Source organism: Odontesthes bonariensis, chromosome 13, assembly GCF_027942865.1.
Source record: "Odontesthes bonariensis isolate fOdoBon6 chromosome 13, fOdoBon6.hap1, whole genome shotgun sequence".
Lineage (NCBI taxonomy): Eukaryota > Metazoa > Chordata > Actinopteri > Atheriniformes > Atherinopsidae > Odontesthes > Odontesthes bonariensis.
This window is the reverse complement of record NC_134518.1, coordinates 28,690,012-28,761,624: the sequence shown is the minus strand read 5'-3', so window position 1 is coordinate 28,761,624 and position 71,613 is coordinate 28,690,012. Positions and strand designations below refer to the sequence as shown.

Here is a 71,613-nt window from a genome sequence, read left to right as displayed (position 1 = left end):
CTGGAATTCGCCCACATGAGAGGTGACGTGAGGTGATTCGCTATCACATTGGTATTAGTTCTTAAATGCAAGCTGACGGTGGGGATTTCAGAAGCAGGGGAGGGGAAGCGAGGGGGATCCTGAGGGTTCGTGTTCAGGCCTCTTCTGTGAATCATGCTGCCTAGCGTGCGATCGACACACTGCCCTCCTCTTGACTCCCTCGTAAGCTCTGTTACAATAACACACTTGCCTTTCACTCTGGTCCTAACCCTGAACCTCCCTGTCCTAAACTCCCCCACCCACCACCATCACTAATGCTGCAGATCTCTGAAAAACACAAGAGGAGAAAAAAAAGAAATGGCCCTGTACCTACAGTTTAAAGATAAAAGCTGGAGGGTATTTATTTCGGCCCCTGGTTGCCCTCAAAACTCCACTGTTGTTGTTAGCATAACTGTGATGACAAAGATAATCTTTGTTATCATCATTATTATTATCAGTCCCCACTTTAATTAATTCCTCCCCAGGGCTCAGAACGGTAATGAGGAGCAGACACAGACTGCTTATCCTCTCGAAATTCTCAGCACTCAGGTCCCAACCAAGTGCAAGTCAAGGTTAACAGTGCCATCTACAGTAGAGAGAAAACTAGTCCATCATCTTTGTGATGATATGAGAGGTGCAGACATGGACAGATTGGAATCATACACAGGCTTGTAAAGATGGGATTTTACGAGGTATTCAAGACGGTTTCAGAGAAAGTGAGTCTCTTTTTGAACCAATTCACCTCAGAGTGAGAAAGAATAACATTCGAATGTAGAATCTTAGAAGAATTTAGCGCTGTATTAGTGGTGAAACATTGTTATAAAACAGTGTTATAAAAGTTTTAAAAGTTACAGACTCTCAAAACTGAAAGAGGGCCCTTTATTCTGTTCACCGTGTTTTGAAGGTTTACATATCTCTATATATATCTATATATATATATATAGATATCTATATATATCTATATATATATATAGATATATATAGTAAGAACTGACTTTAATAATGTGCCAAATCAAATGGTCATCAATAAACACTTTAATATATCTGATGAATTTCAGAATGTGGTGAAAGAGGCACATGGTTGATTTCTTGAGGTCACTGTTTTTAATTGTTCTTTATTTTTCTGTTTCTGTACATTGTTGTGTTTATATTGGCAGTTTTGTGTATCTCTTATTGTTAGGTTGCAGCTTTTCTCTAATTTTACAAAAAAATATATATTTTTATGTTGATGGTAACTCATTCTAACAGCCTAACAGTAACAGTAACAGCCTAACAGCTTTAACAACACAAGCTCTTTTTTTTCTAATATTTAATAAGGAATGCAGGAATGTTACACAAGACATGCTAATGAAGCAGGTACAACAAAAACATATTCTTCATTTTTATTTTGACTATACTTCCTGATCACATTGCTTTAATGTCTGTTTATATATTGTCAGTTTTCATGTAGAAGCATTAAAAATGTAAGTCTTTTTTTTTTTATTTACCCTACACCCATTATAATGTTACAAAAAAAGAGTGATCTCTCTCCAAGAACAAATTGTGGATGAGCACAAAAAGCCATTGTCAGCTTGTTCTATCATTACTGCCTTTGTTAGAATATTCCTGGAAAATGTTTACCATTGTAATCATTTAAGCAGGAATAAGGCTTGTTGAGTGACGTGACTAATTCAAGGCTGACTAATTTAACACATTGGTGTCAGGGACTATACACAGGGATTGTGAGATTTAACCGTTTGCGCTGACAAGAAAGATAGACAAAAGAGGTTGAAGACGAACCTTTTACTGTTTATCCTTTGCCTTATCACAACTGGCAATGGGCTTGTAAATATTATCTTATTCTTCTTAATCCACTGCACAACGCCATGCTCACCCACTTACCGGAAGCTCCGACATTTACCTCGGGATTTGCCAGGGCTTGGGCTAGAGTGGCTGTGAGAGGGAAAGTGCTAATCTACACGGCAGAATCAGGATTAGTCTGGTGAGCCAGGTGACCTGAGGGCCCTAGATCTTATTGGCCACAGGAGATGCAGGCCTGTGGTCCTTGGCGGCGGGGGTGACTGACAAAAAGGAAACTAGGAAGGCGAGTGGCGGGGGTGGAGGTTCTCCCAAACTCTATAGTCTCCTTTTTTTTTCCCACTCTTTCTACTTCTGCCTCCCTTCCACACACTTTCTCTCACTCACTCTCTGTCTCAAGGAGCCTTGATGAGAATTCCACTAATCAGCTGAGGATTAACAGCGACTCAGACAACACTACATCTAATTCCCCTTTCACCGCCACTGGGGTAACAAGAGGCCTCACACAGCAGCACAGCAGCATCGAATGCACCACTGCATGTTTGTGCAACTATTTCTATCAGACTCCTATATGACAAATACTGACTTGTTCATTTAGCAGCTAATCAGATTTCGGCAACCTGACTTTTAAAAAAATGTACCTCCACTGCTACCAATTGCATCCTGTGCAATTATGTCTCAGTTATGTCTCGAGCTGTTTCCTCTACAGCTGTAGTGTCTTTGTAATTTTTGGGCTTAATGTTGCTTTCAGTCATAGTTTACTTTGAAACTTAATTTAATGGAAAGATCCTGGGCTACAGTTGGGTGTCTGTTTTGCTTGGAGAGGTTCCTGAATTTAATTACCAAACAGTATATATGCATCAGCCATGACAAGAGATCAATTCTGCATGCATGAGTACTTGGTCCGTAATTCCATGAGATATAGACTATGCCCCCTAGTTTTAACTTAATCTATTTCTTCTCAGATGGACAAAAACTAGCACCGTCGCCTCACAGCAGGAAGGTTCCTGGTTCAAATCTTGGCTGGCTTCCCCGTAACGCTTCATCCCATCGTCTAGGGGCAATGTATGATGTGGCTGATTTGTGATTTTAAACTGACGGTCGGGATAAGTCTGAGCGTTTGTGGTTGTTTGGTCTGTGTTGGCCCTGTGATGGACTGGCAACCAGTGTTGTTGGAGTACGTTTTAAAATCGGAATAGTTTTGGTATGAAGATTAAATATTAACAATGAGGGATAAACCATTATAAGCTCTTAATAGTTCTTCTTGAATACTTTACTCTTATAATTTCCCATCTTTAACTAAGTCCTGTGTGCTCAGAGAGGATTTTACTATATCTTCACTGCAATGTGCAGATATAGCAAAAATGGTAGCCTTAAGTGTTATCAGTTAAATACTGTGAACAATCTGTAGATCTTGTCAATATTCATGGGTCTTGATGTGTTTCTTAAATAATTTTTCAGAATTTGTTGATTAAAATACACGGTTCAGGGCAGCAAAAATATCTTCTCCAGGATTTATTTTCATTCCAAATTTGAATTTGAAATGGGATTTCCAGCAGAGATGCTAACAAGTTGCGAACAAGTAAACTAATAAATAACTGTAACCTTTTCAAGGCAACTTGTTATTGTGGGAATGTTTTAATTCCAAAACTAACTGGGAGAGTTAATTTATGAAGAAAGCTCCCCAAATGCAACTTTATGCTTAAGTGTTAAGGGTTGCCTACAAGCAAAGGAAAATTTTAAATATTACTCAGTTCATACAGCGACATAATTTTTTTTAAAAGCACTGTAAAACTCATAAACAGCTTCAGATATCAAACCAAACTGACATCCTGTATCTCCATGTTTATCTAGTATTCCTGTCTTTTAAAATATAAATATAATGTTATCATGAAAATTCAAAACAGGTAATTAAAAAAACAAAAATTTAAACTACAGAAATATTTGCAGCTCTCAAAGAGACTGATGAGTAGGTCCTCCTGTGAGCATGTGCAGCTCGTATTATTGATCTACAGTGATGCTGAAATATGTATTGAAAACATCATCATCAATGAACAAAAATAAAAAGATAACAATATGTGCCTGAATATACATATGTGTATATATATTATAAAACCACATTTATATATTTATATGTATATACATTTATAAGCCAACATGAATACACTGAGTGTAATTCTGCAGGCTTGGATAAGAACACGCTGGTCAGCTTGTCTTTTTCAAAGTGACACTAACATCAAGGACTCATTCGTTTTAATGCAGACACTCCTTCACTTGTCTGGACTTGCTGGGCCACCCACAAAGCAAAAATTCTTTGAAAAATCTATACATCAAGAGTGTGGAGTTTCACGCCTAATGAGTGGCCTAATGTGATATATTCTACAGTCGGTATTTATGACTCTATTTTACAGTAATGCCTCAAATTGTCCGAAGAACAATTCATGATAATATATTAGTGGCATCAGTGTTAAGTGGGTTGCATTTTCAGTATTGTTAGGTACATTTTGGCAGCACTACCGCGCTATCTCGCAATCATGTTGTCTTCTCAGCCTCCCACAGTTTTGCAGTAATGAAGGAGCTGTCTTACCCAAACAAACAGGCTCTCTGGAGATGTACCTCAACTACCTCCTTAATCCAGGAAGTCTCTCTTATCTCCCCACAAACGACCCTGTTGTGAGGTGCAGCACACTACAGTGTCATATAACAGTTAAACCGCAGCGTGATGAGCAGGTACGACTGCTTCGTGTTGGAAAAGTGAAAACACACAACATACATATTGACAGTTTTGCCAACATGACTTCCGTTGTAATGTTTATTTGTCTTTATTTTTACTGTCAGGGAGAAATAAGTCTTACTTAAATAAAACTATTGTTGTTGAGGGGATGTTTTTATGTTGGTCAATGAGGATTTTGAGCTTTTTTTGACAAAGACATTTGCCATAGATTTCCAAGGAAAGACTATTTGTTCATTTCATTTAAAATATTTTCCAGAATTCCATTAACATAATGGTTCATATTATAATTTCTAAGAAAAAACATCATGTTTTTTAATACTAGAATAAAGTTTTTAAAACGTTTTTTTTCTTTAGGTTTTGAATTCAGCTTCTTTGGGAATTTTAAAAAACTATTTTAAAGAAAAACAGTTAACCTGACAAGTAAGCATTTTTGCTGTTTACCGTTGTTTTTAATCAATTTTGCTTTTAATGATATTTTGACAGCAATGCTGAAAATCTTTTTTAAACACGTGATGAGCAGCAGTACTTTTAAAAGACCTAGCTAAAAATTTTACTTTTTTACTATTATACTTAAAATTTTAAGTATATATACCCTATACCCCAAAGATAAACATCAAGTAAACAGGTAAATTGGTCCCACTATCCTATGTCCATCATGTCGTTATTTCCAGAGCATGAAATGTGCAATGGCTGGTGAAAATGATCTGAATTATTCAGTAATTTGTCTCGTGTCCGCAATGCTTGAAGGTGTTGATAAGGAGAAAATCAGGGGACAATTTGGGGGGAGTGAGGACTGCAGCAGAGAAGAGTTATTTGCGGAGGAGTTGTGACACTCGGCGCCACTCATTAAACAACTTCATAAAGAGCTAAAAGCTTTGCTTCTCCCACTGAATACACTCCCACGTGAAGCTGACTGGACCATGTCAGACACGCTGCTGTCAGCTCAGAAATAATCTACAAAGTATCAGACATTTTAAAGAATATTTTTTTTTGTATTTTTATTGTCAATCAGTAAAATTAGATTTCTGTCGGGTTTTACTGGAATTTTAAGTAGACGGGAACAAAGTTAAGAAACACACACACACAGGTCAACCTACCACTTTTCGACTTATTTCACTTCACAAGTAAATGTGATGGTGTAACACATTTTGGTTTACACTGTGCAAAATGTGGAGAAATTGTGGTTAGCTGTGATGTGGGTAGAAAAAGTTACTCGCTTACTACAAAATAGAACATTAGACTTAGGATATTACAATTGTTGAAAAAGATAAAGAAAATAAGTTATAATTACTCTTTTCTCAAAGTTGAACATTATAATTACATTTGCCTATATTACAAATTTTTTGTTTCCAAAATTTTCTCTTAATTCTACAATTGTGAATATTCAAAATTTAGATATCCTTTTTTCTACATCTACATACTTGCTTAAAATGTTTAAGGTTTTTACCTTTACTTTTCTATAATAAGAGCAAGCATGATGTTCAGTGTCATATCTTCTCTATTCAATAGAATAGCTGTTCTGTTTTACCTCTGTTGGGACTGGGCTGTTTTCCACATCCTTAGTTAATATGTATTTGTGTTAAATAGCCAAGCAGTTTCCCATTACTATCAGTTACCCTGAGGCAGCTTTTTGAGCCAGTTGCTAAGAGCTTTCATCCAACAGTGTTGATCGTTAATACTGATCTGTACATTTTCCCAACTAAAGCTCTTATAAAGAGCTAAGACCATAAGACTGTGTTTGCGAGTTTAGAGAGCACGCCAACAAGGCAACAAGGAGCTGGAGAGAATTGGAGACTGAGCACGCAGCCGCTTCAGAAAGCCGAAAACAGCTGTGTTTTTACAACCACTGAAACACAACGCTGGAAAGGTTTGTTTTTTGTTTTTTTCCATTGGCTACCCATACTGCACCTGCCATTCCATCATAGCCATGTGGTCACAAAGGGAGCAGTATATCTGTCAACAGGATCAAGTCCTCAATAGACCCCGCAAGCCACTCAATCCTTCAAGACACCCCCTCCACTGGCCCCAACAAAGCCTCAAAACCCCTTCAACCTGGCCATCGCAGCCCAATTCATCCATGATATCCTTCTATTTTCTATAAGGCAGACACTTCCTTCAACTGCTATTCTTGGAAACACGTTAATCTGTGTGTCTGAACATAACATTGCATTTTTATTTTGGAAAATTACTCAATAAGCTTCCTGACTAGCTGAACAAGAAATGCAGAGTTTGATGCATACTTGTCATAGTCGGGTTTATTTGCAATAAATCCAGAACTCAGACTCAATGTCACCTGCCTTGACAACAATATTTACAAGTGTCAAAAGAACAAGGTGAAAGCAACTAAAATCTCATAGCTTGTCGTAGAAGTTCTCTCCGTGTCTAAGCTCTGAACTCACAGGCGTTAAATGGTGTAAGTCTTGAGTGATTCCCCTTCATCCAATTCGAGTGCCAGTATGGGGTAGGCGCCCTCCAAGGTAGAAACCAAAAAGAAGACGAAAGAAAGAGAGACCGGGTCGACCTGTGGGGGATTAAGGAGGGGTCACAGTGGATCAGCTAGGTCTTCCTCTCCCACAGAGGAGGAAAAACAAATATTAATCACCTCTAACACTTCACACACAAAGGACCCCAAGACACAAGAGCAGGAAGGCTAGTCGGGAAGAAGACACAGACCTCACCAACTAATGAAAAGCCTCCTTAGGGGCCTTGCCACGAAGGAGCTGCTGATCTCAAGACACCTCACTGTGTGGATGTGTGTTTTGAGTTTTTGATGGCAAGTTCAGTTGCACTTGATGATTAATATTTTGTTGAGAATTCTGCTTTATGTGCATGTTTACACCAATGAAGCGTATATGTTTTAAGTTCTAAGTGTTTGCAGAAAAGAAAAATGATGGAGTCAAAAGAAATTGAGTGTGTGTAACATCGAAGGTAACTGGGTCGAGTCTTTGTTTACCCTGTTCCTGCTGGGCAACTCTCTCCTCTTTTTCCCAGACCTCCCAAAACTTCCCCCATCCTTCGTCCATGAGGCAATTCACGAGTGGCAGCAACGAACCCCACCTGGCATGCTGGTGACAGTGCCATCTGGTTGCGGCCATGGCTCGCCATCGGGCCCGCAGTCAGTGCCCACAGTGCCAGTGTGGCGTTGTTTATTGAGCGCATATGAGCAAACATTTGACTGCCAGGTGGCGTTACAGCCATGCCATGCAGACCAGGCGAGGTTCTGCCATTGCCGTTCAAACCCGGGGGCATCAAAGGGGGGCCTTGGATTTCTAAAGTAACTAAGCCATAATCCACCCCCTTATTGGTCCCATTCATATTGAAATACATGATCAGAGGAACTGCAGAGGCCCTAATCTTGCCAATGAGCGGTCCGGCACAGCTGCAGGGATAAAGTCAGAGTATGAGACTGCCAGTATATTAGAAAAACTCAGGCCTTACTGATTGGATTAGGGGAGAAGAGGGAGGGGAAGACGGGGAATGGGGTGGAGGGGGGTTGTAGGGGGTGAAGAAATGTCATCTTCCAGCATTATGTGTGGCGTGGTGGTCTCAGTGTTGGCGGCCAAGGATCAGAAAGTGGGACAAGAACAGTTTTGAGGTTTCTGTGGCCCACAAAAGGGGAACCGAAGGGGGAGAGGGGAATAATTGTGACAACAAAGTGGACAGCAAAGACAAAGGCTGAGTGTGTAGAGACAGGCCTTGATAGCACCTCCCAGCCACCCAGCATGAGCTCGTCTGGTATTGGGATGGCAGTGTTGAGGAGGAAAAGAAGGAAAGAGAAGACTAAACCGGGCATTAGCTGTCGACTTAAAGGTTTGTTCTAGTTCCTCTGGTAGGAAGAGCCTCCTCGTTTAAGTGTGATTGAGCGTGGCTTAGATAGGGATCAATGGTTATCCTCTCGACTGTTTTGTTTTGAGGTTTCTATTTTGTATTTACTGTGAAGAATAGAAGAAGCCATTTTGTCTCACAAAGCAGGAGCCAAATATTTCCATAGTTGTACAGCTGGCTCTGGAAGTGTGATTTATTTATTTAAACTGCCAAACACAAACTTCACTATATATCCCAGTTGCCCACTTGACACCTCTTAGAGATTCATCTTGCAGATAAAAGCAGACAAACTGGAATCTTTCTCACCAAAGTTTTTTTGCTGTGGCTGAAGTGGGCATTTGAAAAACAACATTAGCCACAAAAAGTGTTTAGAGAGCTTGTGTAAACTCATTGATCAATAAAATTACGTTTCCTTTTTCTTTTCTTTTTTTACAATAAAGCATGAATAAACGATGAATTGTTCCCTTTTATGCATCTAATTTTATCTACTTTTTTTTTTATGTCCACATTCCATAATTTACAATGCACAGTAAATGTACAGTAATTATTTACATAGTGATGTTAAAAAGGTTTAGTTTAAACAGATTTTATATTGACTTCCATACAGTGTTTACACTTTAGGAAATAGCACATTATGTGAAAAATTGAAGCTATAAAACATATGTAATTTAATATCTAAACTAAAAATTGTGCAAACTAAAAATTGTGTCACAATGTGCCTAAAGCTTATTATTTTTCTTTCTTTTTTTTGTATTTATTGCACTGGATAAGTAGACTTATTTAGCTGGACACTCTTCCAGACTACAATTAGGAACAGAATGGAATCACCCAGCCTAAATATGCTTTACTCATAAAGGATCGCTTTCTTGGCACTTCATACATCACAAAATTATCCTGACATTTAGTGAGGTGTTAGACTAAGATTGCAAAAAAAAGACTTGAATCTATATCACCTCTCTTCAATATTTTAAGATCTATTAGATTTTCAAGATATTAAATATTCAAGATTTGAATTATCATTTAACCTGACGCATCCCATCCAATCTGATAAACTCAAGAGGATCTTTTTTCCCAAAAATCCAAAGGTGTCACAGTCAAAAAAATACTTGAAACTCCATCAAAGTTGATGAAAGTGCCTTAATGTTCCTGTAGATGAGAGATTTCATTATTTTAATTTTTCCTGCATTTGCCAAAGAGTTTTGTCCTTGTCATTTGTAGTTTAATGTATTCTGATCAACTGTAAATAAAATGCAGTTGTCTAGATGCTTTCTGAATTCATTGTGTATCACAATAACACAATGAATAGAAGCATTCTTGGACGAAAAAAGTACAGCAAATTCATATATATGTATTTTTTTTTTTTGCATAATTGTGTATTAAATAAATTTTGATAATAATCTGCAGTACATTTAGTATTTAATTGAGTATTGAATTGAGATGAAGATGGTTTTCTAACACTGCAAAATATTTTATTATCATTACACTCATAAATGTACTACTTGACCAATAGTGCAATTACATTTATCTTTGAACACACTAGCACACTAACACACTTAAATGGACAAAACTTAAATGTCTCGGAATTCAAGTTTTGAAAGACGATATGTATGAGTGACCATTTCTGGGAAGACTTTTAACAGTTCGTGTTTCCACAAATAGAAAAATACACTTCTGTATGATAAACTTTTCTTCTTCACCAAAAGGGTAAAAGAAAAGAAAAAAACAGGCTTTAAAAGAATTCAGGTCACTTGAAAATTACATACCTGCACTATCCATCATATTTTGTCATACAATCTCTGTTTGAGGGCTGCCAGGGTCACTCCGGTCTAAAACAAATGTCAGCTTTGGCCCCTGTGGGCTAAGCGCGTTAGCTCATCAATGCTCCATTCCACTGTGGGATCTACAGTTGATTAATCATGCTGTTGAGAGAGTGGAGCTGTTGCCAAACAAATACTAAAATGTCCAGAGCAACAATGGTTGGTCCAGTGCCAGAGCTCATTACCCACTGTGCGAGTACATTAGCTATTTATAAAATCAACATTCACAAGTGTTATTTTGTATGTGTACCAGCTGCAGAAACAACTACACCACCTGCAATTGCCTGTGATGCAAGGTACAGGTAAGAGATGCAAGTTCTGAGGTCAACAGGGAAATTAGATTCCTGCAAGTTCCTGCAAATTACAGTACGGTGTCTTCTTTTGCTAATTTAGATTTAAGTCTTTGTTTAAGTTTATTACAATGAATAATATAAAAATGTTTTTGTTATATGAATGCGGCTGAGAAACATGAACCAACTTTGAGTTTGTAAGCAGTTAGGCCTCTGTTAGCAAGGCTTTGACTGATGAGAGATCACTGCTGAAGTGTCCTAATTTGAATTGCTAGGGTGTAACCAACATTTGTATTGTATTTGATATTTTCCGGAGGTGACTGAATTAGCACCATATTCGTTTCCCTTCTTAGTATTACAGGGATTTTAGCAGGTGTGCCCTCGTTCTGCTATCCAGGCTAATAGACTATAGCACCAGCAACTCCTTGGAGTTGGCTGACAGTTTGTGTCAGCCGCGTCTTTACCTGTCATCAAGGATCGCCTGCCATGCCTCCACCTGACTCCGTGAGCTGGTTTCTCTTTTGCCCGCTTTTATCTGAAGGCTCCTCGTCAGATGGCATGTCTCTGTTACGCTGTAGAGCCACGAAGCTATTCATCTCCATCTCTGCACCTCTTGAAATTGGCAACTTCACATTTCACCAGTGATTCTTCAATCAACAGCTGAGTGTCTGGCTATCTGGCTTGAGCTGTCACAGTTGTATTTTCTGACATGCCGAAATGGCGGCAAATGCATTAGTGAGTGGGCGAAAGAGTGAGTGTTGAATTTGTCTACCATGTTAAGTCAGCAGTAAGACCTTCAGGATATAAATTGCAAACAGAGATGTAATGCCACAAAAGTATCAAATCTCCAAACAGACATGACTGATATCATAATGGACTTGTAAAGGATGTGCATCTAGTGATGTTAAACATGAGTAACATTAGTTGTCTAAATAAACTAAAGAACCAGCTTCCTGCTGAAGGACAGACTGAAAGTTTTCAGACCTTTCAGGTTTTCCACATTTTGTTATGGTTCAGACTCATCTTACAGTCGCTTCAATGCACTTTTTTTTTCTTAAAGTTATTAAAATGAAAAGAAAAAAGACAAACTTCTTTGTGTGTTATGTGCAATCAAAGATTGAAAAATCGGTAATGCATTTGGACCCTACAGTCTGTTTGGATATGATCCCACACCTTTCCATTCCATGTTTCTCTTTTGGCATATTTTTGGCAGAATTCTTTGACCTAAATCAGATTAGATGGTGATCTAGTCTGTGATAAGTTTACTTCAAGCCCCTTGTTTATGTTCTTGGTGACATGCTTTTGGGTTTTGACTAGTTGAAATTTAAGCTTTCAGCTTGGTCTGAGCACTCTGGAAAAAGTTAAACTCAGGTTTTCTCTATATTTTCTTCTGCACTCATCTACCCCTCCACCCTACAGAGTCTTCCCCGTAAACAACTTGATCCCACAACAGAACATATTGAGTTGGTCCAAAGGGCAAAATGTTATCATAAAAGCACAAAGTTGTACAGACTTATTTTGCTATATAGATGCAGAGACAGACCTTACTTGTCACTCAATCACCATTACAAGTTATTATGTAATTACATAAACTTCTCAGGACAATCTCTCTTCGTGATGACATACACATGCAACATCTTGCTATGTATCACCACATGTCCCAGACTGTAGAAGGATAGCGGTGGTCTGCTGAATGCCATGACAGAGATCACAAGGACAACATCTAAGTTCTCACTCATGATTCCTCACTTTTCTTCTTTGTTCTAATTTAAGAACAATGAGGATTAGCAGATAAGAATACATACTTAGAGTAAGAAAATGTACATGGTCAAGGCTTAAAGGCGGGGTAGGGGATCTTTTTCTGGAACATTTTTTTACATATTGCTTGAAATACTCTTCACACCCTCATTGCAACCAATTAATTAAAAGTTTTGACACAAATATGAAAAGTTTTAGTGGCCTCTAGAACGTACAATCTAGGAAAAACAGTATCCAATCATTGTGAACGGACCGTTCACAATGATTGGATACTGATGCCGTCTATCAAACTGCAATCTGCTCCTCTCCCCCCTCCCCCCGTGCGCGTACCCTGCTCCGTGAACGAATTACACGTCCAGAAGCTTGGCAGGAAGCTAAACTAGAGCCAGCTTGGCTAGCACCTAGCATTATTAAACGTATAGTTAGCATAAACTAAATACTAAATACTAAATACGGCAACGATCGATGCTTGCTGTCAGAACAGCGCTCGTGCACCTTAGTGCTCGTGCGCGTTCATGTACTCTAGAGGCGTGCCTTCGGGAAGAAAGTGAAGAAAAGGGTTGGGACTTTTTACCTGTGTATTTTCAAAATGCAGCTTGGCTGGACTAAAAATCCAGGATCTCCTACCCTACCTTTAATAAATTTGTGAATCATGGAATCGTGGCTCACAGTCACCATGATTCCATGTGTATGCTATCCTTCACAAAACAGTTTCAATCTGTCAATTTCTAACCATAGATTGTGACACTGCTTCATTCTGGAAATGACTCGGGCTGCTGTAAAAATCCCCACATCATGATACAGCCATCACCGTGTTTAAAAGTAGGGATTGTTTAAACGAGGTGATGCTCACTGTTTTTTTTTTTTTGTTTTTTTTTAAATTATTTTTGGAAACATTTTGGCGACTTTGTGCTTGGGTGTTTTGAATATTGAAGAAAAGTTCTTGTGTCCTTCCCCAGATCTGTGCCCTGATATAGTCATGCAGATCTACAGACATTTCATTTGATTTGATTTCAGTCTGACACACACCATCAACTATAAGACATGAAATAAAAAAGTGTATGTCCTTTCAAGTCTAGTGAATTAAGTCATTCACAGGCGGACTCCAATCAAGTTGTGGACTTATTGTAAAGGCTATTGATAGAATTACGAAACATAATCAAATGATAACTATGGAGTTTAAAAACTTTCAGCACTGGTTATATTTTATCTAAAATGAAATTAACTTGTGAAATGTTTGACAATCAGGGAAAACTAGCCCACAAATTGAAATCAAATCAATTATGTTAGCCAACTTGTACAGTATGTGTGGCAATAATTCAGCTACCTCACACTATCATGATTTATGAGATGATCTGTTCAAAATGTTGAGACATCAGTCAGCTTTGAAGTCCTTATGGTCAATGAATTATCTGAAAAACACAGACTGCTGGGTAAACATTTAAAGACTTTCTTGGGAAAATTTAATTGTTTGGTTTTATTGCAGCAGCCTAAGCTTGATGAGAAACTCCATCGTCTGTATTCATTGTTGTCTGTTCACTCAAAAATCAACTCAACGTGACAAGAACTTTGAAGAGTCTCATTTTTAACTTTAACCTCGTGGATTATCCTAATTATACACAACAGCAGACTCAGTTCTTTTAAAGTTAAGCCTCATTTAGTTCTCCATGTAACCACATGTGCAGCTGAAAGATCATAGGAAACCCCCTTTGAGTAGTGCGAACACCTACCAAAATCTGTTGTAGTTACACCGTGCAGACGTATACAGGAACACTGAGCGAAAATGCACAAAAAAACATGGGAGTTTCTTACTTTAATAACCATGTACATTTTTGTTGAAACTTAAATAATGGCCTGCATAACAATTTTTGCTCAGCACTTATGTGACAATAAACTTCTTTTAGAACTTCCTGGGTAAAATGAAAAAGGTATCAACTGATCTCTTCGGGTTGACCTGAAATAACACAATCTGCTGCCTCACTGCTGGTATGAAATCCATCTCAAAAACAGACCTCTTTTTCCGAAATACTGCACAACTCTCAAGTTTCCTTAATGACATTCTTGACATTTATAGCACTGCTTGAAGCACTGCCACATCAGTTGAGGAAAATTCATTTTTGAGTGTATCAACACACCTGCTGTGAAGTCACACGGCTATACAGAGACCTTCTCCACCTGACAGACGACTCATATGGTGAAAGAATGGATCCTGTAAAGGAGATCAAAGATTTATTGTGCTTTCCTTGCACTCATGCCTTTGTGTCATAAAATTTTATGACATATTTTCCACAGTTCTTTCTAAGCACATCTTTAGCAGACAGCAGAGACATAATTCACCGGCGGTGATCACAACATAGACATAACTTTTCTCGGCCTGATAAAAACCTGCTTTGAGCTACTGAATCACGTGTAAAGAAGAGGATTTTCAGCAGTGTGTCTTTGAGTCAAATGTTTCTGTAGGTCAGTTGGGGAGCAACAGTGAAAATGTAATATGTGAATATTTAAGTGAGCATGGGAGGAAATGTTTGGGCACCCCAAAAGATTTGAGCTCTCTCATATTAGCTGCAACCCTGCTTTGGGCTATAGGGTTTCAGCTATTGGCGTGCGGAACACTTCACAGGTGGAGGGAATAATGGAAGCAAACATCACATCATTTTGTACTTCAATGATTGAGCATCATAAACGTAGGTAATAGGTTGTGACTCAATTGAACTCAAGTTCAATGAATTTAATTTTCTTTAAAAGAAAAGCAAACTGTCTGACTTTTACATTTTCCAGGCTAAATTTGTGTTTCTGTTTAGCAGTTTTTTTTGCTGCAGAAGTGTAACATTCGTGACTCTTAAACTATGAAAATTGTTATTATTTAAAAACATTGTAATCTGGCTTCTTAAAGAGGGTTTCCTCAGACTTTCCCCTTAACATTCAACAGCTTGGGTCATGACCCCATTTTAAAGACAGGAGAATCTTAAAGGAATTTATGTGGCTTACGTTGAGTTTTATGGCTTTTCATTAAGGTTTAACTGCCATTTCAGAGGTGCTTTACTCAGGGAAAAAAAAGAAGAAAAATGTAGGGAACTGTGCGTTTTCGACCGAAGAATACTGGCATAATATTCTTGTAGCCAGAATTAATACTGAATATGTTCTATTGATCTTTTGATCATAGCAGATTATATAAACAGAATACAGCAAACTGCAATTAGAATAGGTCGCCAAAACAACATTTAATTCCATCTTGAGTGTCATTCATTTTTCACTAAGGGCATGCATTGATGATTACAGAGTCAGATGTGCAAAAATTCTTCTCCAGTACTTCCAAGAGAATATCAATAAGGATTAGGCTTGAACTCTTTGGTACCAATTCACATTTCAAAATTATGTCTCGTGCATCCTGAACCACTCTCTCACAGTTAGAGCATGATAAATCCTGGGATCATCCTGGAATACACCTGCGTCATCAGGAAAGAAATAAAAAATCTATTGATGGAAAAAACATTCAATACATTCAAGTTATCAGCTGACTCACTTTTTGGGTACATTGTTGAACCTAGACCTGACCAGATGAAACAACCCAAGAAACTTTACGAAAAACACTCAAACTTTGGTAGGCAGCAGATGGCACGAGGCATGATGGGTGCAGCACTTCATTCACGGCTCTTCTTACCCTGATGTGCCCATCACTTTCGAACCGGACCAGTTCGGACTGATTGGACCACGTGGCTTTTGTCCATTCCTCAAGAGTGCAATCTTTGTGTTTCCTGGCAAACTTATACATTGCTTAAGGCTACACAGTCCTCTAGTTCCATTCTTTTTAGTTCTACTATTAAACGTTGCCATTCAAATTCAATTCAATTCAAAAATACTTTATTTATCCCAGAGGGAAATTAAATGTTGATGTAGCTCAATTAAATCAAGGAGTTATTATAGATGCTGATGGCTGTGGGCAGGAAAGATTTCCTGTGGCGGTCCGTTTTGCATCCAAACTGAAGAAGCCTTTGACTGAAGAGACTCTGTTTTCCGATAACAGTCTCATGGAGAGGATGTTCAGGGTTGTCCATAATTCTCTTGATTTTATGCAAAATCCTTCTTTGCATTATTGTCCCCAGAGGTTCCACAGTCGTCCCCAGAACAGAACCAGCCTTCTTTATCAGGTTGTTGAGTCTTTTTAGGTCCCTGGTTCTGATGCTGCTGCCCCAACAGATGACGCAAGAGGAAATGACACTCTCAACAACAGACTTGTAGAATATCTGCAACATCTTGTTGCAAACCTTGAAGGACCTTAGCTTCCTCAAGAAGTACAGTCTGCTCTGTCCTTTCTTGTAGATGGCTTCACTGTTGTGTCTCCAGTCCAGTCTGTTGTCCACATGAACACCCAGGTATTTATATTCCTCAACCAACTCCACTTCTTCTCCCATGATGGAAACGGGGTTCGATCTGACCCTGTTTCTCCTGAAATCTACAATCATCTCCTTTGTTTTGTTAACATTCAAGATGAGATGATTGTTCCCACACCATGCCACAAAGCGGTCCACCAGCTCTCTGTACTCAGCTTCTTGTCCATCTCTGATACACCCGACAACTGCAGAGTCATCTGAATATTTCTGTAGATGACAGGAGTCTGACTTGTACTGGAAGTCTGAAGTGTACAGAGTGAAAAGGAATGGTGAGAGTACAGTCCCCTGTGGTGCTCCTGTGCTGCTGATCACCTGGTTAGACACACAATTCTTCAGTCATGAGTTCTGCCATTGATTTTCTTCAATTTGTTTTCACCAAACATGTAAGTGACCTCCAGTCATAGTCATTCAGGATTTTCCTCTTACGACATTTTTTCATAGAAGATTGCAGTTCATTCCAATTCTTCCAGGTTTTAATGATGCTTTGGACAATTCTTAACCCAGTTTTCCAAACCCGGGGCTTGTACATTAGCATCATAATATTAGAGCAACATCATATATACTGCTGATGCAGTCATACAAAAATGAAAGCAATATTTTGATTAGAAAATGTTACACCATGGAGGGCTTTGGCAGTGAGGGTGCTTTGATGAAGCTCAGATTTTGGTTCCCAGTAAAAACAAATTCATTTTCATTTGAGAGCCACAAAGGTTCAAACGTGTCCTCTGAGCGATATGACTGGAGGACACTAAATCCTCATTCTGTTCATTAAGACTCAAAGAAATTTTCTGGATGAGAGAAGATGTCTTGGCAAAAAGCAGTACTGAGGGATCCTCAAGGGAAATTATTGTTTTTAAGTTAATAAGTTCTTTTACTCTTAGAGGAGTGAAGAGGGATTTTAGGGATTCAAATCAAAACGAACAAAATGTCAAAAAGAACTTTAAAAAAAGGGGAAAAATCTTTGAAAGGAAATCAATTTTACACAGAACAAAATGAAGTCCAGATGTAGACGGCTCCAATTTTGCCTCAGCTGTGTTTATGCACACGCGTTAACCGACACAAACTCACACACACAGGCAATCTCAAAATGGCTTGTCAAAGATAGCGAATTATGAGGGAGCCTACATTATCTTCATACTAATCAAGATAAATAGCTTCAACTGTAGCAAACTGAAAAGGCTCCATTTAATGCTCCTCTAATTTCTTATCTCAGCGGAGGCCAGCCATTAAAACAGTTTGTGAACATGAAGGTTTGGATAATATGTAAAAGCGTTACTGCAGTCCCATGATTAATGTGGTACAGTTGGCAAATAAGAGAAAGACTAATGACTCTGAGCTGAGATGCTGCCAGGTTCACACCACCTTGACAGCTGATGTTCACTGATGTTCACTTTCTAACCTGCAATCTGCACAATATTTTATTTCTATGACAAGATAATGCATCAAATGATGATACAATAATACAAGTCTAACGCAAAATACATGAAAAATGTACCAGAAATGACTCACTTATTTGAAAAATCATCAAACACTTTCATTGCCTACAACAATTCAGAAGTTTAACATAGTTAACAGAAATGTTAAGAAATGCTAAAAATATCAATAAAACTACAAAAACAACCAAAACCATATTTGATGAATATAGAAAACAATAAAAAATTGTCTCAAAGCAGCAACTTTTACTTTCGCATCATTATTACTGATACCGTCACTGATCATTGATATCATATTAAAAGGATTTTTTATTGTAACACTGCATATTTATACTTTTTGAGTCCAGTTGTTGATAATCAAAATTTGAATATGTCAGATGAAACATAGGAGATTCACCACTGCATATATTATAGTTTCAATATAATGTAAATCAATCTATAGTTACAATTTCTCTACAGTAACAGCAGATGATATCTGCCATGCATACCACAATTGTGTGTGTGTGTGTGGGGGGGGGGGGGTTATGCTGTATGTACACCAGTCCCGTATATTGGCTTGAAATGAAAATGCTTCTTTGCATGATTTATCTCAGTCAGAATATATACTTCATGAGTTTTGTCAGTGAGACTATTTCCTTTCAGTACAAAGAAGATTTTCTGCAACGTTGCACCCCCTTGTGGAAGTACATCTCAACTGCATTTACAGGGGAACAGGTTGGAAACTTTGGCTTTCCAAATGCAATTATCTCTGCAAAGGAGCAAATTTAAACTCCTGCAGAAAAAGTCAATCACATCTGGTAAATCTCTACTTTTATGTCCTTGAATCACAAGAGCGATTCTGCAACTGATCATGAAACATCATTTTCCAGTTCAGTCTTTTCTGGAAACAGTCTAAGAAGTGGTTATGGTGCTGATCCCTCTGCCACTGGGCTCTGCAACTTTTAAACCTTCGTTATTAATGATACGAAAGGCGAGGCCCTCTCTGTGTGCTAACTGGGTGGGACACAGTCCATTAAAATGAATCATTTGTGTGTATTGCTCCTAATATTCTGAAATATCAAACAATTGCCTTTTGAGAACTTTCAAAATCATTTTGGTCTCACTAAATTCTCTGAAATGAATGTGGTGGCTGTGGGTGTTCCAATGGCCTTTGGAGTGCACCAACTTGTCAGGGCAGGACTGAACTCTGGGGTGGGTAAATCTGCCTCCAGTACCCTGGGGATGAAGGATTACCCTGGGCAATTTGGCTGTTTCCAAACAGGTGAGAAGCCAGGTTAGACAAGACAGACCTTGTTGGGGTGTCCACGGCTTAGGGGATATACTTTAAAAGCAACTTGGTGGGTGTTCCCGGTGCTCCTTCCTTGTCTTCTCTTGGTTGTTTGTTTGTCATTCATTTGAGATGGAGCATTTTTTTGAGGGTAGTCACTCCTAATCCAAGAGGCAGTGATTATAGGGGTGGTCAGTAGGAGCTAATTGTACGCATTGCTGACTTAATACCACAAATATAATCAGACAAGTTTCAGTTATGAAACAATCTTGTATCCCTCAGCTGGGCTTTTGTTGGTATCTAACAAATTAACACAAGAAACTATCTTCTGATTAAATGTGAGGATATTTTAGAACTGGTGGAATTACTTTTGAGCATTTTGAGTAATCAGAACCCTTAAAATGAATTGTTACTGGACCCACTTGTCAAGCATAAATTCTCTCAAGGCTGGGGACTTTGAAGCCTTGATAAAGTCCTAATAACTGGGAAGCATTGTTTATTTTCTGTTACATTGGCCCTGGGGCCACACAAATATAAACCCTCTGGCACTGTGGCTTTGACTCAAAGCCTCGCATATCTGCTAAATACCATCAGAGATCTGAGACTCTTCCTCAACCGTCCTCTTCATTAATGTAAGTGGTGATCAAACTCAGTGTCTCTGTAACCAATTTCATTCACTACAGTGCATTCATTTCTTTCCTAAACATAATGGAGTTTATTCCACAAGGATGAGAATTACTTGCCATCACTGAGATGATATGCATTTAATGCTTCCTTGCCATAGTATTTGTTGATTCATGCAATGTTTACACTTTAGGATTTGTAGCTTGTTATCCTGGTTAAGAGCAGCAATTTCAACCTGCAAAAATATATCAAGAACATCCATGTGAAGCCTGAGTTCTGTAGAAATAGAGAATACATACGGACTTGAATAATACAGTAGACCAAAATAATTTTTCATTAACAAGCGTAAACTCAAGTAAACATGGCAATCTGGTCTCTTGTTGTGCTAACTGTTCAAAAAGTTCTGCTTATTTATTGTGGCGAACAAATATTTTTAAAAGATTTGATAGTATTAGCTTAGAGTATTTATAATGTTTGTGTGGCTCTGAATTCTGGAGGAACATTACACCACCACCTAGTGGAGGTTGTTGCTTCAGGAGCTAAAACATGTAGATATCTGCTCTAAATAAATTATTATGAAACAGCAGGCACAAACTCGTTTTAAGAACATAAAATCAGGCCTCTTACAGCACTTTAAGCGAGATCTGTGAGAGCTGGGCATCTCAATAAGGATCAAAACATCCCATCCCAATTACACCTGACAGTCAGTGATATTCAAATCATGGCCAGATTTCCCCCATTTGCTCAGGGAACATCCCCTTCAAGCAAATGTGTTTGCTCATACTCTCAAAACATGTGGGCTGAGGAATGAAATATCAAACAGGACAACTGTTTAATGGGATGCACATGCTCGCACAGCCACATGTGAACACAATTATGCATGCATTCAAATGTGCTGTATTTCTCAAACACGAGCAAGTAAATCTGTGAGGATACACTCACTAAGACTCCACACCACAGTCCCCTAAAAGATAATTACTCCTCTCTCATACACGCTGAATGATCAATGACTATACTGTGGGTTTTGCATTAATAATTAGTAAAGGGGAGAATGTGACAAAGAGTGTGAGAGAAGTAGGAGATGTGTCCTGTTGTGTTCTGGGACGAGGGAAGGCAAGATTACCCATGTGCCAGGGGAATCTAATGCAATTACGAGTGTTTGCTTACACCATGTGTCCTCTTCCGTCTGCGCAGCGGCATCGAGACTGCACCCCCCGCCATCCTCCCATTCAGCTCTCTTGTTTGTTTTCAGTATTTACGCCACCACCAGCAACCCCTTTCATTTGCCCCCGCTTTCAATATTGCTAATTAAAGTAAACCAATAAGGCTGGGGGAGGGCAGAAAATAAGATGTGTTGGAAGACCAGATTGAACTCTACCGGCAACTCAGAAGTCAAAAGAGACATTGTGAGGGCTGTTTGTGAGTGTGTGGGGGTGTGCATGTGTTGCTGGCAAAATATACATTATTTATAATGCAAGAAAGGAGACCATGAAGGGAGAAACGAGGTTTGTTTAAAGGATTAGTGATGGCCTTATTAGCTTTAGCTCTCATTCCCAATCATTTGCCTACTCTCACATGCCATAGATAGATAGATAGATAGATAGATCGATAGATAGATAGATAGATAGATAGATAGATAGATAGATAATCAATATGTAATTATTTTTGGATTGAAATGTTGCCCTTTGACGGCCCCGGTTTACCATCCTTATTTTGACGACACCCTGGGACACGGATGACATTTAGTCTTTGTGTATTTAGTGCCAGGGATGATATTAAGATAATCTGCCCATGCTCATGTTTGCTCTTTAGGATTTGGGAATCATAGGCAAACATGAAGCACAAAGAGACTTCAGCTAAGATAAGGAGAGGCAGAGAGACTTCTAAGAGAGAGCGAGGGGACTTGGGTGGTGGCAGCAGACTGTTGGCTCTCTCAGTGTGAGGCTGTGAGAATAAAGTCCATGTTCAAACCTCCCCAGTTAGGATTACATATTTGATGCTTAATCTGTAACTAAAGTTTAAATATGTGTGTTTCTCTGGCAGCGAAGTTGACCTTACAATGTGAACCTTTCTAAAAAACTTACTGTCCAAAGGCATTCATGATGACTGTGATCCACAGGATATGTTCCCATTAATAAACAGTAATTCTTTGGAGCACATCTGCAGATATTACAGAATATCTGCAGGTCACTATGATGCATCATTCTAAACATCCAATCTCCACTTTAATTCAGTCATTGAGTTAATATGTATAAATATGAACCGCTTTAAGACCTTTCTGGGTTGCTTCATACTCATTGATTTTCCCATACCTGCTTTATCCAATCCAGGGTGGAGGTGGGGGGCTGAGGCCTATTCCAGCTGCCACTGGCGAGAGGCAGTGTATACTGCCAGTCTATTGCAGAGCCAACACAGGGACAGACAGGACAAACAACCATGCATGTGGTCAATTTAGAATCACCGATAAACCAAACAGACATGTTTTTGGACTGTGGGAGGAAGCCGGAGTACACAGAGCACCCACACATGCATGGGGAGAACATACAAACTTCACACAGAAAGGCCCCAGCTGAGTTTTGAACCTCTTGCTGTGAGGTGACATCGCTACCCAACACACCAGTGCACAGCCTTTTATTGAGAAGGAAAAACCAACTGTGCAGCAGCTTTACCGGGTCCCAAATCCCCATATTCAAACTGCAAACCGCTTTATTACCAAGTTACCACAAACTCTATGCTCTGCATATGGTTTGCGGCACCCTTCACACTGACCAGTTTTTGGCCTGACCTATACATTAAAACAGGCTTTAACAGGATTCAACTTAAATAAACAAAAAGATAGCAGTCCATACTGGATTGCACAATATTGTATTTAAAATATATTACCCTTATTTGTGTATTGTATGTGGACTGTTATACTTTATATGCAGAATACAGTGGTTGTAACCATAGAAACAAACAACAGCTGAAACACATGATGCACATGAGCATGTATTTACATCATAAGTCCTGTCAGGTATAAATATCACAACACCACCAGTGGTTTTACAGTATAATAGATATCCCTACTGCTTGTGTAATATATTACATAACAAAGCTATGTTTACCTCATATATACTTATACATGCTTATATCCTGTAATATATTTTCATATAACTAATCGTATTATATATATCCATGAGTTTATTCTGTAACATTTTTTATACTCTGGACAGTAATAGAAGCATTATAACACACTCTAACTTCTGTTATATTGTGTATTGGACATTCCTGTGTGAAATTATGAGGAGTCTAACCTATAAGAATGGAGCCAAAGATGAGTAGGTCTTTGCCTTATGCTTTCTAAAACATCTAAAACCTCAATAGTTTCATGGCCTTTTGAACGAATGCTGCACATAGTGATTTTTACACCTGATCATTCTGGCATCAGTCATTTACTTTGTCACTATTTTCTCAACCAAAGAACGTCCGAGTTGCTCCACATCATTGCACGCTCGGTGGCGGCCAAATGTATCCTGGCACTGATTCAGTAGCTCACTGCTGGCCATTACTTTAACAAAGAGTTAAAAAATGGTTAACTTTTTTGCTTTTTCAACCTTTCTTCATTTTTACTGTGTAGGAGTTGTTATTTTGGTATTAAAGTGTAAGAATTGAGTCACAGTTGATCAGAACAAAAAACCAGCAATGCCAGGATCAGTGTCTACCGTTCTTAGGTTGAGAGAAGTGTGACAAATTTAAAAAAAAACTGTCTGAAGTCAAAGTGACGTGTCATGAAATAAGATATCTACAGAGTCCGCTCCAAACCACTATGAAATTTTGGAGGGTTGAGTTTTTTTAGATGGCAAAAAATTTGCTCTTCTGTGGCTGCATTCTTAGCTTGGCTTTCCAGTGAGATTTCCACCCTGATTTTCCAAACTGAGAGTATGCTAACCGCTGTCTACTACAGGTACAATACTGACTGCTTATAAGTACCTCGCACTCGCAGTTCCTTACTATTGTGAACAGGATAAAGATGGTATCGAAACGAGTTGCAAGAAGGAAGAATAGGCAGTCTTCTTGAGGCTAAACCAAAGTGGAAAAGATTTACTGAATCACTTTTTATCGTTCGGTACTCCGGAAACTACAGCCTATATATTTGAAATAGACTTAAGTATAAATTTAGCATTACAAACTCCAGTCCCTCCTGCCCATGTATTATTGAAACTGCTTGTGAATGAGTAATGGGCTCAGGCCCATATAATGGATCATTTCAGGTCTCTCTTCTGTTCACCACAATTACTAGCCAAAGAAAAGTGTTCAGTCAACTGTGTTCAGTGTTGGAGTGTATTTTTTGGGATTGGCCCAGTCTTTTTGCGGCTGGGCAGTGAGCCAAGGAACATTGATTTGGGAGCCTCATCTTTGGAAAACAGTGAGTTATTGTGAGCAGACGGAGAAAAACAGAATGATGTACTTTACTGTGGCTGCCTAACAAGGTAACTATGACTCACCACACACTCATTTTGATGTTTCTCGTCTTACCACAACCTTGAAACTCATTTGAAGCAACACTTAAAATGATGCAAGATGCATCAATCAAGACAAATATGTAAAAAGAAAAGATGTATCGAAGAACTAAAGATCAATCAAATAATCTTTTGCAGGACCAAAAAACAACTAGTGCCTGTTTGCTTCCATCGTATTGAATTTGATAAGAAATTCTGCTTGAAAACATTTAATTACAGTTGATTTCAACATATGTAATATAGTAATTGTGTTATTGTGGAAAAGTTCCAATCTAACTGATTGTAGCTCAGAGCTTTATAGTGATTAATGACACTCAGTCTTCATGAATAGTTCCACTAGAGTACACAGGCCATTATAGAATTTTCTATTCAGTTACACAAACACCTATTTTGTACCGTTCCTACAATCACAAATATAAAACTACCATTAATGTTCACAGGAATTAGCCTTACCTAGTCAGGTAAACTGGGCAGATGTGGAGGGAAACTAAAGCTCCCAGTGCTTTTCTGATACTAGTGAAGTTCTCATGAAGTTAAAGGTAACAACACAGGGTCTGAGAGACATCTCTCTCCCTACCTCCATCCCATAATCAAACAAAGATGCTTTGTTAACTTCACGTAGGCTCACTGAAAAAAAAGCAATGTAAAAGTGGCAAAGAATGTATGGATATGTCCAGTTCTGTCACCAAAAAGCTCTGTCAAAGCCCATGGGGTCAAATAATTTCATATGAAGCTACTTTACTTTTTCAGGTTACCACATCGTACATTTAATGTCTTTAATGAGTAAAACCAGGGTTAGGAGACATTTATGGATACACACAATCTAACTCTGCATCCCTGTTATTTCAGAACTAATTCATGGTATTTATCTCTCATGAGAAATATCATATTTGTCATGTATTTTGTATGGAATTCTTTCTTGGACCAATTTATTTATGAGAAATACAAAAGAACTAAATTAAGACAATCTGTCTCACCGCATGACTCCTTCCCATGCCTACTGGTGATGTGCTGTGTGACCACTATGGGAGAGACCAAACAAGGGAGTGCCATGATAGCACCTTCAAGCTAATCTCTCAATTACTACTTTACTGCTACTGTCAGACAAAAGACAACAAAAGCTTAGACCTGTCATGCATAGATCTCTTTATGCGAATGTGTGTTTGCGAGTCTCTTTGGTAATAGCTATGTGTGGTCTGCATAATCCTGCTTTGTTGTCTATTTCTGTTGTAACTCAACTATAAAACACTGTCAGATTGACATGCAACAGAATAGAAAACACGTGATCTTGCATGGCTCAATGAAACGAGCATGATACAGTTATTATTTGGGTCAGAGGATTTGTCTCACAAAAAAATCCTCTAAATAGTCTGAGCAAAGAATTTTATACTCTTTTATACCCTATACTATGAATGAGGAATACCAAAAAATATGTTTTCACTTTTAAAATCTTTAGTTTTACAGTTTACTTTACCTTCTTTTTTTTTAAATTCAGGTATACAGCATGTAAACTGTAAAATGCCAGTAAACTGGCACTTAAAAGGTTAACTTCTGAATTTGAAAGTCCTTTCCAATCTTAAAAGGACTTTTATTGAGCCTGAAGCATGACAATTATTTTATACTTTCTAGAAATACTAACATTTTGGGGGCCAAATAGGCTTCCACTTGAAAACAACACACCCTGCTGTTTGACATTGGTCACTGCACAGTGTGTTAATGCTGGAGAAAAACAGTTGTCCTTCCAAGACGTTAAGTGCCGGGTTGTGATGTCCTTAAGCGAAGCCGAGTACTTTCCACTGACACAGAAGCTAAAGCTAAGTGTGTCAGGCAAAGACCAGGGATGTCACAGGCAACGCCTGGCATTAGGCGTATAATGGGCAGGATTTACTGATAAAACGGGGGTCTGCCTTTGACAGTCTTTTGTGACTTAAGTGGGCCGTCTTCTTTAGCTGTGGGGCTATAATGTATATCTGCACCTCTGTCTAGGTCTCTCTCAAATGTGGCTTCTTTAAACTTATTTCTTACAGATATGGATATAGTAATGTTTTGGCCAAATGAATTTGATTTAATATTTTGTGTTTGTGATGTTCACCAACACACATGTAGACAGGTGTGTGAAATGTTTGTGTGACCACAGTAATATGAGCTCAGTGCGGAGCAAAAGGTCTTGCACAAGTAAGAAAAATAAGAATAATGTCCAATGAAAATAGCCAGGCTCCCTACATCAACTACTGTATTAAGACTCTTTTGACTTGACAGTTTTACTGTAAGCCATGAGAAACAGCGGAAGGTTGAAACAGACACAGATAAGTGGAATTTGTTCATTTTACCAGAGCACTGTCTATTTCACAGAAGGGTGTGACCTGAAGTATGAGCTCATAAATTACTGTTAAATCATACCTGAGGTCACAGAACAGTAAAAGACATTAAAACTAAAACCACTTCTCAACATTACATCTTCTGAGGTCCCCAGCTATACACTCTTCTCCTTTTAGGTAGTTCAAATGGAATTTTGTTGAAAGACTAAAAGTATTGAACTGTACATGGGTAACACACAAAATAATTCATATACACTCGGACTTCTTAGCAGGGTTCTTAAAGCTCTAAAGGTCAAAGCACTTTTCGAGGTGAATTTAAGATTTTCCAGCAGCAAAAAGTGCTGATAAATTGCATAAACCTCAACATTACCTACATACTCAATTACACACTTCCTCACCAGATGACATCTGATGTTGTTGTGCTATGAAAATCCTAAACAGGTTTTACTGATTGATCGCATCACTTATCCTTGAGAATATTTGCCTTCATATAAAACCTGTTTGACCTCCATGACTTTCTGAAATCACCTCAATTTCAATCAACCCTCCACCGAAAATGACATCAGCCCATCAGTCCCTTCAGCTTTTTTTAATTAATTAAAACAATTCAACTTGAGTTGACAAAATATAATATAGATATGTATAAAATCTGAAAACCACAAACTGAAAACCATCAAATCAGATACGGATTTATACAAAAACAGTGCGACTACAGTTTCAAGCATTTTTTTTTTTTTTTTCCAGCCACGTGTCACCACACGTGACATGAAAATGAAATAATCTGCAAAAACATGTAAGAAAAGGTCATATAGTTGAATCAGTGACACCAACCCCAATTTACAAAGCAGATCAACAGCTACCCCTGTAATATATTTAGTCTTGGTTTGACGGTAAAAAAATTTTATACCCACAATTTTTACCGTTATTCATCTGTCACAACAACACAGTTTAATAAATGAGAGGAAATCTCTTAATCCCAGTGTAAATATTGTGAAAATAAAGGCAGCACATCACACTTTGTGTGATGGCATTTACCTCATCTAGCATCTCTGTTGTCAATTACTTTCATGAATTCTTGAAGAATCACAGAAAAGTTATGAGAGCCAGAGTTAAAAAAATTTTAATATGAACACAGAAATAAGTGAGCATAATTTCCAAATATCGAGTTATTCTCTCTATCGCTATTTAACTCCATGCTATTTTCTTGTCCAAAAGATTTCTGCAGAAAAGCTGCACAGATGAATGTGAAACGTGACAATATGGGCAATTAAGACTTTTGAAAATGCGTGCAATGCTGCGGCTGTAATTCAGACAGCATGTCCTCCCTGTATCAGTTGCAGAATGCTGTGACAATCCCAGAGGCTACGGGGATCAAAAGGCAAAGGAGGGGGGGGGGGAAAGGTGGGAGACTTATGGTCGTCACTTTGGATAGGTTTTCCCATAGATGAGGCAGACATTCAGACACATGTCCCCAAGAAAGCCTTATAAATCTGGGAGCTTGTCCAACATTTACAGATGACGGTGCCCAGTTGCTTGACCACCTGTCAAAACTCGTCTTACTCCTTCTATTGATCTCACTTCTCCTTTTGTTGCTCCATTATCTGCATGATTCTGCTGTCAAAAGCTTCGTTTACTTTCAGAGTTTTTACTAAAAAGAGGTGATCTAAGCTGTAGGATTCATGATTGATGGTACAAGCAAAGGAGACCAAACTAAGACAAGCAGCACCACTTTATTTTCCATTTTAAAAAAAAGGGATGGAAAATCAGGGTAACTGCCAGGGGTATTCGTTTGATCTGAAAGGAGCCTCAATAAAACAAATTCTTTAGACAGCTATTTCAGTTCTTCACCAAGAGGCATTCCCCAAACAACCTTTTGTCTTCTGTCCTGACAGCCCACAACTGTTATTCTAGCCCTTCCTGGTGACTCCCTTTTAAATCAATATATAATATTACCAAGGACGAAATTTGGTAAGCCCGACCACATGAAGCAGATATTTCTCCTCGGCCGACGACAGATTCTGCCATTTGGTCCCCTGTGTCTTTTAGCCCATCTTCAATACAAGATGGTCTGGACAGGAATCACTGTCACTGTAGCTGCCAAGTATGACAGATGTAGAGAGAATTTGCCTTCATGTTACTGCAGATGCTGCACATTTAGGACGACTACTTGTTCAACTTTACATAAGAGCAGGGAAAATTCTGTTTTCATCAAAACTTCGACGAAGAAGAGCAAAAGCATAAGATTTTAACGTGAATTAAGATACGGAAATATTTGCAGATTGAAAAAAACCCAAAACCAGTTATTTTTCCTTTTTTTAAAAAATAAGGTTTGACCTGCGACACAAACATAAGAGCTTTTGTATGATATAAGACTGCCATCTTGTGGTAAATGTTGTAACTTGCTACAAAGTCATCCAGAGACTATTAATAAGCATTCCACTTAGATATTCTTTAAAAAAAAAAAGAAGAAAAAAAATGATGAGCAGTGGTGTTTCTCTTCGAGTTTTTGGTTAATCTTCCTCTGGAGAGTCTTACAGACTGATGACAGTACGGATGCTAAGAAAAAAGAAAAAAAAAGAGAACAAATGACCAGAATGAAGGAAGTTATTGTCCCCTCCCAGTCCAATATACAATATAGAAAATAGACATGCAATGATTAGACAGTTAATCAGTCACTTGGTAGATTAACAGAAAACGAATGATCATTTTTGTCTTTTTTCTAAATAACCATTCACACTAGCCTGTTTTTCCACTGGGAAACTTTGCAAGATTTAGTGCAAATGTTTAAGTAAAATGATTCCAATAAGGGTCAAAAGATAATCCCAAATAATCCAAACAGTTTATCACTATAATACATGTATTCCTGAAACGTTTGCAGTTAGTAAAGTTCTTGAAATCAGCTAAGAATTAATTACGTAACGTGTTGGTTTGTATAATCAAAGAGGTCATTTTTGACATGGACTTTTTTTGATTAGTAGACTGAGGATAAGGTTAAAGCATTGGGGAATGCGGTCTTTCCAGAGTTTAACTCTCAAACTGACACGCACACCGAGTCTTAATCAGCAAAAATGTAATGTAACTTTGCAAGCATTCTCCTTTTTCCACAAATAGCATTTTATGAACAGAGAGTAATAAAAAGGATGGCACGCACACACACAGACACAAATCAAAAACTAGCTGCCGTAAATAAATCGGGTCTTACCTTTTACCACTTTTTAGAAGATCAAAAGCCACATTGATTTGATCCAGCAGGAGGGTGTGAGTGATAAACTCGTCCAGCTTCAACTTGTTATTCATGTAGTCGTCCACCAGTTTAGGCACATCTATCACACTTTTCCAGCCTTTCGAAGAGGATGATAAGGTTCAGTTTAATAGATAGCAACAGGACACGTACATGACTGCAAATCAGAAAAGCTACCGAAACAGTCCGAGGCTTTAAGAAACTTTAAAAATCAAAGAGCCCAGAATGGTAAAAAGCTACACTGGCCGGTGGTGGATGTCTGGCCCTTATGTAGCACTGCATCAAAACCAAACTTTCTGCTGTGGAAACCTCTGCACGGCTCCTGAAAACTGCCGTTTTACTCATTACTTAAAGCCATAATCAAACTGGAGCCACCAATGTACCATCAGATACAGTCTGGTGTATTTCAAAAGGTTCTTAGTGGAACATTGACAAAACCTTTTATTTCACCAAGCACTCGCTTTCACAATCATAAACAATGACCAGAAATGTTCATTCCATTATGAACTAACATTTCTCATGCAAATCAATCAGCCTAGGAACTTCTTTTAAGCACACCTCCAAAGTAAGTCCCCTTCAAGGTACGCCCCAGGAGGATCTTTATAACCTTGACGTCCATCGTTTCTGTCTCCGTCCATCCAGCAATGACACAGGTGCCCCAGGCCTCTGCAGTGGACTCAAGTGCAGCACTCTACAACAACAGGATGAGATGTTTCAGTTGAATCTCTCCATCATATTCTAATTATCACAAATCCAACAAAGAATTTGCCTGAAAATTTGTGTTATTAAGTCATATTGGTTTGTGGGTGAACTGATAACCGAAGCTACTATAACTGCATCACAGACTCCCTAACAGAGTGTACACTGAAATACTTTCATGGGAATCCATTTGAAAGATATAAAGATACCCACCATTATAGCTGGACTTCCAACACATTCCAGAGCATAGTCCACTCCCCCGTTGGTCATCTCCACCAGAACCTCCTGGATAGGTTTGCCGTAATCTTTTGGGTTGACACAGTCGGTGGCTCCAAGTTGTTTGGCTTTCTCAAACTTGTCGGGGTTGATGTCTACCCCAATGATCCTTTTTGCCCGGGCAGTCTTGCAGCCCATGACGGCAGCCAGTCCAACAGCTCCGAGTCCAAACACAGCACACGAGGAAGCTTTTTCAACCTGGATGAACACACAGCAGATGATCTTAATCGTACTGTGTCAATTGTCCTGAGATTACTTGTGTTAGAATTTGGTGCTATATAAATAAAACTCCTATTTCTGTTTCTGTTAATATATACATATTTGTTTTTGTGGTTTTTACAATAGAGTTTTTGATTAAAAATGTATATTCGCTCATTTTATTATTGTAAAGCAAAGTGGACCTTATGTAATACTGAATATATGTCATTTATCTGACGACATAGGAATACTGTTGTATGAAAATTGATAACTGATGTTTGCTGACAATGTGGTCATTTGTTTTTTTCAAACACATTTTTTTATTTATTTGTAGTTATGGGTTTGCCACTATGCACAGCACCTGCAGATATCCATTTTGTTACTCATGCAATGTTTAGATATTCGATCATTCCGAACAAGTTTTGATAATCTTTACTTTTTCATAACAGCCTCATAAGTTTTTCGATTAAAGTTTCTTTTTCTAAATTGTGCACCAACCTCTTTTTGATGACAAAAATGATCAAATACTAAAAGTGAGGAAATTTAATCTCCATAACTTCTAATCTGTTATAATTCATGTTCCATGAAATTAATCCATAATAAAGAGTAAATCTGTGAAAGAAGATAAAACTAAATGATGGCGAGTTTCAAAATAAGTTATCTGCTTCCTCTTTCCAAAAATATAGCAGGGATGTTGCTGAAAAAATGTCATCATTTTAAAATATATCAATAATAAAAAGCAAATAAATCTAAAATACATTGCAATGCCTTTAAAAAAAAAAAAAAAAACGTTTTCCCATTTGTCTTTATATTTCCATATATATATATAATTCAGCTATTTAGTTACCTTTACATCTCCATATTTATTTATCTGTTTCTCTATATAAATCCCCATTTATTTTCTTATTTCTTTAAGAAAAGGGTCATTTTTGTGGCGCCCCAGTCGCTTCATAATCTACAACTCACTGCATCTACTGCCATCTAGAGGAGGAAATTAATAACTACAACCAAGCGCCATTACTTAAAGAAGGGTCAAATTTTATTTTCCATCATCATTAATCTTTCGTTGTTGTTGATAATATAACACGCTCAACTGTTTGTAAAGTTTCATGCTTATCTATTATATATATATATTTCTAAATGTGTTACCTTGGTGATCCATTGAGCCCTGTGCAGACATTTTGCATGAAACAACCACTGAACCACATCACAGTTGGAGACAATACAAGTTATGATTTCATCTTACCTTGCCTGTCTTAATAGCAGCACCATAACCAGTGGATACACCACAGCCTAACAGACAGACTTTGTCCAGTGGCGCATCAGATCTTATTTTAGCAAGAGACGTGTCGGGAACCACGGTGTACTGACAGAAAGAGCCGACGCCAAGGAACTGATAGATCTGCTGACCATTGCAAGATATCCTGCTGGTGCCATCAGCCAACACACCAATTTGTGTATTTGCCCTAAAATTCACAAGAGATAGCATGCATTTAAAGACAATGAAAGCAACACAGTAAGTGTGACTGTTTGTGCGCAATCATGTGACAATGAAATCACCAGTTTTTCCTGCAAAGATTCGTTTTTGCACTTTGACAACGTTCACACTCCCCACAGTATGGCAGAAAAAGAGGAATAACTTTATCCCCTGGAAACAAAACGTAAAGCACTTTCAGGCAGTCATGGAAAAAGGAAACATGAGAGTCAAAAGTCAGACTCTTTGTTATGGGTTGTGCAGTTTACCCGGTGAGAACAGGGTGACTTCTGGGCCAACACTTTCCACTATGCCTGCCGCCTCGTGGCCAAGAACTAAAGGGAATGGCCTGAAAGTCTTCTCTTTTCCAGTCTCATACAGGCATTCCCAGTCTGTGTGGCACACACCAGTGGCAACAATCTATGCAAAAAGATATAGGAAGTGGATGGTGACAGGCGAGACAGGGGAAGTGAAATGCATTCTACTTTTTCCTGTTTATATATTTCATACGCAATTGACAGATGACAAGTCATCGTTTCTTTACATCACTTTGATATTATCCAAGTCGCAGGATTAATTGGGCTTCAAATTGTCAAAATAAATCTCATTTGGGACCTTGATTCTGACTTCATGGACTTTAGGTGGGGCCACCTCCACCTCCTCAATAGACAGAGGCCTCCCTGGCCCCCAGGCAACGGCTGCCTTGCACCTGATCACCTTAAAAAAAGCAAAATACACATGTTCTCAGCTTTGTTTGGGTGGGCCACTGTCTGAACAACGAAAGGCTTCTGAGAGGATAGCAGACTACATACGGAAACAGTTATCTAAAGAGACACACCCAAAATGCAAAGGCTGTAGAAAATATCAACATTTGGTTATTATTTTCTTACCTCACCCTTGGTTGCCATTGTTGAGTGAAGACTTAACCTGTAACTGAACAAAAATAACGTTTACTGCACAAACCGTCAAGTCACATTAAAGACTTCTTTTTTTTTTAAACTCAACAACCTTTGCTGACTCGGTTTGGTTCTTTGAAGATGATGAACGACGCTTTGGAGAATTCACGACACTTCCCGACCCTGTTGTTCAGCTTTACGGCAGACCGTGATCACACGTGTTGTCATCGCATGGGGGCTCCAGTCGCTAAAGGAGTGCAGCTAGCTGATCGAAGTTGTAAGTAAATTGTTCAAATCGTATGTTAAATGCGTTGCAGGCGTCCCCGTGTTGATATGTTAAAGGTAGAAAATAACACACGAGTTTTTAATCTGAAAATATGCCTGAATGTGTTCTTTTAAACTCCCCAGTTGAGCTAACTTGTAAGTTCCCACTGTTAGCCGATCGGGTGAAGCTTAGCTTTGTCGGTGAGGGGATACTGCATCGTGGGCTAACCATGTTCTTGTGCTGATTTCTCGTTTTGCAGAAAATTTGAGCGAGATGTCTTTCAGAGGAGGAGGTGGACGGGGTGGAAGAGGCGGCGGAGGTGGAGGGAGAGGTGGCGGTTTTAACCGGGGTGGTGGAGGATTCAACCGGGGTGGTGGAGGATTCAGGGGTGGTGGAGGAGGATTTGGACGTGGTGGTGGACGAGGTGGCTTTAACAGACAGCAAGACTACGGTCCTCCTGAGTATGTTGTTGGTAAGTTCATTAAATCACAAATATACATGTATGCACGTGTTAAAATGGCGATGTGTCGTTTGGTGGAAAAGCAGTGTGACTGATCTTAATCTGCTGCAAGAACACTCGATTTGGTGGTCAGCTGCCGCTTCTTTGTGTTGTTTTTATCTTAAAGGGTTAATGTGGATCTGATACAACACAGCACGATAAAGTTCGTGATTATGGGACTATTAGACACTCAGCTCCCAATTTCTGTGGTGCCAAATGTAGGAAGAATAAAACTCTAAAACTGTGACGTGATACCAAATTCTGGTGAGATTCTCAGCATCACAAATGATTCAGTTTTGGAATTTAAGGCATGGAAGCTGTTGACTGCACTGACTCTACATGCAAGCCCATTTAGAAAAATAAGAACCCATTCATCCCTTTAAAGCGATGTAAAACTAGCTTCTTTTCTTTCTTTTTTACAGACACACAATCTTGATAAACTGTGATTCCCAGTTCATGTAGTAAGGCATTCAGTATATCACGAATACCGAGTTTAAACATCCTTGTTTCAATCACAACAAAGTGCTGAAATGCTGTGACTGCTGGGTTTTATCATACCTGGGCCTCAGTAACAGGGAAGTGCCTGAAAGCAAAGAAAAATGCAACAAAAAAAATAGTTCTTTACCATTTATCCAATACAACGTAACTATGAGCTCAAATGGTGTGTGAGTAATGGGACGCTCCTGACAAAGAGTCGGTAAAGTCAGTAGTTTTAAACCCGTCCGAAAACCCTTTTATTGCTATTTCTCCGTGTTTTGGTGATTCAAGGATTCATTTATCATTAGAAATCGTCAGTTGTGGGGAAGTTCGTAACCCTGCTTATATTGTTGGATGATGAGATGTTAATAGTGAAGAGGATTACTCATTAGTCTCTGAAAGAGCACTTAACTTAAAATGTTTCGCCGTTAGACGACCGAAAACGGAAGCCTGGAGTGCAGCCGAGATGGTGGCAGACCCAACATTGTCTCTATTCAGTGATGTTGAGCGGTAGTTTTTATTTTTTTTATTGCAAATCCCACATGGCAAAGCAGTATCCAGCCTCCTCCAGCTGCAGACTTGCAGCCTCTTGTCAGGGAGGTTTGCAATTGCAGAAGGGGGCGTCAAGACACCCACATGCCTTGGCAGGAGACTTCCACCGCAGCCACAGTGAGAGATGTGTGGCCGGAACAAGTCGAACACAGAAACATCAATGTGAAACAGACTGCAGCACTGTTGTTTGACCTTAATATACTTATATATATATATTTACAATTTTTAAAAGCTACTTTGCTTTCCTAGCCTTGTCATCGTTCGTCTAAAGAACATGAATTGTTTCTTTTTATTAAAGTCTGCAGAGAGACATACCTACAGAAACCCTTTGTCAAGAACTCAAAAAGTCCATCTTTTTAGGTTGGGCTGAAACTAGATCTTAGCCTTGATGGTTCATTACTCCTAAAACTGTGTGATTATGTCTTTCCCCTCTGCAGCGGTGGGAGAGTTCATGCATCCATGTGAAGATGATGTCGTGTGCAGGTGCACAACAGAAGAAAACAAAGTTCCCTACTTCAACGCCCCGGTGTACTTGGAAAACAAGGAGCAGATCGGGAAAGTGGACGAGATCTTTGGCCAGCTCAGAGACTTTGTATCCTTTCTGTAGTCCTTGTTTCAGCCTCTGAGACGAAACGTCTGGAGATTGAATATTAGTGTTTCCACCGAGATCTGTAATGCTCCTTAATTGTACTTGCAGTATTTTTCAGTCAAACTCTCTGATAATATGAAGGCGTCTTCGTTCAAGAAATTACAGAAGGTAAAAAAAAAAAAACATCCTAAAGAACATTGTCAGGCACTGAATGCGGGTTCCTCTATGCTAAGAAGTTTGTAATATGCAACCTCTCCTCCAGTTCTACATAGATCCTATGAAGCTTCTCCCGTTGCAAAGATTCCTCCCAAGGCCACCAGGGGAAAAGGGACCACCCAGAGGAGGCAGGGGGGGAGGTAGAGGTGGATTCAGAGGTGGCGGTCGTGGAGGTGAGATGAAGTGTCTCTCTTTTAGCAGTATTTGGTTTAAATGTGTAGAGTGTGTCATTTAGAAGAGGCAGGTTTTCCCATTTGGGCACTTGTGCTAAATTGTGTTCGTTTTTCTTCCTGTGGATTTATTTAAATGATGACTCACTCATTGTTGTTCTGTTTTATATAAGGCGGTTTTCGAGGTGGCAGAGGTGGCCGTGGTGGAGGATTTGGAGGTGGACGCGGTGGCGGAGGAGGCTTCGGAGGAGGAGGAGGAGGCGGCTTCAGAGGAAGAGGTGGAGGTGGAGGTGGTGGACGTGGATTCAGAGGTTGGCTCATTTTTTCTATTTATTCTTTTTTTGTGTGACTTTTCTGCTCTGTTTTTTTTTTTTTTAAGCATATAAATGTGGGCATTGTAAGTTTCTAATGGCTGCATTTTGTCGCTGTTTTGTGTACTTACAGGTGGGAGATGATCAGACCGTCTTCATTTTTATTTTCACCACTCAAAAGATTCTGGCCCGACCGACTCAAACATCGCCTCCGGTTGATGAGCTTGATTGAACTCAGTTTTATTTTTTTGTACCTGTTTTGGATGAATGATGGATCTTAATGACTTTTTATTTAAAAGGTTCATTTGTATATGTGTGTGTGTGTATGTGTGTAACGCAGCAGGGACCTTTTCTGCCTGCTTTGGAGGGTTGCTGGATCCATTTTTGAGCAGTCCTGTCATTGTTCTGTGCTGATTGCGTTAGAATGTTTGACAGAAAACCCATTTACAAACCTCCATGCAGTGAAATATTCACATGTGGGAAACCAGGATTTCTTCAGTGTTACCTGAAAACATTGTAATACTATATGTGGAATATTCTCACATTTTTGTTGAAGTCCTTGATTAAAAGGTGCTTTGTAGCCGTGGGAGTTTCTTTTTGTGATTTAAAGGTTTTTTGAAGGTTTGTGGCATCTTGAAGGAGATCATATGTAAATACTCTTAATCAGATTTATCCAGAACCTCAATGAAAAGCATCAAGCACCAAAATCCAGTCAAAATATTTTTCTTTAAGTCCTCTGACCCCTCAAAGATATCATGTATTTTTCTTTGAGTTAAGATGGTATACTATATAGTCAGTATTTGATATTAAAAGGTATTTACACATTCATGTGATGAAATTCCCTTCAAATCAGTCATTTGGGGTGATTTGGTGCATCAGCCAAATCGCAAAAACATCTAGTTGGACAAGAAAACATCTGATAGTGGAAACTTAGTCAGGAGGTTATATAAAAATGAAAAAAGAAATGCGTTTAAAGATGTGATAAATGGGGTTGACTTTAATAAATCACCTGTGATAATTCACAGCGTGATAGTTTAGAAAAAGTTCTGGGAAAATATGTACTTTATATACAAAGTGTACACTATTGTATGATTTTATTTTTTATTTTTATGGAGACGTCTTGTGCCGAGTATTTAAGACGTGCATATGGGTACATTCATTCTAGATTTTTGTTGAAAGGCAGTTTTATGTGATCAAGCCTCCTCGTGACATAAACATGGCTCATTCAAAACAGTTTAAATAGAAACCAGTAGCTTTATTCTCCAACCCCTGAATATAAAGTATGATCTATTTTCAAAGTCCACGTGCTTTCAGGCCTGGATTTTGATATCTATATATCCGCTATACAGAAATAAATGATTTTCTAACGGTCCACGGTTCTTGCTTGGTCTCGCTGGACCTGACCCCCCCCCCCCCCCCCCCCCCCCCCCCCCCCCTTTCCACTGGGTTACGTCATGAACCCCGCACGTTCTCGCGTCTGATTGGCCCCGACGTAACTCCTTTACGGCCGCTCTCAGGACTCCTCCCTCTCGTGCTGAAGGAACGAACATGGAGACAGTGGGCAAAGTAAGTTTCTACAAACCAAGAAATATATTTTGCATTTTCTTTTGCTCCTTAATGCTTTTTCCTCGTAAGTGCTTGAAATTCTCTCGTAGCGCCAAATCAGTTTTATCTGCTAACGCGCAGACATTGATGTGCGTTGAATGACGTGCAAACAAAGAGTCACTGTTCGAGAATTTAACTGAGACCTTTGGCAGGTCAGCTGCAACTGGTATTGTCAAGTTTATACAGTGTTTTGCCCCACGAGACATAACATATGGTAAGTTTTGAACTGCCTTTTGTGTGAAGAATTCGTAAATTTGGTTTGCAGTAACTCGCTGTCACGTGTCGCCTGTTTAGCATCGAAATCGCGAGGCTTTATTTCTTTTGAATTGTAGTTTTGTTCTGCAGAGATCATCTGCTGGAGCTCTTGCATAACTGCGTGCTGGGGGGAGGCTAAAAGCACCGCAACCGACCTGCTCGATCTGCAAGAGCTGCAGCGAATTGTCGGAGGATTGTTTGACCTTGATTCAAACACGCATTGTTTGCTTTTAGGTGATCAAGTGCAAGGCAGCTGTTGCTTGGGAACCCGGGAAGCCTCTCTCCATTGAGGAGGTAGAGGTAGCCCCACCTAAGGCCCATGAAGTTCGCATTAAGGTAAACCTTGCAACTCACTTACCTCAGAAAAAACTGTGTTTGGGTGCACCTGCCTCAAAGTTTAGAGGCTTTTGTGTCTCATCAACAGTTTTTTTTCAGGAATCCACATTCTTTTAACTGTTATGCGCTTGAATATGTGCAGGTAATAAAAAGGTTGTTGACTCTGTGGGAAATGAAGTGATGCAATGTATAAAACCAAGAATGACACTTTTTTTTCCCTTTCTTTTTCCAGATCTTTGCCACAGGAGTGTGTCATACAGATGCCTACACTCTGAGTGGCAGTGACCCAGAGGGACTCTTCCCTGTCATCCTGGGGCACGAGGGTGCTGGGACAGTCGAGAGCGTCGGGGAGGGTGTGACCAAATTCAAGCCAGGTGAGCAGCCTTCAGTCATAAAATTAAAACTTTGCCGAGCCCATGTATGAGTATGTATTCCTTTTGTGGTTTTGATCATCAATCATTTCCACTTAGGTGATACCGTCATCCCTTTGTATGTGCCTCAGTGTGGTGAATGTAAATTCTGCAAAAATCCCAAGACGAACCTCTGCCAGAAAATTAGGTAAAATGACTTGAACATTTAAAAAAAAATCTGGGAAACCAAATCAAAGCTTGGTCATCAGTTTCGTCCCACATTCATGATGTGAAATCATCTCTTCCACATGTTTCCAATCTGCAGAATAACCCAAGGTCAGGGCCTGCTCCCTGACAAGACCTCTCGCTTCACCTGCAAGGGAAAGCAAGTGTTCCACTTCATGGGGACCAGCACCTTCTCCGAGTACACTGTGGTGGCTGACATCTCAGTGGCCAAGGTTAACGCGAGTGCTCCGCTGGATAAAGTGTGCCTCCTTGGATGTGGTATTTCTACAGGTTATGGGGCTGCTCTAAACACTGCCAAGGTGAGCAGTAAAGGCTGTTTACCACAACATAGATTTGCTCTCTTACAGGAAACAAATAATAGAAGATAACAGTTTCGAAACCAAGTTTTTTTCTTCATCCAAAACATGATTGTCACTGGTTTTGGGCCATGCTAGAATAGCCTATAAATCTGACTAATAACTTGTTGCCAGGCAATTTGTTTTGAATAGATTATTTAAATAATTATTTTATCTTTATTAAAAGACATGGGAACTATCTTTTTTTTTTTTAAGCATTTAATTAAACCATCATCAAGAGTGAACTTCTTAATTACACTGCAGCATGGCTAAATGCCGAGCGTCCTTAGGAAACTCAGTACAATTATCAATTATTGTCACTTTTCAATATGTCACTTTTATATACCCTGGTACAAAAAAAACCAACTTAAAAATAAGGTGATAGAAAGTGTAAGAAGTCCAATCTGTTAATGATAAATTGTTAAATGGGATTAGATTACATTAACTAACACAAGTGTAACACCTTAGTGTAATCATCTTCTCAGGTTGAGCCTGGTTCCACATGTGCTGTTTTTGGACTTGGAGCTGTTGGCTTGGCTGTTATTATGGGTTGCAAGGTTGCCGGAGCAACGAGGATCATTGGTGTGGACATCAACCCTGACAAGTTTGAGAAAGCCAAGGAGTTTGGAGCCACTGAATTTGTGAACCCAAAGGACCACAAAAAGCCCGTCCAGGAGGTTCTGGTGGAGATGACTGATGGGGGTGTGGACTATTCATTTGAGTGCATCGGAAATGTGCAAATAATGGTGAGGACTCACTTTGTCTTCATATTTTACCTGTCGTGCAGCACATTAGACAGATACAGAAATGAGTATTTAAGAAGTGCTCGTCACGGGTAACAACAGTTTGATTTTCTTTTTTCAGAGAGCTGCTTTGGAGGCATGCCACAAAGGTTGGGGTGAAAGTGTCATCATTGGCGTAGCTGGAGCGGGACAGGAGATTTCCACTCGACCATTCCAGCTGGTGACAGGCAGAGTGTGGAGAGGCACAGCCTTTGGAGGTGAGAGACTGTTGTTTCTGTCTAGCATAATTTCTACTTGTGCCAAATTAAAATGTGAGGAGCATTTCATATCTTTTAATTAGGCCTCGCACGGGGCCTTTTAATGAGTCGGTGCCATTGAAACTGTAATTATCCTGAAATGAAAATTGTAGTTTTTATCTGAGTTTTTACGCTCCCTTTTAGGCTGGAAGAGTGTGGAAAGCGTTCCCAAACTGGTGGAAGACTACATGAATAAGAAGCTGAAGGTGGATGAGTTTGTAACCCACACTCTTCCCTTTGAGAAGATCAATGAGGGATTTGACCTCATGCACGCTGGAAAGAGGTGCAGAATGCAGTTCATTTTTCAGGCCTATGGTTATATTGCTTTTCTTTGGAAATCCTGTTCATCTTTCTACATTTTTACTGTTCAGTTGTGGTATTTTTTATTTTACTGCTTAACGTTTTTTTTGTCTTGTGGTTTTTTCATTGCAGTATCCGCGCAGTGCTGACTTTCTGAAGTGCCTAAAAAAAAAAAAAAAAAAAAAAGAAGAAGCAACCGTCACATCTGGCCTTTAAACAGATTCCATCCATTGTTTCAACACTTATTTCCGTGCACTTAATTTTGATAGCAGAGCTGTCAGTGTTTAGAAGAAAATGTTTAACAGCAGGACATCTGTAAGAAATGTTCTAAATTATGTTAATAAAGACATGGAAAAACGGATTGCATTGATTTGGCATTTATTTTGGCTGACAGGCATTTGACAACTGATCTCATTAAGCAGCCTTTAAGAGTGTCTGTCAGCACTATTTAGTCACGCTTTAATCTGTTCATAGCATGAAATCTCAAAAGTAAGAGTCTTACTTGGCATTAAGATTGCGTAAGAATTTACCCTGAATACATGCCAGATATTGAATATTATAATAAAATGTGTAACTGTGAAGACCTAAATCTTACCATATTTTGCTTGATCACAGAGCCATTTTGTGAGGTTTATCATGAGCTTCCTTATCCCTTTTATTTCTATTCTTAATTGGTATAACTTTATATTTTAAATTGCCTATTGGTGTTTGAGGTCATGTTGCATGCTTCATGACTAATGTTAATATTTACACTTGAGTATGGTTCTGTGGGTCACCGTGTCACCCAGAAAAAACACAGTGAGCTCACAACAGACATGTTCACAAATAATTTTTTCCAAGTTCCAAGTCTCAAATGACTGAAATGGATGTTCTGTCATTAGACACATGCCATTTGGTCTAGATAAGACTGCATTGCTGCATGTTATGGCATGAAAGCCTGTACTGTATTATCAATAATATCATTATACACTGCAGGATGAAAATTGATCAGGTCATGCTAAAAGGGTTATTTAAATCCAATGTGAAGAAACACCATGAAAGCTTGTTTGAAGTATATAAATGTATTTGGAAATATGTGCTTGCTCTGCACCACAGGATGCATTAACAGACATATTAATAACTGACTGTGTCACCTGAACTTCCCATGCATAACATTTTTCAGCGCAATTTCAGTGCATTTTTTTAATTTTTGTTGACAGTGTCAACCTAGAATTTTATCAGGTGTCCCTGAAATGGTAAACGTAGGCTATTTTATTTTAAAACAGCAATTAGATTAACTTTAAACTACACTTGCTAAACTAGACTTGGCTTAGCAATCAATTCGGTGACTGTTAACCTAAGTAGTTTTGATATCAGTGGCTGCACGCATGCGTGAGGCTATGTTGCGCTAAGCCTGTCATCTGCCTTGTCATACATCGGAATTAATGAAATAAAGATCAGAAACAATAATTTCACGAAATGAAGATTGTTTATGAGTCCCAAGACTCGAGTCGACTCCCCATCTCTGCCTCAATTGTCAATGTTTCTCTGAGGCTGGGGTGAAAAAAAATGTATGGAAAACACATATTTTGTTGGTTAATCAGCTGCCTGGCCACCATATCCTTACAACATGTAAAGTATATTAAAAACTTTATAAAAATGACGCGAAACATATTAACAGTCTAACGTAACGAGGTCACAGCAGAGCAGGGTGTTCTTTTTTTTTTTGTTGTTGTCATTCTTGCGCATGCGTACTGATAGGTAGGCAGACCCAATCAGCTATTTTAACACACGCCAAAATCCTAATTGTGATTTACAGAAGATGGCGACCGCAATAGTGGTGAGTTCGCTACAAAAATACCGGTACCTGGATTACTCAACGGAGGTTTTTACTCTTCCGTAAAACACATATATCCAGTGTTTAGCATACAAAGAAAAAATGACAAGTTAACGACAGCTACAACTTTGTTACAATGAGGCTCAGAAAACCTGTAAACTTAGTAATTATGTCTAACAGGTAGCTCGCTAGCTAAACATCAACTTCGCATTGTTAAAGAAACTCGGTAGCTTTTGCACTCATTACAACTATTAAGACTCGTTTTAAACAGCTGCTGTAAGACTGTCGTTGTCATGGAGAAAAACGCACCTCGTTAAGACTGTTTGGACAGGTTAACAGTTAACTGTTGGTGTTTGAATGAATGAGAAGGCTCACGCACAAGTTGACGTTAACGGCTCCGTTCCAGAGAACGTTGGTGAGAGTTCGGTGCCGGTCAGCTGGAGCAACTATTTGTTTTCTACAAGTAGAAACCCAGGAGTTCTTTCAAACTCCTCTTTAATTGATAATACTGTACACGAAAGTGTAAGCAAGACCGGTTGCATTGTATCGTGTCCCTGTGGGAGGGAAAGTATGATGAATAAAACGTTAATATTTTTTTTTTTTTTACAGGCATTGACTTTCAAAGCATTTAATACACTTGAAGCTACAAGACAGTGTGAAAGGAGTACTTATCATAAACACGAATCTGAACAAATCAAGTTCACTGATTAAAGTTGGAGTTGGTACAAATTCCAAAAATGAATTGAGTCACTGAAAAAGAACAAAACAAAAAAGACTGTTCAGTCTCAGAAAAGGAATCAAAACATAAGATTTTGCCTGCCTAACAGCTTAATAAATTCCTGGAATTAGATGTAAAATGATGCACCGTCCACACTTACACCTGCTCTGTGCACACTTAAGTTCAAAGGGCACAGCTGGGCCTGTTGCTGTTGCCACACATGCCGCATGAGAAACCTAATCGTATCTTAAGTCCAATGTCTCTTTTGTGCCTGTTATCATTTTTTGGAATAGGTGTCAACTTCCGTTCCTGCAAATCCCGAAAAGGAGCAATGCGAAATGGCCATTCAAAAAGTCTTGAGTCCCGAAGCTTACATCAAACATCCATTACAAAACAGGTAAGCATTCATTCCTCTCTGTTCCTCTCTCTCCAGAAGGGTTTAGAGGTTGTATCCATATAGTCCCATGTAAAAAAAAAATCTAAGTTCAGCTTATTTAGCCTTTTGCTACAGAATTGAAAGAGTAGGGGACACTAAAGGACGTACACTGCTTGGCCAAAAAGTCTCCACCGCAGTTTAACCAAGCGAGTGATCTGAGATAAAAATAGCAGAATTTATTCTGAAAAGAGTGGTTTGTGTGGCATGAAACATAATTTTCATACATTGGCTACCATAGAGTCTGAACCTTGACTTAACTTAAGTCTTTGGGATTTGCTGGAGGAGACATTGTGACACAAATGCTAGTCTTAGATCCCTGCATTTTCTATCTTTGGGAATTTAAAATGCCATCTAAAATGGCCCGTGCCTGGCAGTCACATTGTATAAGCGTATTGGAACCATACCATGGCGAATGCGTGCTGTAATCAAAGCTAAAGATGGTCAAACAAAAGATTGGTGCATGTGACCTTTTGGCCAGGCATTGTATTCGTGTCCATAATGGGTTAAGGCACAGAAAGCATGAAGCTATGTTCTGCAGTAGGTGACTCTTTTGTCTTTTTAGGTGGGCTCTTTGGTTTTTCAAGAATGACAAAAGCAAAACGTGGCAAGCTAACCTTCGTCTCATCTCTAAGTTTGACACTGTTGAAGACTTTTGGGCGTAAGTAAATTCTTGCCTTATAGTTCACCACATTCAGTGCTGTGGAAGTGCACAACATGTAGTCAATCACCGGTGTAACTCCAGGCCAGCAGACTTGCACTTTTCTTATCTTGATTATTCTAAATGAGAAAAATACCACTAAAAGACTTCAAGTCAGTAAATAAAGACATATAATTAGCAGGATTTTCAATGTAAACCATAGGTGACTGTTTATAATCTGACTGTAGGTCCACATTTTGTTCACCAGACATGCAAATGTCACACCAGTGAGTGCTTGCGGTGCTCACAGGGGCACAGCTGTGCCAGCAATTTCTTCATGAATAGTAGTAGTTCACTATTTAAAGTTCAAGTAAACATTTAGGCTGAGACATGAGGAATGTTGCACTTAACATCACCATGGCAACTTTATCTGCCACTTCTAACTCACAGCTGATAGACATGAGTTAATCAACTGCTTCCCTCCTCTCTGCTCTGTTTATGCATGCTTTGATGGATTCAGCTTAAACTTAGTAGCACTGAACAAAGGCTAACAGTTGATAGTTGAAGCAATTCCGGGACAGTTTCAACAGAACTGCATACAACTCATTAAAGTGGTTATATACCAAACTTTTTTGCAATTTATTAAATTTTTTGTCTTATTCAGCAGAGATGGAAAGAGCTTATTTTTTGCCCCCCCCAGAAAAAATAAAACAAAATATATAAAATCCTATAATCCCAAACTGATAATGGTAACATTAGTTGAGGTTTTGGTTGTGCAAGTGGAGAAAAGCCTAAACGAGCTCCTGCTTGGATGAGGGCAGGGGCTGACTGCATCGTGAGTTGTCGTTCCTGTCGGCAAATATCCTCAGGTTCAGATGTGATTTGCTGGCATGTTCGGTTAGAGCACAGCCATAGTCCAGCTGGGTGCAGCAGTCGCCACCAGCAGCCCCGGGCTAGCTATAGCAGTTGCACCTGCTGTAGCCATCTGTTACAATTCTTCATCTGTATACTCCAGCAGTAAGCACCATTGCGCAAGGTAGTTTTCAATGTCTTTCTTGTAATCCGACATGGCTGGCTTGGTAAAATAAGCAGCTAAAAGGTATCGTTCTGACAGTTGAAAGGCTATTAGCATTTATCATATCAGTCTGTCGGTAGCACAAGCTTCGGGTCACCTTTTCTGCTGTGATATAGCGAGTCATTCACACATACTGTACAAAGGCTTGGTGCTGCATCGTGTGCTTATAAATGGGACAGAATGGTGGAATTGGCTGAGAAATGTTAAAGCTACAATATAAGCTGTATCCCCAACATTAACAATATAACATTTTATTTACCATTTCAGAGGACAAATTACAAGTTCTGTGTTAGATTTCAGTCTTTATATATTTCAACTGCATAGTAGATAAGAGTTTCTTATATTATTTGCTTTTTTCAACTTTCTGATAGCTGTCAAGCATATTTTCTACAGAGTACGTTGACAGGAATGTGGTTATTATTGGTGCTCGATGTCTTTACGTCATTCCAATTTATTCTCGGTTAAGACGGAAACATTTGAACAACTTTTCTCCACCTCTGTTGGCACCAAGACGAGGCCATCAGTCACTGGTCACGCATAGTTAAAATTCCTACAAAAACATCCTCGTTTTTAAATTTGTTTTATTTTTGCAGATTATACAATCACATTCAGCTATCGAGTAACTTGATGTCTGGATGTGACTACTCATTATTTAAGGTAAGAACTTTCCGTCCACGTACGTTACAGTGCACTCAAAACTTCAAGCTGTCTCTATTTTCTGCTTTTACGACTTATCGACCATGTTCCAGAGGAGTTTTGTCCTTATATCACTTTGTAATGTTGATGCATTTTATTACAAAGGAAGCAAGAGTATTAAACTTTTAAGTCTCTTGTATCTGGGTCTGTACAGATGTATCATCCAACCTGTTCTGTTCTCACTTAAAGCCACAAACGCTTGTTAACATCTCATGAACAGGCTCATTGGAAGAACATCCTGAGTGTACAAAGACATTTGAAAAATTCAGCATGCCTAAAAATGGAATCCATCCTTTTGTTGTTGACATGAAGTGTCTTCTGACATAAGCGCAACATGCTTTTAAGTGGATGAATACGTCTTTGAATAAAATATCTATTCAATTATATAAATGTTGTGGGCTGCCATTTGAGTACAGGATGGAATCGAGCCAATGTGGGAGGATGAAAGGAACCGACGAGGTGGCCGCTGGCTGATAACTCTGTCCAAGCAGCAGCGGAAAGCAGATCTGGACCGGTTCTGGTTGGAGACGGTATGCTCATTGGTTTAAATTCACAAAACCATGATTGTGTTTATCTAGAAAACCTCATGAATATATTGGGACCCAACAAAGTAGGGTAATGGTTTAATCTAATACAACAAACAAAGCCAGCTGCTTGTTAAACTGAACTCTGTGACTTCTTTTGATTTAAGATGCACCAGATTAAAAAGAAAAAGGAGCTGTTTAACAATAAATTTCCTCTTTTTTTTCTTTTCTTCTTTCCCTGCAGCTCCTGTGTCTTGTGGGTGAAGCCTTTGATGACCACAGTGACGATGTTTGTGGAGCCGTCATTAATGTCAGAGCCAAAGGAGATAAAATAGCCATATGGACCACAGACTTTGAAAACAAAGATGCCATCACACACATAGGGTGAGCTGCACAAACCTCAATAAGACTTGGTGTAGGATACATCAAGCCTTAGTATTTTGTATCCTTTTTCATGCTTTTAACAAGTCATTTTTCTTAAATGTCCTTTTCTTAACCTCACTTGTGCCCATTTAGATTAAGCCCTTTTTTGTTTCATACTTTTAAGGAAAATCTGAGACCAAAACTTCTTTCAGACATGAACTGCTTAACGTGAATCTGATGGCAAGAAATGACAGTGGTATCATATTTGATTTGGCACTCTGGGGCATTTCTGTTATGTTTGTGCAAAAGCAATCCTCCTAGGTTGGACATAATATTTCTGTGTCACTTCTACAATGACAAAAGTCTGAACTGTGTCGGACACATTGACGGACACGGTGGATGTGCATTAATATGGCGCAGAACAGCTGGTCAGAGCAATCTGCATTACTAAATATCAGCGTTCTAATTTCCTTACTCTTTACTGAGTCATTTTCCCTTCAGTGGCTAGCTGCAGAAACGAGCTGTTTTCACAGTGTCTGAACTAAAAGAATGATGGAAAATTTTAGGTTTTAGTTTCTGAACGGGGAGACTGTCTGAGTAAATTGGACTAGTTCATAGTTTTTGATTTGACAGTGGACACAGCAGCAGGACTGAGAGTGAGTTCCAAGCTGTCCTGCCGGCTGGTAAAATTGATCTCTCTTCTTTTTGTCAGTAAGTCATCGCTGATGGATTCAGCACCTCCATGTGAGATGTTACAGTCGATATCATCTCACATGGAGGAAATGGGTCTGGAATCGTTTCCTCCATGTAAGGCACATGGAAGCGTGTGAGTCATGCCCACTCCGGTGACCCTCCGTAGAAAATTGGCGTGTGCTTAACGGTGTTCTGTTTCCATCAGTGCCATTTGGAGCCAGTATGAATACATTTAAGGGGGAAAAAGGTCAAAATCAAAGTTTTATGGAAGGCCAATAAAGGGAGATAAGAACAGTCGTGATGTGAGGCTTAAAGCTAGCCTCGCTGCTCCATTCTCAACCGATTTCAAGGTGGGATACAGTTGGATTGAGTAAGGTAGGTAAAAGGGAAATTATGATACTCACTACGAAAGAAGATGAAGGTACACACCAGAGATTCCTGGAGGTTTGTTAAAAGTAGTGATTTCTCTCAGCTGAGAAGGGGTCTGCATCAGCTTTGTAATGTGAGCTTTGAAATGCAAAGTGTTGATCAAAGACGACACTGACACTTGTAGAGATGTTTGCCAGAGTGGAGCTGATAAAGTGACTGATCTCTAAAGTGGCTTCCATCCACCGCTGCAATATTTCACCCAAACACAGAGCAAGTGGCTTGTGAAATACGAGTTGTGGCAGTTTGACATGATGTGAGAAATCTGAGACTCCAAAGACTTTTGTGTGACACCTCACTTAGTCGTCACACTAATGTAAAAGTGATGAATGACTGAACAGATTGAAGCTATTAGCGTTGCATAATTTTAGTCTGAAAATGCTTCAATATGTTTGAACGCAGAAGGGAAAGCTGTATCATGCTTTGAATTTGTATTTCGGTTGGAGCCACAGCAGGAAACCGTACTGCAGCAAACATCAGAGGATATCATTTCTGATGGTAGTCCAGAGGCTCAATTACTTTCGTGTCATTTATGGTCATGAAATATAAAGATTTTAGATGTTGTTTTGGTTTTTTTTTTCTTTTTCTTTTCAGTGTCTTGTCAGTTTATATTGACCGTGTGTTTGTTTTTTAGACGAGTGTATAAAGAGAGATTAGGCGTTCCACCAAAAGTGATCATCGGTTACCAGTCTCATGCAGACACGGCCACAAAGAGCGGCTCCACCACCAAGAACAAGTTTGTTGCCTGAGGACCTGTGGATTCATCTGACAAGTTAATTTGTTTCTTTCTTTTTTTCTGTTGCCATTGTAGATTTTTTTTGTAACTTTTCCATGAATGTAACTGGCGAGTTAATCCACCGAAAGAAAACATTTAAAAAGGAGATAGAATGGTTTCTTTGTTTACCTGTTTGACACTTTACCAAATCTTTTGTTTTTGGTGAGACTTATGTGCAATTAAAAATGTAGCAATTCTTTGGTTTGTGTGCTAAAGATGCCAGTTTTCATTTCTCATGATTTTTTTTTATTTTTTTGGCACGGTTTAATATATACAAATTTAAGTGTTTAAGATTAAAGGCACACGTCAAAAGGAGGCTTTTCTACTTTTGTGAATTGTAGCAACGGAAAGATTCACTGAAGATTTTATTTGGAAGTTGAATTTTTAAACCGCATCTTTTGAACAGGACTCGGCTGACATGTGGATGGGGAAACTTTGAGTTGGACTTTTTGATAGAATTTAAAGCTTGATACTTTTTTTTTCGGGCAGGTGCAAATATCTAAAATTCACTAATTGGCCGTATTTCAGATGTTGCTCGAGTTAAAACTGTCTGGGTTCTTTTCAAGCCACACAAGCTATATGCAAAGTGTCAATATTGGGCTCTTAATCCTCTTGTAAGATATGCTCAGGTAAGCAGACTAAAGAACTTGGAAGTTTACAATTTTACCACACTCGGGTATGAAATATTATTTAAAATGGACCAAGCAAAGCTTATATGTTGAACCATAGATTAATCTCTTGAGTAAGTATACTGCATAAATGCCTTTATACCATAGCAGTTAGCTCACTTTTCACTTGAGATATAGATTTTATAGAATTTTGAGTTGCACAGAAAGATATCACTAGTGGCCACTCGCATTTATACATATTATTATATATTTGTTTTTCCTGTGCAGAAGCCACATTGTGGTGTTTTGATTTGATGTTTCGTGGTCTGTAAAGTCGGGGTAATTGTCACCTTTGCAGTAATTGTTTTGTGTGTAAAGAACAAGTATTATGGCGGGACCGAACTGTGCCTTTAAGATAAACTCCCCCACATTTCTGAATTTTGAAATGTATCAACGATGTAATGGAGCAATGTAAATAAACTATAGTGTTGTGCTCACTCTGAAGATGCAGCTGGGAAGTTGTAATTTTATATAAATTGCATAGAACAAATCGCTTTAGATGACTAGTTGTGCCTGTGCGATGGTTAAAAGCCTGGAAATTGATCTAACGCAGTATAAGCAATCCTTTTTTTCTGCAATTTGTGACTTTGGGAGCTCAGCTTCTTGAACATATTTGTAACAGCTCTCATCCTACAAATAGTGTTTTGGAAAATTGTGACACAACACTGAATCAGTCACGTTCATGAAAAATTAGTTTTGTGGAAATTCTTTGGACCATATAACAGACTCCAAAGACATTTCCATGAGCTGACATCTTCTCCAAGGAGCTGTCGGTCGCCAAGCATCTCCGTGTATGTTTGACAATCTAATCACAAGGTTGGACATTGTGAAGTCATCTGAGGTGTGCATTTAGATTTAATTATTATTTTTTTTAACTCAAGGTTGATTTGAGAGATTTGTTGTGTTGCAGCCACCGTTTTGACCAGACAAATTGCTGTTTGACTTCAAGTTAAGGGGATTTATGTAATCTGACTGCAGCACAGCCCATGCTTGTCCGTAAAATAAGCTTTGTAGGAATGGGTGCAATGTAAGGAAGGGAGCAGAAAGATCTGCAGAATTATTTATTTATTTTGTGAGCTTGTCAGGAAAGGTTTTAACCCAACAAACAGCCTTTGTGATACGCTTTGGGGCTTTTTTTTTTTTTTCTTTGTTGCTGTTAGAAATCCAATATGTACCACTGTTGAAAAGCTGAAGATGATTGAGAACATAAACTGTCGTTCAGCCATAACAGAAACCTCACAGATTATGCTGTGAATTGTACAAAGTTCCACTGGCCCAAATGAAAATGACCTCAAGTGTTATAAAAGTAGAAGTGTGCATGGATATGATACAGAAATTATGATGGTCCATGACTTCCAGGTGTTTGTGCAGTTTAAATACCAAATAATATCCAATTGGAATATCACCTGTTGAATGGATTCAGATGGAACCAAATTCAGACGGATACAATTTTACAAAAATATGGCTTAATTTAGTCATATCTCACTATTTAGGTGTAATCCAGTAGTCATTGTTAATTCTGTTTGATGCCTGTTTTATCAGATCATCTGTTTAATGAGCTGTAAATCCTGAGCAAGAGGTTTATTTTTGCTGTTATCTCCTCTGTTCACTTTCAGCGCATTCAAACAGCTTACCTTTGTGCAGGAAATTTAGACCTGTGATGTCCTCTGGTCAGGCCAGGGAGATTAATTTGCCGTTTATTGTGTAGAAATGTGTATGTGTGTGTGTGTGTGTGTGTGTTACATAAAGTAGTTGCAAGTGAAGAGATTTTCATTTACGTTCGATGGGTAAAGATGCAATAAAATCTAAACATTTTGATAAAGTGATAATGCTTTGACTCCATGGTGATACAGAACATGTAAACAAAAATAAGATTTTGTTTTTTCTCTCCTACATGTGGCTCTTTGAGCTGACACGTTGCACTCTTGTTGTGTTAACAGCTGACACCTGAAATGTGTGGATTTGATGTCACTGATGTCCTGATAGATGGAATTGCTAATATGAGCTGACACGTGTAATTGGCAGAGGCTCCATAAATGTGCTCCATCTCAAAAGCTTGCACGAGTTAATCAGCAACAAAAATCATTCTCCCTCAAGGTTGCCCCCCCTTCCCCCCTTTAAAATTAATTCCAAACCCATGAGGGGGCTTCTAACCAGTGGTGTTAATATTATTCACACCGTTGATTATTTTTCATTCTTATTAAAGCTATAAGTTTTGTTGGTAAGTTTTCTCATAAAATTGTAATAATCACTGGGGTTCACTGGGCTTAAGCAGAAATGATTTTGTCACTTTGCACTTGCTAGATATCAGCTAATGCTGCAGCTGAGAGGTGCTTAGCAGTGAGTGGGATTGGGTCCGCTACTCGTTTAATCAAAGCACACTTTGATAAGATGCTTGTTGGGTGATCAAAGCTTAAACTCATAAGCACACGAACATTCCCACCACCATCACCCTGTGTATTCCAAGCTACTTGCACTACATGAATTACAATACACTTGCACAATAAAGATGACCACAATGCTGCACTTATATCTTATTAGTAAATACTCTGTCGGCTGCAGCCTCCACTCCTCTGAAGCCTATTTCATAAGATGTGATTGGCTGCAGGGATTTGCTTCTGTTCAGTCATAGTAGCATTACCAAAGTCAAGCAGAGGTTTGGACAAAAAAAGGCCTGGTTTAACAGCACACTACTGAATTCAGAAGTCTGTGCAGATCAGTTAAAGTTTTAGTCTAAACGCATCAGTCTGGCTCAACTCTGTTGCTATGGCTATGCTTAATGATAAAGCAGTGTTCACTTGGTTCAGATGGGGTTATTTTGTTCTTTTTTAAATAAACTGTCCACCAGGAGGCAGTGTGGATACACACTTGACTTTAGCATCAAATATTTGTATCCTCCATAAATGTTTTGGAAGAGGAGATTGGGTTTTTCGCTGAGTGTGTTTGTGTGATGCATACTCGGAAAAGACGATATCTGATATAGCAGCTGGGCACCTATTTTTAAATGATTTTTTTTTACTCGTACACTTTCCCAACCCAAGAGGGGAAAATGGCTTTGCATACCCTCCCCACCCCCTAATGCCGCAGGCAAACTGTCAGCCTCATCCTCACCAGCTCACCTCCAATGCACAAGTGCAGGAGGTCTAAACTCAGTGACATGACACCACTCTGGAGGAGACTGCAGCATGAAAGGTTGCAGGTAGTACCTTGCATCTGCAGGAGGTGCCGATTCCCTCTGCGTTTCATGGCAGATGTGTCACTGAACTATCCGCTCACTGTACCTCTGCAGCAGCTGCTTCTGAGGACACTAAGCTAGGCTCAGTAAGTAGGTTATTATCCATGGTGCCGCTGACAGAGTCCTACAGTCAATAATAATTTTGTCATCTTCCTGTCAGAAACAGAGTGAGGAATCCACTCATTTGGAGAGCAGCAGGAGCAGCAGGAGGCTTCGTAGCATGTAGACACACACACACACACACACACACACACAAACGGACACATGGATGAGCTTTGGAGTTTAGGCTGCAGGTGACACAGGTCTTGTGTTTACAGATGAGTTGGAGAAAAAGGCTCAATAGAGTTCCTTACTTCTTAAAAGTACTACATGGACTGGTCAATTGTCTTTTTAAATGTGCATAAAAATGCCTCAACAATTTCTATATTTTGGTTCTATTTATATGATTTTCATTCAGTTTGTCTCATAAAGAATTAAACATTTGTTTTTCACTTGCCGTTACGTTGCACCATTGTTAATTCAACATGTAGATTATGACATATGGTGCTATTTTGCACGTTTTCCCCGTGCATGCGCGGGTTCTCTTCGGGTTCTCCGTGTTCCTCCGACTGTCCAAAAACATGCATGTTAGGTCGGCGGTTATTCTAAATTGTTTCTAGGATTGAGTGCGAGCGTGCATGGTTGTTCGTCTCGTTTGTCTCTGTGTGATGGACGGGTGACTCATCCAGGGTGTACCCCGCCTCTCACCCCAATGACAGCTGGGATAGCTTCTAACCAGACCCCCTGTGACTTCAATTGGATTCTAGAATATGGAAGTATGAGAAATCTTCTAAACACACTTAAAAGTTTGATCACGTAAAATCTAATAAAGTAGAAAAGCTTTAAAAATTATATGGATTTTTAAATATGCAACATTGGCAGAAACTGTGTTTTCATTTGTGTGTAATAGTTTGAAATCATTAGAATGAGCCATTTATATCCAAAGATGCCACGGGTCACCTTCCTCATCCCTTCACAATGGTTTTACAGCAGCCTATAGCCTATGGGGGTCAAACATACATTTTTCAAGTGTGGGTCTTTTCCGTTTCTTTGTTGTGGCCTCCATCATTTCCCTACGTGCTTGTAAGCGGAGGTTGAGGCTGGGTTCATTCATTTTGTTGTAATCTGCATTTTATGCCACCAGATGTTTCTATATCCAGCACGCTGGATCTCTACTACAATATTTTGACATTTATGTCAAATTGACTCAGTGGCAGTATGAATTAATTAAATTCAAACTCGAAGAACAAAATTGTCAACTTACATTTCAGGCCTCATTCGTATAAAAAATAAATAAATTGAATAACATTGTGAACACTGTATGTTAACCTGACTTTCTTTGTCCTCCAGGCCACCGTGATAAACTTGTTCCAGACTTAGAAAATTATACTTAATTTCTCTTGCAATAAAAGAAAATTGCTGTAAGCCACTGACAGAGATGGGCAGCTCTTTTTGGCGCTCATAATTGCTTTAAACAAAGCCAAGTTCAAGTATGAAGAGGGCATTTTACTACCCATACCTAGCTCAAATAGCTCAAAGTGCAATCAGCCCGTCTATCCACGCCTAATGCATTAAGATCTTGATTCATTCAAGTGCAGTTCGTCACGCTTCACTGTTACTTTTTCCAAGTAGACCGTCTGTCTATAGTCATTTCATGTTCTTTTGTGTCAGAGCAGAAAACCTGATCAACCTTCAATATATTTGTTACACATAAATCTTTTTTCATAAAAATTGGCATTGTTCTTTCACAGATATCTCCCCCTTTTCAATGAACACTAATATGTTAATAATGGGCTGCCCGTGCCCTTCACCAGAGAAATGAATCATGTGTATCTGAGCTTGCAAAATGACATTGCTCAATGAAGTGAACAACACAGTAAGCTAATTTATTTAGCAGTTCACTGAATTGTAGTGTGAGAGTACAGTTTTTGTCCCCAGTGACTGCCCTCGACCACGGTGATGTAATCTACACGCTGACAGCAGCTCTGCGCCTGCACCGATGGCATGAAGAAAATACAGCCGCAATAAATGTTTCACTTGTTTCTTAAGCTTAAAGTTGACATGCAGAAATATAAAAGAGGTTTAATAGGACTTTTGCCGAAAGAAAAACAACACAATGATGAAAAAGATGCCAGTCAGTTTGAATAAAGCTCCTTATAATACATTTTCATTCCTTAATATGCTTTATCCCAGGATTGAAACTCTTGCCACACACCACTGTCTCTTGGGATCTGTTTGTTCTGAGTCCAATTGGGTTCAGAATAACAATTGAATACAAATTATTACAAATTCAAACTCTATATTTCTGTTAAATCAAAATAAGACCAAGCTATTTTAGTTCTTTTTTATGTACGCTAATTTCTTAATTTCATGGCAGCAAAGCAACCTTTTTTCTAAAAGTTTTGTTGGCTCCAGTGGCCTTTATTTAAAAATAGCTCGACAGGAAACGGGGTACAGAGAGAGAGACATGCAGCAAAGGGCCACCGGCTGGAATCAAACCCAGGTTGGCTCCGACGGGGGCAAAGACCCTCCGTACGTGGGCCACCCGCTCATCCCAGTGAGCTAAATAGTGGCCCAGCAAAGCATTTTTTAAAAGGTTGGGTGAGACATCTCAAAACTAAATTGTACAAAGGCATCAGGTAAGTAACAAGATGAGAAGAGTAACCCCAGAGGAGGGGAAAAAAAGGTCCAGCACAGAAACACTGGAAATAAATGTCCTTTGCAAGCTAGCATGCAAAGAGTTTGCTTTCGGAAACTGATCAAATTAATACGTCCAATTCTCTTTTGGAAATCATGGACACTGCATCTTATTGCGAAGGACAGTCATGCCTGTTAGTCTTAGTGAAATATACTCATACACCATCTGTGATGGCATGTCATGGGTAACTTAAACATCTGTGAAGTATGGTGGCCTTGAAGTGCAAATCACAACGGCAAAAGAGAAAACATAATGTGTTTTGCCGTTTTTTGCCATTGTGATTTGCACTTCAGGGCCACCATAGTGAAGACACCTTGGGTAAAGAACATTATATTGTATGTAGGCTTTGGAGCAACACATGCTGCCATCCAGATAACATCTATTTCTCGGAACATCTTGTTCATTTCAGCAAGACAAGACTAAACCATGCTCCAGATATATAACATACTGCAGATATTTGATATGAAAAATAAGATACAGCGTGTAGAATAAGTGGCTAAAACTGTATACTGACCAAGATTGAGAGATCATTTTGCTTTAGTTCAGTTGGTCTCCTCGGTTCCCACTTGCTTACGAAATCCTCTTTGGCTGCAATAACTTCATGTAGCACATCTACCAGTCTCTGACATCGTTCTGAGGAAAGTTTGCCCCACTCCTCAATGCAGAATTCTTTCAGCTGTGAGATGTTTGAAAGGTTTCATGCATGTACAGCCAGTTTTAAATCACCCCACAGCATCTCAGTGGGATTGAGTTCGGAGCTTTGACTCGGCCATTCCAGGACTCTCCAGGACAGGTTCTTTTCCTGGAATGCTGTGTCTTGAGTTAGTCAAACATGTCCTTGGTTCTAGTGTCTAAACAATTACATTTTTGACTAATTTTGTCAAAATAGTTTTAATCCAGAAGTCCTGGTCTTTGTCTATGGTCTCTCTGGCAAACTTCAGTCTGGCCATCATGTTTCTCTTATAGAGCAAAGGTTTTCTCCTTGCACACCTCCCATGAAAGTGAAACTTGTGCATCTTCACATCAATAGTAGCAAGGATCGGCGGTTTGATATTTACGGGGTTTTGAGCATATTGGCAATTATTTTGAATGTCCACCACTTGTAGACTTTTTTCTACACGGTGTAATTTGCTGATTTCAAAGACTTTTTAAATACCTCACCAGACTAATAAACTGCTACAATCTTCTTTCTTATAGCCTCACACAGCTCTTTTGATCTCATCATGGTGTTCACTCTTACTTCAACAGTCAGGAGCATAGCAAACCATCTGTGTTTAGATAGGGCGAGCCTCCTTCAAAATGCTGAGTAACGATGTTCTAATCATGTGCACTTGATGTGATGCACCTGTGTGTGATTTTAAACATGGGGCTGTCCTCCTTTATTCCTCACCAGAAATTGCATTTTTTTAACATCATGTTACAGAAAGTTTTAAAAAAGTATTTTCTTCAGTTTTATATATATATATATATATATATATATTTTTAAAAAAACACACATACCTTGTCATAATTTGTTCACAACTGGAAAATTAAGCCTGGCTCAAAATCCTTGCTTCATTTTCAAAAACATTTGAAAGAAATTTTATTTTCATGCTTCACTACTGGGTCCATAAAACTTATGTTTTCTGTTTTTTTTGGGTTATTTTGCTGTTGGCTGTCCTCTTGTGTTTACATTTTTTTCTTGAAATCGTGCTTGTTCTAAATTGTAATGACATGTGATTGGACCTATTTTTGTATGCCTTTTAAAAAAGCAGCACAGAACCCTGTTATAAACAGAAACAAAATCGTATTTGTGTCTCTGAGGAAGGCAATGAAAAAATCTGTAAAATAGGTTGAAAAAAATAGTTCCTCTGGTCTTCATTATGCAGAAAAATCAACAAAGTATTTTCCACATTCTAGGCAACGCTTCCATCCATGCTGATTTGACCTTGAGCAAAATGATGAACCCCAGCCTGCTTCTGGCAGTTTTATGCTCTGATCCAGCTGCTGAAACAACAAATGTGTATGTATGGAACATAGCAAGTTACCTGCAAATAAAAACTCATTCTCTTTCCTCAGTCTTAGTACATACTTTCAGTGTGGGTAGGAAAAGGACTGCCTGGCAGCTAGTTAAAAAAAGCCTTCTTTCTTCCTGTCAGTTCAGCAGTTGTCACTGGTGTTACATCTCCAAAATCCTGTCTATGTTGAATTTATTCCCCAAAAGCTTTGATTTTTATCTGTCTTTGGGCCTGCTTCCCAGGACAAGTTGGGATTCATGATTTTTTTTTACATCAGTTAATACAGTGGCGGGATGAACTGCTGCTTTTTATGCAGAGTTTGATCTTGACTCTGAGGTCAGCTCATCTTTCATAAATGATGTTTCCCTGGCAACATATTCCGTATATGAAATGCTGATGAAGGCAATGGAGCAAGTGGAGATCTCTATGTGAAAAAAATCATTCACTGGATGATGATCACAGAGAACTAATATTTTAGGTTTCAGGACCCAATTGACATATCATCAAGAATATAACACACTGTAAAAATGTAGGCCTTCACAGTTATCAGGGTTTCTTTAGAAATAGAATCAAACAGATGTCATTCTGGAAGTGCAATATACTGATGAGAGAGCAGCAGAGTCTGCTCCCTGAGGAACATTTTCCAAAGGCCTCAAAGAAAGCTCCCGTAAAAACACATTTCCTGGAAAAATTACATTTGAACGAGAACTCCTTTTTTCACACCACACTGACTCCTTGGGTTCTGCTCTGAATATTTAGATTCACTTCAGATATTGATATGCCATTAAAGCTGGAGCAGTTGCATTTTTGTGATGGATAACCAAGGCACAACACTTTTAGTAAAACAAAGCGCAACTCGCTTAGCCGTCCTGCTAATGCAACAAAATCCACTATGTTCGACATTTGTGACTATACAAAACTGCCTCTAATCCAAGTCTCTTGTGTTTAGGGTTGCATGCGTATGTGTGTGTACATCGATTTGTTAGCTGTGTAATCCTCGATTGCGACAACGGTCAGCGAGATTAGGGGCTAGAGCCACAACATCAGCCCTTTTAGGCTGGTAATGGGCAAAAAAGCGTGTTAATTGCCCTTGACTGTTGAAAGTAAATTAATTATTGATCCCTCTCTCGACTCCTCTTCTGTACTTATGTACCCTTACAAATCCTTTTATCTCCGGCTTGGAGTAGAAACATTTCCTCCTTTCCTATCATTATGCAGGCTGGCAAACAAGAGGACCACATGCCAACCTCTTCAGCTGTCTTTTATTGTGCTTTTTCTTGTATTCGTCGCCTCAAAATATACTTAGTTCTGTGATTTGTTGCCTCTCCCTCACATGAACTCTCTCTTTTCACCCCCTTTAGTAATAATTTGCTTGATGTTCTTACCTCTTCTTGCCTTCTCTTGCTCGTACACAAAGTCACAGCCCACATACTAAGCACACGCAATCTCTCACATCTACACCAGCAGTTATACGAATAAATAAGACAAGAAGATGAATAAAAACCAGCACTGAGGTCTGAAGGCTGTGTTGTAAATTGATGACAGCGTATGTTAAGGCATAGAAACAGTACCGACAACAGCATCATTATTCTACCTATTGATTTTCTCCCTCTGCTGCTAAAAGGAAAAACGCACCTTATGTTTGAAATGAGATATAAACAAAGTCCAACATGATATAACTGCATATATTTTTCCTGCAGCTGCAAATGTCAAAACACTTCAGATTAAAGCTTTAGTTGAAACCTGGCATGTGCCTAGTTTTTATACATTTATGTGTAACTAATGTTGAAGAGTGTGTGCGCTCAAGAGAGACAGTTGCTATCATGCATACCCATATTTACAGTTCATCAATATGCAGCGCAGGTTTAACCACAGATGCTTTGATCTATATGTATTCTGACATCACAACACTTCTCATATGATTCTATCAGACTATTTCAGTCCATTTGTACAAACTGTAAACCAAAGAAATTGTTTGAAAAATTTGGTAGATCTATGTATGTATAAGTTTTTGATTCAAATCAAATCAAATCAAATTTATTTGTATAGCACATTTCATGTACAAAACAATTCAAAGTGCTTTACATAAAATAAAAGCATTGCAGCAGGGAGTAGAAGAAGCATTAAAAATATATAAAAGAATATAAAGAGAAACAAATAAAATGATTTAAATGAATTTAAAAACAAGCAACAGTCCAGATAAATCAAAAGATATCGTGCAGATTTCATGCATAGACACATGAGAACAGAAATGTTTTTAACCTGGATTTAAAAATGTCTACATTTGGTGAAAGTTTAATCTCCACTGGCAGTTTGTTCCACTTGTTTGCAGCATAACAGCTAAATGCTGCTTCTCCATGTTTAGTCTGGACTCTGGACTGGACCAGATTAAAGAAACGCATGTAAATCTGTGATCATTTTATTTTAACTATGAACCAGGGCTGCCAATCATTGCACTAATCAGAAGGAAGAAATTGCTCTACACCCTCTTAATCTCTGAGTTCAATTAACAAAGGAGTAAATCCAATATCCTGCTAGCCGAGCACACATCAACCACCAACAGTATTGTAGTCCAGGTAGAAATTATAGCAGAAACTATATAAAGCACACTCCTAGTTAAGTCAGTGTCTTCAATGAAGCCTGACCTGCAGCCTAGCTGCAAACTTGCTCCAGTTAACTTTAAGTTACTCACATTTAACTGCAGAGTCATGCGATTAACTGCAACTGACTGAGGAGTCCTGTGTTCATTTGGTCGGATAAGACTTATATATCCATTCAGAGAATATGCAAACTCTGAAACAAAAAAATGGCATCCATGAAGGTTAATCCCATGTTGTAAAAACAATGTTTTTTAGTCCTAGCAGTGATTGTTCTCTGACCCTGCCAAATTAGTTCTGATTTGTAAGCCTAATCAGTTGATGTCCTTTCTTGATGTTAACATGTGACCAAGACAACCAGAACAATGGCATCAATGAGGATGGTTTGAAATCCTAACTGAAATGTCATTGCCTAAATCCAACCATGAAGAGCCAAAAGTGTTTCAGTAAAGTTTTGCCATGACTGAAGAAGTGAAAAAAAGTTGGTATGTCATACATTGGTCCTCCTGACCTCATGACCTACAAAGGTGTATGGTTCAAATGTTGCAATTAACTGCACCATCCACCCCGTCTCCTTCCTCCTTTTGAAGGCTGTATAGCTTCTTAAACAAAGAAATTAACAATGACTTCTGCGCTAAAACACCGAGTAATATTTCCCTTCTGCTGCTTGTAGGGGCAGTACTTTATAAAATGCCTAATAGGTCATATTTAAGAATATGAACAAACGTCCAATAGTGTCTGCTCATATTGTCGAACAGACTGATGTCCTCCCTCGCTTCCACTGGTATGCTAAGTGGTATACTAAGTATAAGTGATATATTCTACCTCTGCTCTACCTGCTCAGTTAAAGCAACAATATGTCTTTGTCTCATGAGCTATCTAGAGATAATAAGCAAATTTCCAAATAATGTCAAACTTGCTTTGAACTTTTTTCCTTCGTTGAATACATCTCAGACCCATCTGTCAGCTGAATCCGACCCAAGGCCTTGATTAACAAAGCTTTCTGAAACCTGAGGGTTTTCTGGAAAACATAAAACTGTCCCTTGATTTAATCTGTCCCTAAGCCTCCAAAAGAAAGCTAAAAAATACTTAATAAAAACTATTTGAGAGCTTTAGCCTTTGGGTATTATTATAAATGATTAATTTAGCTTTTTCTTTTATCAGTATGATTTTAGAAATCAAATTTGTCCTGTGTTATTTAAATGCATCAGATCTGAAAGGTAAAAATGTGTTTCATCAGGTCATGATGGGTTTCACTCAGCCGTACATGCAGTAATTTCTGGCAGCAGAAATGAACATGCATCTCATCAATCATGCACATCAGCAGTGGTTGATGGAGCCTCAGGTCACAAAAGTTATGTTTGAGTAGAATTATATGAGCTCAGCATACAATGAATGATAGAAGATGTCCTTTGATAACAAGAGAATGTGGCAGGCATCAGTCAAATCCTGCTCTCCATGGCTGAACAATAAGAGGCCTAATCAAGCAGAAGTGAGAACACTTGTGTGGGATGTGCAGAGTCTTTAAAATGCCAAGCATAATGACCAAATCCAGCCTAGTTTCTAACTGCTTTTGAATTCAAATATGAGCCCTTTGTGTCATGGTAGGATACTAATAACATGACATGTTAGGTGACTTGAGAATGAGGTCCATTGTCTGAATTAGATTACCTGTGAGAATGTCAAGTGATTTATTTTCAATGATTTTCTGTCAGATTAGATCTAACACATTGGGAAGATCTTTCTGCTGCTTTTTGGGAGGTTTGTGTGTTATGTGTCAGAAGTGATTACAACATTTTCATTTTTTGGATCTGTTGAAGTCATTAAATGCAAGATTATATTAATTATTTTTTTTTTTTAAATGCTGCTGTAATTGCTGCAATAAATGCATCAGCTGAGGTCTGACTCGCATCTGAGATTGTGTTGTACATAAAAACCTGACTTAATGTACTTGTCTGATAGTTGTTTACTGAATGCTCCCATCACAAAGTCACAAATGAATGTCACCTCACTTTCATTGCGCTTGGTGACTTGTGCTTTTCTTATTCTGACATCTTTATCATCGAAAGACCTTGAATCCCTCCGTAGCATTTCTTCTATGATAATCGAGACGGAGATTTAGATAGATCTCAGGCTTTACTGTGTCCTCGGTGTTGGCAGGGAGGTGTTCATCTCTTTCAGGCTGTGATCTTTATGGTGATCTAATCTCTTGCATTTCAGCTTTTTGGTCAGTTGAATTATATCCTTTCACTTTTTGAACAAGAAAGCCATTTCTTTTTTGACCCAGGTTTATGCACTGAACCATTTCACTGACTCACCTTGAAGAAAGTAAGAGGCTTAAAGTTATCTTTCGAAAGACAAAATTTCTTAAAATTCACTTTTTTCATACCAGGTAAACTTATTTTCAACAGCTTTTAGCAAATAGATTTAAAGAATATACATAGAATTATTTAAATTGAAAACATCAAATAAATGTTCACAAACATCAAAGATAACAGGCTGCACTGGAGAAGCACTGTTGCATCATCCATGGAAACTCTTAAAAGACACAAATACGGCCTATAGCCATCACACTAAATTGTGGGGAAGCATGTTTTTGTAGTGCAGTGGTTCCCAAACGTTTTTGGCCTGAGTACCCCCTGAGTCTTCTTGTCACACCACGAGTAGCCCCTCACACATACAACGTGTGCAATGATTCTCCAAAAGTAGAGCAACACAGTGGTTATTACATGAAAATCATTTTATTTAATATCCTTAACTTGAACATAAAATTCTCAGGCTTTCTCTCTCTTTTTTTTTAAAGCAGGGCTCAGTAATACGGGGTTTGTTTACCATGCAATACACACCCCAAAGCTGTAGGGGGAGCTCCGTAGAAAATAGGCGTCAGTCTAGCCAGACAGTCGTAAACCCCCCAGAGGCAATTTACGGTTTATTTTTCAAGACACTGGCAGAGAGTTGGAGAAGACGACGGAGGTTCGCGATGTCTTCAAAGGTATGTAGTAAAAGTAATTATCAAAGCAGTATAAAAGCAAAGAATGAATTGTAAACCATATGTGCATGTTTGTCTTGTACTATATCATACCTGGCTCGGCTCAGAGCCCTTTACGACCTGCCGTGAAGCAGTAGTTCTCGGCTCTCGTGTGTCGCGAGACTTCCAGAGCTAAACAAAGCACGCGGCGCCACAGGCAAAGTTGCAAGCGCTGTTTCGGGCTAGGGCCACCAGATGGAGATGGAAATGTCACCGTTTTCATCGGAACGGGTCAGCCAAGCAAACTGATGATTGCCAAGCAATTTTACGACCATGAAAAAGTTGCATAGCAGGTCTTTAACCTCAGTTGAATTCAACATTAGAATAAAAACGTTTTCTTGAAATATAAATAATTAACCAAAATAGCATAAATACTAAATCAAAATAATCTTCCTTTGTTATTTAACTTAAACAAGTAACATTTCTCTTTTTTTTAAGAATTCATGAACATAACTCATTTCTCTCGTATTTTTAAGAATACATTAACAGGCCTAACTCATGTAACATTCATCACAAAACTGGAGTCTCCTTCATAAACAGTCCTCCATAAAAGTGTGAAGCCTTAATAAATAAAATAAAGAAATAAAAAAAAACTCCCCGTGCGCCGCGTACCCCCTGCAGTACCTCCGCGTACCACTAGGGGTATGCGTACCACAGTTTGGGAACCACTGTTGTAGAGGATAATTTATAGTTCTTTACAGTTTATGCTGACAGAACAAATCACACAAACCACTGACATGGAAATTCACAATCTAATTACACAGAGGACACAAATGTTTTTTTTCTCGTTTGTTTTATTATAACAATTTTTTTTTACTCTATCTTTTCTGATCTCTAGAGGGCAGTCATGAATTCCTGTGATTTGCACATGACATCCAAGTAAGAAATATACCCATTTCAGCACATAGCCTGGGATGTTAATGAAGACACTCAGCAGCGGGTGGAGGCATATAACACAGATTCAGTGTCTTAAAAAATGATTTCAGTTGTATATATGATGTGGCTGTTCAAACAATTGACAAACAGTTGTATGGGAATCAAAGGCTTTTCCAGGATTCAGAGACATATATTCCCTGAATCCTGTTGTTTCATGGATGTTTGTCCCTCTAAAGGGGTCCCTCTGTGATTCGTTCCTTCATACTTTTCCATTACATGACCCATGAATGATTCAGGAGCTACTGTGTTTGTTGCAAATAGTAATTAATTTTTCATAGCAGCTTTATCTTGAAAAAAACCCTCTCTTGTCCTGAACCATCCTGTAGATGGATCACTGGTGGATGAAGTACTATGTATTTATATATATTTATATATATATATATATATATATATATATATATATATATATATATATATATAAAATATAAATAAATACACACACGTATATATATATATATATGTAACGGGTGTATAGTGTTGATTCCACTTCCACAGTGACTGCCAATCATATTTGCTGTTGTTCATGTATCTTGGATGCTCACTGGTCGGCAGGGCTCTCCTTAGTACATAAATATGGGCTGTGACACATGCGCAGTGCCAGTGCACGAGGATTGAGCCCATGGTAAGGTTGTTACACAAAGCACAGCGTTATATGGAAACTGTATTTAATGTAATAATGCAGTTAGCATTATTATTATTTGTATATCATGCTCAGTAAGATGGCAACAACATTGCATTTGACTAAATGTGTTTTTATCTTGTAATGTAATGTTTGTTAGCGATCTTGGCTTGAAGGCTAAGCTAAACTTGCTAACTTTTTCTCATTAAGCTGTGCCGAACGAGTGCTGTGCTTGACCGTGAGCTGACCAGTCGTATGCTTTATCAATATTCAGGTACATGTGTTTTTGTTTATATATTTATTTTTACCTGTTGTTGTTGTACACAAGCCAGTGCACGAGGATTGAGCCCATGCTGTGCCGAACGAGTGCTGTGCTTGACCGTGAGCTGACCAGTCGTATGCTTTATCAATATTCAGGCAATAAAAGTCCAGTCCTGAAGTTAAGAGTGTCGGTCCTTCTTCAAAAAAGCTTAACACAACGCAGACAACGGTTACAATGGTGCCGCGACCGTACTCCAGGATTCTTCACGTCGGGAGAGTGATCATCGTTTCCCGGGGAAAACTACCGTGGTTGCAGCTGCGTCATTGAAGCACGCCATTGTTTGTTTGGTGCAGTGTCACCCTTTCGCCAGCAGGTGGGCGGGAGTTTTTTTTTTTTTTTGTGACAGCAGGGGTCAATTTCTTCACTGTTTTTCATACTGAAGTGAGGTTTTGACATTTTGTCACCTGTGAGTGATTTGAGCATTATTTTATTTGTTTTTGTTTATTTCAACTCATTTTGGTGCATTTTAATTGTTTTTGTTGGATTGTTGGCTGTGTGCCTTCAGTCTCAATTTTTTTTGTCATCATTATCAGTGATTTTGATCATATGACTGCTATTTTCTGTTACTTTATTTGAGTTGGTTTCGTTTACAAGTTTTGCTTGTCACATGATTTAATTTTTTTTATAGGTGCATATATTCAGACACTTTTGTCTTTTTATTTTTTTATTTTTTTTCTGTCTTTCCTGTGCCTGTCGTGCTAACCATGGACTTCGGTGCTGGTGTTGGTAGGGGGAGAGGTGCGTCCATGTACACTCCTATAACACCTGTGTGTAGGGCGAGGTTCCAGTCTCCACCCATCACGTCCACCCCTATGCCGAATCTCGAGGACATTTCGAATACTGATGATGCTTTTGCTGCCTCACCCCAAATTGGCTGTGTTGGGCACGATTTACCTGGCAAAAATGTGAGCAATTCTTCAGTTCATGTTATTGCTAGCATAGCTAAAGAAATTGGAATGTCAATAGGAGAGAGTATTGCTTCCTGCATTGCATCACAGCTTAGTAGTGGCACAAGTACGAATGTTGCTAGTAACGCATCCGGATCGAGGGGGGCAGACCCTTCTCTCGTGAATTGGGTAGTGAAGTCGGATGTCAGAGAGCCAGTATGCTTTAAGGGGAACGGCATCGACGCTTATACAGTCCATGAATGGGAGACAGTGGTCATGACATATCTCAGGAAGCAGGCGATACCTGTAACGGAGCAGGCTGAAGAAGTCATGAACAGGCTAATGGGGAAGGCGAGGGAGGTGGTTAGAGTAGGCGTCCGCAGTAACCCCTTTCTTGTTCTGTCTGACGGGCCAGGTCCCATTTTTGACATATTAAAACAACATTTCAGTGACACAGTTTCCTCCATCATGCCATTGGCTGATTTTTATTCCACCCTGCCATTCCCTAGTGAGGACCCTTTTGAGTACTGGCTCAGGTTGAACAAGGCTATGGAAGTGACTGAAGACTGTCTGAAAAGACAGAATAAGACAATGGATGATCCGTCACGTGAACTCACTACTATGTTTATCAGACACTGTCCTGATTCTGAACTGTCCCTGATTTTCAGGTGCAAGCCTCTGCAACAGTGGACTGCTGCTGAGGTCCATGAGAAACTGGTTGAACATAGGCGGGATAAAAGGCACTTTTCTCAGACTATGAGCACCACTGCTGTAGCTGTGCTGCGGCAGGTCGTTAGTCCAGGCCTCCATTCTTCATTACCTACTGGTAAGCCTGCCAGTAATGTAAACACAGGCCCAGCTTTATGCCAGTTAGCTCAGGAGCCTGCAGAGCCTCTAGACCGTATTCTTAGCATGTTGGAGAACATTCTCAGACAGGGACCTCAGCAGGCTCAGTACTATGACAGACCAGGACGCCAATCACAGGGGGGCCCCAGGAACAGAGTGCGAACCTCGCTGCCATGTGAAGTGTGTGGAGACAGGGGGCACAATACTCGTTTTCATTGTCGGTCTAACCATCTCTGTTTCCTCTGTTATGCTTCTGGCCACACACGTGCTGATTGTCCAAAGTCAGTAATACCTCAGCCAGCAGGTGGGGCTGCCTGTAAAGCCACCACCCAGCAAGAGGGAAACTAGTGGGCCAACATTTTGGGGGGGCAAATGTTGGGCCAGTAATCGAAACCCCAAGCACAACAAATGATGATTTGGAATCCGTTTACGATAGCGTATGTGAGGAGCTGAAACTAAAGAGTAAAGTCATTTTACAGAACACACAGAGAGTTGCCCCTTATGACGAGCTCTTCCGTGCTAAGGTACTGATTGGTAACAAAGTGGAGGTAGATGCTATGCTCGACAGTGGTTCAATGGCATGCAGCTTGAGTTCCAGAGTTTGGAAGCGACTGTCACAAGAGGGAGTGATGAAGAGCCTCTCTCTGGCACCCACAGATGTGGTCTTGGTTGGTTGTGGAGGGTCACGGACTAATCCTTTGGGAGTTTGTGACCTAGAGATTGAGTTGTTTGGCTTTCCAGTGATTGTTCCAACGTTAGTGGTAGCTACACAAAATGATGATCTCATTGTGGGGAGTAATCTTTTGAAATACGTGATTCGGTGTTTGAAATCTTCGAGGGAGACTTTAAGCCACACGCCTGCCCCTGAGAACAGTGACGCTGAGCAACGCAAGTTGCTGAGCTTGTTGGCTAACGTAGAGGTGTGGTCAGGCAGTGACATCCCCGAAAAGGTGGGCACGGTACAGATAAAAAAGTCTGTGACTCTTGAACCTTTTAAGGGAATATTTGGTTTGGGCTCGGCTTCAGCATGTTGGCAACATAGCAGTTGGTAGTGCTGTCATCATCGAGCCTACTACTGCTAGGTCACGTCCACAGTCTGTGTTGATCGGGAGGACTGTGGCATTGCTTCATGGTGATGGTTGGCTGCCCCTTAAAGTGATAAATCCTTCTGATAAGCCTGTGACACTGAAACGAAATACCAAGCTTGCAGATGTTTACCCTTGTGTAGAGTTGGAAGACTTTGACTGCCCTGATATGTGTGATAGCGCACAATGTGTTGTCCAGCAACAGGTGCAAGAGTCAGGTGATGCTGTAACTGACGATGGGAAAGACTCTCGCCTGACGTCTGAGGATTCAAGCCTCCCAGACTGTCGTGGCGAGAATGGAGGTCCCAGTGGGCCTCATGGTGGACCAACCTCAATTTTACATGAACTGGGGTTGGCTGACATTGATGTGGATTCTTGTGATGTGTCTTCTGCTTGCACAGAGAAACTTGTCCAGCTGATAGCTCGGTACGAGTCCATCTTTTCCAGGCATAAGTTGGACTGTGGAAAGGCTAAGGGCTGTGTTCACCGAATTAAACTCAGTGATGAGAGACCCTTTCGGTTGCCATACCGACGCGTAGCACCTACCCAGTATGAGAAACTCAGACAGGTATTGAATGAGATGGAAGAACGAGAGATCATAAGAAAGTCCAGTAGTGACTTTGCTTCACCTTTGGTCCTCGTTTGGAAAAAGTCTGGGGACCTGAGACTCTGTACCGACTTTCGTTGGATCAATGCCCGCACCATTAAGGATGCACATCCATTACCCCATCAGGCTGATGCTCTCGCGGCACTGGGTGGCAACGCCTTTTTCTCTACCATGGACCTCACATCTGGTTACTACAATGTTGAGGTTCATGAAGATGACAAGAGATACACGGCTTTCACATCACCATTTGGGTTGTATGAATACAACCGTCTACCGCAGGGTCTGTGCAATAGTCCGGCAACTTTCATGCGGATGATGCTGTCGATCTTTGGGGATCAGAATTTTCTGAGTCTCCTTTGCTACTTGGATGATGTCCTAGTGTTTGCTCCGACCGAGGATATAGCCTTGGAACGTCTCGAAATGGTCTTTGACCGTCTTAAGGAGCACAATTTGAAACTTGCTCCAAAGAAATGTCATTTCTTACAGAAATCTGTGAGGTTCCTTGGCCATATTGTGAGTGCGGAGGGCATTGCTACTGATCCTGAAAAGGTGCGGGCTATTACTGCCCTATCTGAGACAGACCTTATGGAAGACGGAACAGGGATTCCTTCACAGCGGAAGATACGATCTTTTCTGGGAATGGTGGTGTTCTACCAACAGTTCATTGAGGGTTTTTCCTCAATAGCGAAACCACTGTTCAGCCTGACTGCTGGACCTAAGGCTCCTCTCCGAAAGAGAAGAAAGTGTCGCCCTCTCCAGCGGACAATGGTGGCTGCTGACTGGACAGAGGAGTGTACACAGGCCTTTCTTTTGTTGAAACAGGCTCTGCTGGATCAAGTTGTCTTGGCTCACCCAAATTTCGGGGTGCCTTTTCTTCTTTCAGTGGACGCGTCAAGCAAGGGCCTTGGAGCTGTCTTGTCGCAGGTGCCAGACGGGGGGACAGTGGCACGGCCGATTGCCTTTGCAAGCAAGTCACTTTCATATGCACAGTCAAGGTATCCGGCACACAGGTTAGAGTTCTTTGCTATGAAATGGGCAGTTTGCGACAAGTTCCATCATTGGCTAAGGGGACACCCGTTTACTGTGTGGACGGATAATAATCCGTTAACATATATTTTGTCCAAAGCTAAACTTGATGCATGCGAACAGAGATGGGTTGCCAAGCTTGCACCATACCAGTTCGACATCAAATACATTCCGGGTCCCAAGAACATTGTTGCAGACGCCCTGAGCAGGGAGCCCTTTGTTCATGCAAGTGCACTTCACCGTTTGACAAGAGTGGCTTACAAGACGTTGTTGGCCGAAGCTGATGCTGTTTGTAATGACCAGGTGCAGGATGTATTTCGGTGGTCTACTCACCCGTTTGAGAGGACCTCTGTGGTAGGACCTTCTGTCGCCTGCCAGTGTGCTGCTGTTGTCCGGCCTGGGGCTCTGTCTTGTCAGGAAGTGGCAGCTGTTCTGCAGTCGCATAAGTTGCAGGAAGGTTCGATGACATCCCATGCATTGTTGCTGCCACAGCTTCCGCAGGCAGTGTTACCGGTGGAATTAGTTGGAACTGATGTGCTGTCTCATGACCAGCTGATGGATAAGCAGAGAGCCGACACAATGCTGAACAGGGTGATCTTCTTTGTGGAAAGGGGACGAAGACCATCTAGGAGAGAGCGTGCTTTAGAACCAGCTAATGTTTTACATCTACTAAAGAGTTGGGAAAAGCTTTGCATGCAGAAGGGCGTGTTGTATCGTGTGTCAAAGAGCCCTGTTACGAAGACCAAGTCTTTCTTGTATGTGGTCCCCGCTTCTCTGAAAGGAAGAGTGTTGGAGGGGGTTCACAATGAAGCTGGTCACCAGGGCCAACAACGGACCCTGTACCTTACGAGGCAACGCTTCTACTGGGCAGGCCTGGAGAAGGACGTAAGGGAGCATGTGAAACTTTGTAGGCGGTGTGTGCTGAGCAAAACTCCCGAACCGGAAGCTAGGGCACCGCTGGAGAACATTGTGACGTCGGAACCTCTTGAACTTGTTTGTATTGACTTCTGGTGTGCGGAAGATTCTAACAACCGGTCAATAGATGTGCTTGTAGTCACAGACCATTTCACAAAAATGGCTAATGCGTTTCTGTGTCCTAACCAATCCGCCAAAGCTGTAGCCCACCAGTTGTGGCACAACTTCTTTTGTGTGTATGGGTTTCCGAAGCGCATTCATTCAGATAGGGGGGCTAATTTCGAGAGTGCCCTTATTGCTGATCTTTTGAGGATTGCCGGTGTTCAGAAATCCCACACGACGCCATATCATCCGATGGGCAATGGCTCATGTGAAAGGATGAACAGGACGCTGGGTAGCATGATTCGGGCCCTGCCCCCAAGGTCAAAGCAGAGGTGGCCTCAGGCGCTGAAATCTCTCACATTTTCTTACAACTGCACCATCCACGAGACCACAGGGTATGCCCCGTTTCTCCTGATGTTTGGGAGGACGCCTAGGCTGCCTGTTGACTTGGCTTTCGGCTCTGTCTTGAACGTCCCTGAGATCATGAGTTATGATGAGTATGTTCAGTTTCTGAAACGGAGTCTGAAGGAAGCTATGGGTGTTGCACAAGTTTCAGCTTCCAAACAGTTGAGGAGACACGCTGAACTGTACAACCGTAAGGTCCGGGGAGCCCCAGTTGAGGTCGGGGATCGTGTATTGTTGGCCAACAAGGGTGAACGTGGTAAGCGCAAGCTTGCTGATCGTTGGGAGGATGTCATTTACCTTGTCATTGGGGTTAATGTTGACAGTCACACCTTTAAGGTTCAG

At 39.6% G+C, this 71,613-nt stretch overlaps 4 protein-coding genes across 6 annotated transcripts; 3 read left to right on the top strand and 1 right to left on the bottom strand.

Moving 5' to 3' along the window:
• Positions 1–27,433: 27,433 nt before the first annotated feature.
• Positions 27,434–33,733, bottom strand: LOC142397978 (alcohol dehydrogenase class-3-like). 3 transcript variants are annotated; one of them, XM_075481850.1, is made up of 10 exons: positions 33,668–33,733; positions 33,550–33,592; positions 33,275–33,376; positions 32,929–33,079; positions 32,746–32,833; positions 32,432–32,651; positions 30,925–31,185; positions 30,571–30,703; positions 29,974–30,112; positions 27,434–29,327 (listed from the first exon to the last, which is right to left on the bottom strand). In XM_075481850.1, the coding sequence occupies exons 2-10, from the start codon at positions 33,565–33,567 to the stop codon at positions 29,303–29,305; spliced, it is 1,137 nt and encodes a 378-aa protein (XP_075337965.1). In that variant the 5' UTR covers positions 33,568–33,592; positions 33,668–33,733; the 3' UTR covers positions 27,434–29,302. The 3 variants fall into 3 exon arrangements, with proteins under 3 accessions (XP_075337965.1, XP_075337966.1, XP_075337964.1); XM_075481851.1 differs by having other exon boundaries at positions 33,550–33,586; positions 33,668–33,709; XM_075481849.1 differs by having other exon boundaries at positions 33,550–33,702.
• A 21-nt stretch (positions 33,734–33,754) lies between these two features.
• On the top strand, positions 33,755–37,214 carry gar1 (GAR1 homolog, ribonucleoprotein). Its single transcript, XM_075481854.1, has 7 exons — positions 33,755–33,832; positions 34,080–34,292; positions 35,786–35,940; positions 36,046–36,105; positions 36,200–36,326; positions 36,497–36,634; positions 36,768–37,214. The coding sequence occupies exons 2-7, from the start codon at positions 34,094–34,096 to the stop codon at positions 36,776–36,778; spliced, it is 690 nt and encodes a 229-aa protein (XP_075337969.1). The 5' UTR covers positions 33,755–33,832; positions 34,080–34,093; the 3' UTR covers positions 36,779–37,214.
• A 914-nt stretch (positions 37,215–38,128) lies between these two features.
• Positions 38,129–41,459, top strand: LOC142397979 (alcohol dehydrogenase class-3). The gene is made up of 9 exons (XM_075481852.1): positions 38,129–38,200; positions 38,729–38,830; positions 39,063–39,204; positions 39,301–39,388; positions 39,506–39,725; positions 40,247–40,507; positions 40,626–40,761; positions 40,945–41,083; positions 41,233–41,459. Exons 1-9 carry the CDS (start codon positions 38,183–38,185, stop codon positions 41,255–41,257), a joined length of 1,131 nt encoding a protein of 376 aa, XP_075337967.1. The 5' UTR covers positions 38,129–38,182; the 3' UTR covers positions 41,258–41,459.
• A 1,390-nt stretch (positions 41,460–42,849) lies between these two features.
• On the top strand, positions 42,850–50,371 carry eif4ea (eukaryotic translation initiation factor 4ea). The gene is made up of 7 exons (XM_075481848.1): positions 42,850–42,919; positions 43,928–44,031; positions 44,633–44,728; positions 46,376–46,439; positions 46,895–47,008; positions 47,247–47,386; positions 49,119–50,371. The coding sequence occupies exons 1-7, from the start codon at positions 42,902–42,904 to the stop codon at positions 49,231–49,233; spliced, it is 651 nt and encodes a 216-aa protein (XP_075337963.1). The 5' UTR covers positions 42,850–42,901; the 3' UTR covers positions 49,234–50,371.
• Positions 50,372–71,613: the final 21,242 nt, after the last annotated feature.

Excerpts from the sequence above, each read along its gene's own strand:
- LOC142397978 (XM_075481850.1), bottom strand. Across the intron at positions 31,186-32,431 it reads CTGCTATTAAGACAGGCAAG|GTTGAAAAAGCTTCCTCGTG; the intron begins GTAAGATGAAAT and ends GTGTTCATCCAG. Across the intron at positions 30,704-30,924 it reads TTGGAAGTCCAGCTATAATG|AGTGCTGCACTTGAGTCCAC; the intron begins GTGGGTATCTTT and ends CTGTTGTTGTAG.
- gar1 (XM_075481854.1), top strand. The coding sequence starts at position 34,094 with ATGTCTTTCAGAGGAGGAGGTGGACGGGGTGGAAGAGGCGGCGGAGGT. Across the intron at positions 35,941-36,045 it reads TTGGCCAGCTCAGAGACTTT|TATTTTTCAGTCAAACTCTC; the intron begins GTATCCTTTCTG and ends TTGTACTTGCAG. Across the intron at positions 36,106-36,199 it reads CGTTCAAGAAATTACAGAAG|TTCTACATAGATCCTATGAA; the intron begins GTAAAAAAAAAA and ends CCTCTCCTCCAG.
- LOC142397979 (XM_075481852.1), top strand. Across the intron at positions 39,205-39,300 it reads TGTGACCAAATTCAAGCCAG|GTGATACCGTCATCCCTTTG; the intron begins GTGAGCAGCCTT and ends ATTTCCACTTAG. Across the intron at positions 39,389-39,505 it reads AACCTCTGCCAGAAAATTAG|AATAACCCAAGGTCAGGGCC; the intron begins GTAAAATGACTT and ends TCCAATCTGCAG.
- eif4ea (XM_075481848.1), top strand. Across the intron at positions 44,032-44,632 it reads AAACATCCATTACAAAACAG|GTGGGCTCTTTGGTTTTTCA; the intron begins GTAAGCATTCAT and ends TTGTCTTTTTAG. Across the intron at positions 47,009-47,246 it reads ACCGGTTCTGGTTGGAGACG|CTCCTGTGTCTTGTGGGTGA; the intron begins GTATGCTCATTG and ends CTTTCCCTGCAG.